Below are 72,089 nucleotides of genomic sequence, written 5' to 3' on the forward strand. Positions count from 1 at the left end.
CGAGCCGCTGGTCGGAGTCACCTTCCTGTGGATGGCCTATCGATTCAGCACTCTGCCAGAGAGGCTGTCCGTCTACTCCTTCATGAGCACGGTGGGGTGCACACTGCTGGTGGGACCGCTGCTAGGCAAGGCCTTCGGTCACATACTGGCCATGGCGACAATCGCCCTCTCTCAAGACATGCCCGTCTCCTTCATCGTGAGCGTGACCAGTGTGGTGGCCACTTGGGCCTTCGCCGAAGCGTACCTCTACGGTGCCGGCATCACCACAGTCGTCTCGATGGCGCTCACAGCCAGCGCCCACTCGGGAGCAACCGTGCACAACCCTATCGCGCTCAAGAAGTTCTGGATGCTTGTGAGGTACAGTTACAGCGTCGTCATCGTGTTCCTGTCAGCGTACCGCATTGGCCGCGATACGCGCGAATATCTCGGCTGGCACGAGGTTATGAGCCCCATAAACGCGTACGTAGCGAAGATTGGCGTCAGGTTCGTGGCGACCATCGTGCTGTACCCTCTGCTGGCGTCGGCGGGATATGATCTGAGCTGGCAGCAGTGCCTGATAGTAGCCTGGGCGAACTTCAAGGGCGCCGTTATGATCGCCCTCGACCTCACAAGGGCTTTCCCCACGGTGAACCTGGAATTTGCCCTCAAAGAGCAGTTCGTCCGCATGGGCACTCTGTTCCTTGTCCAAGTCCTCAACACCACCACTTTGCCCAAGCTGATGTCTATGCTTGGGCTGCTGACGCTGTCGGATGTAGAGAGAGCGAATATGAACATGGTTATAATGGCGCTACGTAACACGGCGCGTTCGTCGACCAGCTACCAGCGTAGAGACAAGAAGTTCTCGGGAGCTGACTGGAAGTGGGTGCAGATGCACACGTACATCGACAACCCGTACGCCGGTGCCGAAGACGACGAACATGCCGAACAGACGGACACGTACATTCCTGCCCGCGTCTACCGAAACGCCGCCGCAAAGAAGGCCAGTTGTTCCATCCTAAGACTGCAGAATGTGTGCTACAACAAGCAATACGAAGATGGCATGATTCACAACAAGACGAAGACCACTATATTAGCCGCCCTGCAGTACCCCATGGAGAAGGAGTGCTACCTTGACTACTCCATGATGAAGCCCTACATAACCGTTTCTGATTGGATTTACCGCTTGAAAGACCTGGTGCTGCGATTCGCGGGCAGTGAAGCCATTGAGAAGCGCCAGACGCGTTCCACCCGTTCGCGCACTGAAGACGATGAGGAGGAGGAACATGTGGGCGTGCTCTCGAGCATGCTGAAGGAGGGCTGGTACCACGTTCTCGTCGGCTTCGTGGCGCTGGGTTTCGTTTTGCTACTCAGCGGACTAGCTGTGCTCCTGATTAAAAAGACCCCCGAGCCAGAGCAGTACGAGGTACTGTTATCTGTCATCACATCCGTGCAGGGCGTGTACGTGCTGTTGTACTCGCTCGAGATGGTCCTGCTGGTTTACAACGTCGGTATGCTGCACGTCAGACGAGACATCTGGAAGCAGATGGACGTCATCATGTACTTCCTGGTGGTCACCGAGTTTGTGTTGATCAGTATGGCATCCGTGCAGACCGGCAAGCAGGTCATTAACAGCAGGCAGGTCGTCACGTTCCTCCAGATCAGCTTCATAACGCTCATCTCGTGCCGAATCTTCAAGACGCTGCAGAGGCGCGTCGTGCTCTTTGTGTGGATATGGGACCTCCTCGACGGGATACTGAACCGAAAGCTCTTCTACGCATACGACCTCAGCTGGGCGTACATCACCGCCGAGGACGAAGCCATGGCCAAGGTCTTCCGCTTCGTCACGACGCCACACCTGGCCGTCGCCATACGCGAGAACAGCGGCTACAATAAGCTGCAAACGCTCAAGAACGTGGTCGACATACAGCAGCGCTACCCCAACATCGAAGTCGCCACCAAGACTCGGCAAGCAGCGCGCAGAATCCTTAACAAGGCACTCGACGGCCTCAATGAGCTCCACGAGGGCGGCCTTCTCGACGAAAAGCAGTTCAGCCTGCTCTACGAAAACCTATCTTGGATGATCCAGCGAGCTGACGGCATGCCAACCAACGTCGCCGTGGGGAACGCAGCTTTCAACACCATGCTCAGCGTTCCCTGGTTATCGCATGACGTGGTTCCACGGCTGCTCAAGTCCTTCTACCAATACCTGAGGGAGGGTGAGCTGCTCGTGGAGAAAAACAACCTGCACGAGTGCGTCTTCATCATCTGCTCGGGGATCGTCCGGGTGAGCGGCTGCAACGAGGAGCCTTGGGCAAACCCGGTGCATCTGGCAAACTCGGACTCGACCCACTTTTACTTCTGCGAAGGCGCCTTCCAGGACTACCTGGTAGCGCCCGACACGCTTGGTCTGCTGGGCTTCCTCACGGCTAAGCCCTCGGTGTGCCGCTGCGTCTGCGAGACAGACGTCGAGATGTGCTGCATACCTATGGAGGAGATGACGCTGCTCGTCGAACAGAATCCCGAGCCGCCAAACCTGGTGTACCGCATGTGGTTAAGCGTCGCCATCCGAGTAGGCCTCGCCGTACTCGTTAACCAGCGCCGTTACCAGGTAAGCACTATGCAATGGTATGACAGCGGAGTTTAGATTTTTAGTTAGTCGTGGTACCTGATGCAGACAAGAGTCCGAACCAGAACTGCAGGTCTTCCATGCGTTGCAGGAGAGTCCTGCAATTTATCCACCTTTCGTGTTACAACATCTCCGCAGGAGGCCTATGTTACCTGGTTTCAAATTATCAATAAATTCATGGAGCTCCTCGATAAACCGTAATAGCCCCTCAAAAAGTGCAGCTGGCACAGCACAGGGCTAGATCTAGATGAGTAGGAGAGGCCTTCACCATGCAGTGGGCTTACAAGGGCTGATGATGATAGTGGTGGTGGCTCTGATTTGAGGAAATTGGCACTGCACTAACCGTCTTTTCATATTTCTGATATTTTGCGCAGGAATGGACGCATGACAAGTTAAAACGGTTCCTAGAGAACGGGATCATGCCAAACCTGTACTACGCCATCGATTTCACGCTGGACGAGGCAGTGCTGGACGTGATCTTGATCCAGGGCGTCGTCCAGTGCTCGAAGTCGCAGGAGCTCTTCACCGGCCCCGCGTACATTCCGAGCAACGTGCGAGAGATGTTCCTGCCGGGTAAACCCACGGAACGGGCGCGACCGGTCATGCTCATCACCACGGTGATGCGCTACCACCTGCCCAGCGATCTGGACTGGTTCCACCAGCCGCTCACCCACTACGACTACAAAAGGCAACGGGCACACACCAAGGCCCTGGTTGCGCCCAAATCTGAGTAATGCGCCGCCCCAGAAACTCTCCAGTCGCCAATCAGCCAATCATCACATCACCGCCGCACACAATGCATCACAGAGCCATAGCACAGACACGGCGAACCTGGAGAAGTCGCTAATCACGTCATCTGTAACTCACCTTGTGCTGTCCTACCGGAACCCATCTTTCGTTACTGGAACCAAAGCATCCATCTGTCATTTTCCCATATATTCGCCGCCGTACCACTGCTAAGCTGTTACTGGATATTTAAAGCAATTGCCAGTGACAGCCACTCCGTTTGGGGAAATCTCGAGCGCATCATTGCTGTGCTGAACAACTTCAGCAGCCATTCATCATTCCCCGGCTCGAACCATAGCCATACTATTTTAATTATCCATTTCATTTCTATTGGCCTTTCTTTGTGAATACTGTGCACCTGCTGTGGCAACTGCACGCAAAATCTAATTTGCAGATCACGACCATACGTCTCAGGCTTGTATCCACCCACGAACAAATATTCTGGAGCAGCAAAGCAAACTATCGCAGTCGGCTTGCGTAAATATGCGTGAACAGATACATGACCGGTCACATGACGCTCGCGAACATTTAGCAAAGCGTTGCCTGTAGCGCAATTATGCCCTTCTGGACAAAGTTCTAAATATACTCCGCAGAAACTGACTAGCAGCAAAGTCTCAGTCCCGCCAGCGCACTGTCCTCAAGACGTTATTCGACAAGATTTGCACACGTTGCCAAACGGTATTTTGTTATTTGCCTGTGAACGACGACATCGACTCATCGAGTTTGCCGATGCACTCCATGTGGTTCTCGAGACTATGCTGCCCGCAAGATGGGCGTTCAAGTCAACAAGACGGAACCAGCGGCGAAAACCTGCTATAGATCGAGTTTTATATCTGCAGTGGCGTCGTGACACAGCCTAGAAAGAACAAAGTATTTTGGGCGTCGTATTGCTTGGTTGGTTCGCTTCTACACACCCAGCGCCACCAGGACGGCGAACATCGAGCGTTTGACTACCGCGGTGCCCGAATGAAACAGATCTACATACGCTCGCTGAACTTTGGCACCGATGGGAGGGCTGCTCGAAAGAAAAACGTAAAGCCACCCTGAAAGCGCGCCAAAAACTCAACACAAATGACCGGTCAAACATAACGCGCAGCCTAGTGTGACGAAAGATAGCGATGGATGCCAAACCACAAACTATTGTCAGTGGTCAGAAGGACAATTGACTATACTGGTTTGGCTGTCCGAAGCAGTGCATCTAAAGTGACTGTCAAGTCTGCCGCAGAGAGAACAAGGTCAGCACGCTGCCATAAGATACGAAGCAGGGTGGTTTAAACCACGACAACTGGCAGGGACTGTGCGCATACAACAGTTATCAGGCTGCGTCCTTGGACTATTTGAGGATATGTAGCGTTCGTGTATGAAACATTCTTCGGCTTCCGGTTCCGTGCTGCTTGACTGAGAGCTACCAGCGCATTAATCCGGGTCGCCGATATGCTCTAGCATCGATGGCAACTCTTACCGCCGAGTGAAACTACGCCGTGCGAACAAAGACATTTTTATTGGTTGGCAATAAACGGCGTTTAGGCTATTCCATCGAAGAGTCTGCAGTGTTCGCAGGTCACAACCCCTTGCTCAGATGGCCCCTGGCGTCCCGTAGAAGCATTTCGCCTTGTCGCTGCTGCCTCCTATCCACCTTTAGGGAACCGTTGCCTTAGAGGCCAGCCTTCGCTTCTAAGTCAACAGCTTGTCAGCCACGGCTAAGGAAGCTAGGAATGGCCGGGAGGTGCCACAGATTTATTAGCGGGTGGAAGCTATGCAGCGTGTTGTATACTGCACGCAACCACTTGCGAAGCCATTGGCACCCTGTACTTGCAAGTGTAATAACACATCTTTTTGCAACCGTTTACTCTGACACCTCTTAATCTGTGCTGAGGTACCCTGTGGCAGCATACGAGGGCTTGGCATGATACCTTGTGCCTGCCATGCCGTCCCTCGCCGTGACAAACGTCGGCGGGAAAGAGCAAATACTTGTGGCTCGACCCTTTTGACGTGAACAAATACTCGTGCTCCAAGGACGTGTAACCGCCTCCCCAGAGTAGCCGAATTGCTTCGCATATTGCTGGAATCTTGTTTCATGCCCTACCAAGGCGCTGTGAAGGGGATTGGTTACAATCGCTAAAACAAATTTAATGAGCAGAACCGCCTATTCCTGAACCCCAGGTGGTCGAAATTTCCGGAGCCCTCCACTACGGCGTCCCGCATAGCCTCAGTCGCTTTGGGACGTTAAACCACCACAAACTATAAACATATTCCTAATTGGTAATAAGTAAAAAAAAGTGAATGCTGACACGTAATTTTATTTCTAAATCAACCAAACACCAACACGATGGGTTTCCTATGTTAGATGTGACGATACGGTTGCGCCGAGATATCGGTACGATGATCTATTTAAAAGTTGTGACCCCACTACTTCTGCACTCGCACTGCAGCTGCGTTTGATGCCATTCAGTTGTAACCATTTCTTGCACCACGGAATATTAATGTCCAAATCCGCCCGCAAGATGCGTTTAACGCACACATTAAACAGAAATGAGTGAGAAGAAAGTAACCTGTCCCAGGAGTGCAGTAGAGGACTCGCATATAGGTGTATTCGTTTTTAGAGTGCATGTGTCCGATGTGTTGAGCTGTCATGTGACCATCTTAAAACTCAACCATAAAAAAATAAATGTGAAGTCAACCTGCGACCATAAAACGTACGAACACGTCACGTACAACACCACGCAAAGGAACAATTTAGGGGCCATCAAATGTTGTTTTTGTTGTTAGCCTTTGAAAAGATGGCACATACCCACACTGGGGGATCGGCCAAGAATCGGGAGGCAAAGGTTGCTATTCACCTGCACATACTAAAGGCAAAAGAAAAGCACACCTCAGATCAACACCAGGGGAGTCAACTACAAGGAGGGCAGGGAGTGAAAAAAGGTATGAGTTTGGTTTGGAGAGAGAGAGAGAGAGAGAGTAAAAGAGAGAGCGAGGAAAAAGAAGTGATTGATTCAAAATGTATCGGTGCGAAGTAAATACGATAGAATTTTTCTTCCTTTCGCCAATCTATTCTCATTATTCTATTCTCATTATTTACCATTTCCAATTTTCTTATCATTCTGATTCTAATCTGACTATGATCGCTTTTTTTATTGAATTTTGCTGCGTCAGCTTTAGTTATTTTTATAAGAGCTGAGTCATTCTTCTTCCGGCGTCTGTTTCCTCTCCAGTAAAAGTGAAGTAGAGGGTGGAATGCGAGGGAAGAGAAACGGGGGGGGGGGGGGGGGGGGGGAGTACAATTGGCAGGCGGTAGGTGTCGCCACCTGCCAGGCGTGACGGCGGTAGTCGCCGGGTTTTCGCTCCAACGAGGCTTCTATGCTATCGTATAATAATGCTCGTCTGGGTGAGGCACTGTCGTGAACATATATGGAGAGATTAAGGTATTGCTGTATTGCTGCGACTTCGGCCTACCGGCAACGCAAGGCGAACGGAGAGCCAGAGAGAGCAAACAGAAGCTGTCTTGCGAGGAAGAAACGAGTGAGGTGAAGCTCCCACCTCTCTTCGCAGAGTGTACACTCGTAAGGCGGCACTTATAACGTCAGACTTAATAGCCTCGATAGAATGGAGTCAAGGCTATTAAGGCGAGCCAACAAAAGAAGGAAGAAGCAGATGAAGGAATTAGATTTACAGAATACATTCGCTGTTTAACGAGTCAGTCTAGCGTTTTCATTTACATTACTGCAAGATATTTTTCAGCAGTAGGACGCCGCCGCCTAAGTCTAGGTCAACAATCCCGCATTGCGGATCTGTGCCGTTTTCCATTCGAGAACTACCACAACAACATCGGCTTCTATGGGAGCTGCTCTTCTGATACATATATCCTTGTAGATGCTTGGAATACTTTCGTTTTACATGCTCTCCGTCATGGTTCAGTTTTCCTTATCGGTGCGTTTCGAACGTCTTTGCGACATGCCAAAGAAAAAACAAACTAGTGTTTGCTTTTCGTCCTTCGGAGTTTACCCCACACGTATGAGCTTTCTTTAAAAAGAAAAAGAAGCATATCACTCACCCATGAGCGATATGTTGCTCAATACTCTACCTACAACACACACACACAAAAAAAAAAATTGACCATACTGCTCGCTGTTCAAGGTAATGACCAAAGGTGGGCCTCTTCACCTGATCCTCAATTCAACTCCCAATGAAGGATGCCATGCGGTAGTGATGACGCGCAGAGTAACGAGGCTTGAACATATCATAGGGCGAATTCTTAAACCCATGACAGGAAGGAGGAAATTCGAAGGCAGCAGCTGTGACAACAACGGGCAGTCGAGCAAATGAACAAAACCGATGACCTTTGCACAGTTGTGCATACACCATACATTCGAGTCTGCTCGACATTCACTTCGGCATACAGGGCGTTATACTACATCGCGGAGACATTAAGCGTGCCCTGGAACTGCCCGAGATAGGCTCACACTATTGCAAATAAAGAAACATGAGTACATCACATGGCCCCAGGAACATAAAATAAAGAATAAGAAGCTGGCGTTTTCTACTGTAAGCGCCAGCAAGAACCGCATGTTTGTGCGTGTTTTATTTGCAATGCAGAACTTTAGCTGAGGAAACTACGCCTAAAAAAGCCGCAAACTGAAACCGGTTAGTTGCAGGAATGGCGAGGACTTTACGTGACCGTTTTTACAAGACCAAGAAGTTGAGCCTAGTTTTAGCAGTAAAACGAAAAAAGAGATCCATTTGTTAGATGGGAGACGCATATACGCAGTCGGCCTGCTCGAAGGTGCACGAGATTTCATACTAGCTTTGACAAGCTCCCTTTAAAATATTTGACAAACTCTACATATGAAAGGAAAAGTGAGAAGTTGCTTTTGTTTTATTACGGTGAATGGCGCGTATTATTAAAAACTTAATTACGCAACTGACCAGTGACTACAAGGCGTTAACCAGTAATTGTGCGCAGTAGTACACCGCCAGCCCCAACTTATGCCAAATGGCATATGTTCGAAATTAAAAAAAATCTTCGTGCGCGGATTTAGTTATCAGCTTTTTGAAAATGAGTTAACTAGTTTTCAACATCACTACAACACTAACAGTTAGCAGAAAAATTGAAAATGAGTTGATTAGTTTTCCACATCACCGCAGCACTAACAGTCAGCAGAAAAATATAATTTAATAGACACATCTGGTCTGGTTTGGTTTGGTTTGGTTTTAGGATTTATAACGAGCCAAAACCAACTCAGGCTATGCAGGACGCCACAGTGGGGCTCCACATAATTTCGATTATGTGGAGTCTTTTCCCGTGAGCTAGATATCGCACTGCACATGGGCCCTCAGCACTTCGCCTCTATCGTAATGCGACCACCCAGGCCGGGATCGAAACCGCGCCTTCCGGGACAGCAGTCGAGTGCCATAACCACTGAGCACCCGTGGCAAATCGGCCAAGAACATTACTTCATTGGAAGGACAAAGGAGGGAAGCATATGGCCGTAATATGTGGATAACAACTAACTGAAACGCTCTACACAACAGCGTCAAGCTGTGAACTTGACTGTTTTTCTGGACAACGGTCTCCCAAATAAACTTCAAGAACTTGGATACAGTTCCCTGAAGCACGACAATTCATAGACAACCGCTTTTAATTTCACTTTGCTTTTAATTTCCTGCCCTTCCTCCACGCATTCGTCCTGCCTCTCTGAAAACCCCATCCGCTGCGCAGAACAGTCGGTGCTTTTTATGCAGCGGAAATCCCCGCTCTTTCCCTCTGCCTGTTTCAATAAAGGCAGCGACCTGAAGCCAGTGGCACTATTATCGCGGTGTGCATATACCTACTTGGAATAAGCCATATTTCGAGGCCGTAAACTTCGTTTCGAAAGAGCCGCCGCTCCTAATCAGCACGTCCCGAGTAAAACGAGCGAAGCCAAATACGCGACAGTACCCTAACGACAGCGCGATTTTGATGAGACCGACTCTTGTTTCCTGGCCTGCCCGCCTCTCACCTGCTGCGCTTTGCACTTGACCTTCAAACGCATAACCTGGGAGGAAAAAAAGTATATTTTTTCCTTCCCTGTGGGCGAAACAGCCCAGCTGCCGTTTCTGTCGTCGCGGTAGCTGGCCACTGCATCGCTGTCGCCTGCAGCGCCTCTGGCGGCGAACAACAGTAGCGCATACCAGGAAAAGATCGCGTGTCGCTCACTGGAGTCGGGTGTCGTGCCTTTGGCATCCAATCAAGGCTGCTGCAGGTACGGGAGTGACCGGCTTTGTGCAAGCAGCAAGGAGTTAATGGGATCAGCTGACGAGGCTTGAGGCGCCGGGTGCTTGTTCAACGAGATCTGTCGAACCTCCGGCCCCATCATGTCGAAGCACATCCAATGGGACAATTTGTTCACCTACGACACCCTAGTGCACGCCGTCGGCGGGGCGGCTGGTAGTGCAGTGGCCATGAGCGTGTTCTTTCCTCTCGACACGGTCCGTTCCCGACTGCAAGTCGAGCAGCACCGGGAATCGAAAAGCACCCTCGCCCTCCTACGCGAGCTTGTGCGTGAGGAAGGCCCCGGCAGTGTGTACAGGGGCCTCGGGCCCGTGCTGACTTCGCTGTGGTGCTCCAACTTCGTCTACTTCTACTCCTTCCACGGCCTCCGAGCTGTCATCGCCGCGGGCGACGCGAGCCGTCACGGAGCCCTGTCCGATCTGCTGCTCGCCTCCGTCGCGGGAGTCATCAACGTGCTCACGACCACGCCATTATGGGTTGTCAACACGCGCATAAAGATGCAGGGGGTCAAGCTCGCGGCCGCCGACCGAGAAGCGCTCCGCAAGCACCCTCGCTACGAGGGCCTCTGGCACGGTCTGTACCACATCGCCCGCACGGAGGGCCTGTCTGCTCTCTGGGCCAGCACCCTGCCCTCGCTCGTGCTCGTCTCGAGTCCCGCCGTGCAGTTCATGGTGTACGAGGCGCTCAAGCGGCGCGCCAACGCAGCTGGCGTTCCCCTCAACGGCGCCGTCGTGTTCCTCATCGGAGCAGTTTCCAAGGTTATCTCCACCGTGGCCACTTACCCGCTGCAGCTTGTGCAAGCCAAGCTGCGTTACGGCTGCCCGCCGGAGCTGGCCAACAAGAGCCTGCTGGGCATTTTGCTCCACATCGCCCGCACGCAAGGTTTTCCGGGTCTCTACCGGGGACTCGAGGCCAAGCTGTGGCAAACTGTGCTCACTGCGGCGCTCATGTTTGTCGCCTACGAGAAGATCGTGCGCTTCGTCATGCAAATTCTAAGGCCGACCGCGGTCCGCCGAGCTGCCCAGTGAAAAAATGAGCACGTACTCCAGAAGAGGTTTGAGAACAACTTTGCTTTTTTTCTTCCTTTCTTTTTTATACACCGAAGCAGCGCAGCACGTACACAGGCAGGTCATCTTCGCCCAAGCGACAAGCGACGGGACTGCCAGCTGCTAAATTTGGTGTAGGCTGCTTGCAGGAGGTCGTCCAAGTGGCCCGCCAACTGCAAAGACAACGAAACGTGAAGTACAATAACTAAAATTAGCCGGTCACTAACGCATGTACGGGTATAATATCTGAAAAAATAAAGACACTGCAGTGCATTGCACTGTTTCAATGCACCCCAGAAGTTTCCCTCATTAATCCTTTACCAAGTTTATTGTGTATAGAAAAAAAATTGGTTGGTTGGTTTACGGGGTTTAACGTCCCAAAGCGACTAAGGCTATGAGAGACGCCGTAGTGAAGGGCTCCGGATATTTCGTCCACATGGGGTTCTTTAACGTGCACTGACAAAAAAAAAACAAAAATTTACTTTCCTGCTTTCAAATCTTCAATCCCTGTAAATCCATTACCAACCAGGCTGTGTATAGACAGCTTCAAACCTGCTGTCTGATGAGTCTATGCTATGCTGCACTGTTTTTAAGGCACTGTTTAATAAGAGGCTAAAAAAGAAAACGCCACCTCTTGTGTTGGCATGCAATTAAGAACCTACTGACAGACATTCACGCCCACCCTTCATGTTGGATACCACAGATTCAGGTTTTCTGAATGTCATACATTTGTTTCAGTAAAAGGTACTCGTGTCCAAGTCTGACATGTTTGTGATGTGGCTTTTGGGAGTACTTTTCTTCACGTCCTCAAAAACCTTGAGCTACAAAAGCCATGTATAACTTGATGAGGTCATAGTCGACTTTCCAGACCGTTGAAACAAGATGATGAGATAAAACTGAAGACCGACCAGCTTGGCTGGCTTCATGCCAGGTGCACTCGATGCAAATGGAAATTGCCTGCAGCAGCAAGTCTGCCGTCGGACGTAAGTGCAAATTGTGCGATCCTTGCCTCTGCAAAACTGGTCGTGGAAAAACTTTTAATCACTGATGATAACTGCATACTGCTTCCTCGTGAAGGTTAAACTGCTCACTAGAGGAGACAGCTAGCAAGTGCTTTAGCTTTTCCCTGCTCTGTTACCATGAAAAAGCACAACTACACAGCTGCCATTTACCAAGGTCCAACATCTGGACCTAGGTGGGCGATATGCTCAATCCAAATCAATTACATTAAAGCTTATTAACACTCGGACCCCCCCAACTCCTCTCCCCTTTTAATTCCTTTTGCCATTTTTCCATTTTTATTTTGGACATTGTTGGCAGACTGTTTCTTTAGCTACCTTCATGGTGTTTGCAGATTCCTACGGCAGCACTCAACCTCCAAAAAATAAAGCAGAGGCCAATGGCATCTTGAACATTACTTGCATAATGCATTCATTTGGCTCCAGGGCTGCTTTTAAGTTCGTTCACAGTACACGGAACAAAGCCACAGAACTCAAAGGCATTGTTTTACAGATTCATTCACAGAGTACAAATGGTGAAATTCAAGCTAGGCAGTGGACACTGTTCACAGCCAAAAATCACTGCTACAAGCACAAAAGGATTTCTAGGGCAGATTAAGATACTGAATATTATGATTTCAGTGCTCCCAGGCGGCACTGAGGCATTTACTTTTCCCAGGCGGCACTGAGTCAATTACTTTTGTCCCCAATAGTGCATGTACAGTCGGTAGTTCAGGTTTAGGAAATGCACAGTGTGAGGAAGACAGTCACGAGTGGTCATGCATGCTCTATCTACTTGTGTCCACACCAAGCAACTGGGTATCAAAGGGGTACTACAATAAATTTGTTCCCAAGTATACATGCATCCTGCAACATTTTCCTAGCAACTTCATGCCATTCGTGTCCTGTCTGCACCAGATGCAAATGTCCAAGAATGAACCACCTACCCAAGACCAAAACATCATTTGCGCACATCACCTTCTTTGAATGTGTGTCTTAAGTAAAAAAATTACTAGCTAAATTAGGCCATGGCTTAGTTAAACCGTTCGGTGATACCCGTCATGTCCATTTCTTTCTTCATGGTGGCGACCCTCAATTTTTTCCCTCTTCTTTTCTTTCTCTCTTCTTTTGTTTTCTTCTCTCTCTCTCTGGGTTTGGCTTACCTTGGCTTGGCGTCGATCCGGTTGTGCATCAAGGCAAGCCTAGCCTACAACTACTACAAGCTTCAGCTGCACGACGACTCAGGGTCATATCCCGTTAATGACTCTCGCCATAAAAGTTAGCAGTACCTTATGGTAGCAGGGTGTTTTTTAAGCTACACAGGAGTGGGCCTACCTCTATACTCGACTCACAAGAAACTCTGAGGTATGCACCAAAACAAAGTTTTAGCATTGTAGGCAAGGCCAGTCCAGTCACTCTTTCAGAGACACCAGGTTTACTAAAAAGTCAAAGCATCACTTATCGGACTATTAATAAAGTAGACAGAGTAAGCACAGTACTTAAATATAATATAAGAATGCTATCAACAATGAATTCAAAGTTTAACGTTACTACTTTCTACAGAAGTCTTCAGATGCTTAGAGGACACGAAAAATATCATATCAGGAAGGTGCACAAAATGTTCACTGGAAGTCCGGCGACTGACTGGGAAATGCATGTTCTGAGAAATGGAAGAAGTACTGATTTTGTATTGTCATTGCTGTAGCTGATTTGTTGTTTTTCAGTGTAATTGTATAAGATGGGCCACCAACAAAAGTTATATGCCAGTTCAGTCACACCAAACAACTTAAGGTCTCAAATAAATACCTGAATGTTCTACGGTTGACTAAAGCAAGCTTAAAGTACCAAATGTTCTTTGTATTGTGAACAAACAAGCTCACGGTTTCCAAAAATCTGCAGCTTACAAAGCAAAGCAATTTCTTTTCAGCATGGCAAACATTTCTAATGAACCGATACTGTTCAGCTCTCTTTCCAAGCACTGTTTTCGTTAATTTTCCTGACAATAAAATTTGGTCACATTAAAAGCTATGTCTGCCAAATATTTCTGCTGATAAGAAGTTTCATGACAACTTCACAGAGGGAAAGAACATCATCATCATCATCAGCCTGACTATGCTCACTGCAGGGCAGAGGCCTCTCCCATGTCTCTCCAATTAACCTTGTCCTTTGCCAGTTGCGGCCACCGTACCCCCGCAAACTTCTTAATCTCATCCGCCCACCTAACTTTCTGCCACCCCCTGCCACGCATGCCTTCGCTTGGAATACACTCCGTTACCCTTAAGGACCAGTGGTTATCTTGCCTTCGCATTACATGCCCTGCCCAAGCCCATTTCTTCCTTTTGATTTCGACCAGGATGTCATAACCGTGTTTGTTCCTTCACCCACTCTGCCAGTTTCCAATCTCTTAACATTACACCTATCATTTTTCTTTGCATAGCTTCCTACGTTGTCCTTAACTTAAGCTGAACCCTCTTTGTTAGCCTCCACGTTTCTGCCCCGTAGGTGAGTACAGGTAGGACGCAGCTGTTGTATATGTTTCTCAGTCTGTCAGAGAACAGGTTGTCGCAACACTATATCCAGAAATGCTACTATACATGCTAGAACCACTCCAGGAAGTGCAGGAACCTGCTTAGTGTAGAGATAGGAAATGTGGAGAAGCTTAGTGCACAAGTTGTTATCAAGTAAAGCAGTCACAAAAAAAGGCAAAGTTCAGATCCCATGCCCATGGCAGTGTTAAAGATGCTATCCAGACTGTAAGATGCAATTGCTGCACTAGTGGGTCGATGATTTATTCTACCACCAACCAACTTCTTGGTACAGTACATACACACAGTCCCACTACAGAAAGCTCTGCAAGAAACCTGTTCATTTTTCTTAACTTTTCTTGGCATTCGTCTCGTAGACATATGCGTTACCATTTATTGTGCCACTGCTAGAAGATTGTCATTAATGTTTCACTAGTGCACTAGCTCGAAGTAATGTATTTTACGTGCAGTCACCTGCAGAAGTTTACCAGGTACATTGTTAAAAAATCCAGGCACACATTAATCACAGCCAGCGAATTCCACGACTTAACCACGCAGCAGAAGAAAAAAAATGGTATGATATGATATGTACCTCTAACAACCCGAACCTGTACACAGGCTGTAAGAGATGCTGTAGTGGTGGGTTGCGGATCAAGTTGTGACCAATTAGGGGATCTTTAACATGTTCACTACTTCGTGGGTCACCGATGGGTCATGTCATTTATTCATGCTGTGCGGCCACAAATAGTGTGTCACATGACGAAGTCATCAGAGAATTGACACTGCTCATAAGGCACACATGACGGTCGCTATTACCACTTGTATGGGATTCAAAGACGCTGACATCACTGGTCAGTCACACCACACACAAAAAAATTTAAGTGTGGCCCACTGGTGGACCTTGACACACAGGGATAGGACTCCAAAAATCGCTGCTGCAGTGAAAGCGTCAATGTGCACTGACATCGCATAGCACACTGGAGTTTTTGATTTCACCTCCATCGAAATTTGCCGGTTGCAGCCGGGATTTGATGCCATGTTTTCGGGCTCAGTAGCTGAATGCCATAAACACTTTAAGCCACTGCATTGGGTTAAGCAAAAAAGTTACTGTTGTTGGCTGCTTAAAAAGACACCTAGAAGTAACACAACTGCTGGCAGTTGGCAAAGTGAAATGGCCCTCCAATTATAAAAAAGGCACGTACACATCCAAACAGCAGGTCTCGACATCAAGCACTACACACACAGGTGGAGTGAATAGGCATTTCAACGAGTGTTCGCACGGCCAATAAATTTTTGTGGGCACCAGTGCACCAATTGAAAAAGAATGCTCATGGGTCATGGATGATTCAAAAGGAGTACACTGACAGGCTGCTAAAGAATACTCACATCGGGAGCGTGGTGCTCACGAAGCAGCTTGTCTCGGAAGGGCTGGAGTTGGGCGAATTGAAAACGTTCCAGTGTAGCCCTCATGTTGATTGCCTGTGAATCAGCGAATAAAACAGCATATTATCTCTAAAATTTTTCAGCTCCAGTAATAGCCGACAGCAGCACTCTTACAGTATCCACGTAACCTTTGCATCCAACAATGCCATAGTCTTCAAAGATGCATTAGCAAAATAGAATACTCATGTACCCACACCATATAAGTAGAGCAGAACCCCGCTACGGTAAACTTTGATACAGTAAAGTGAAGCTGCAGTCCCATTTTGCCTTCCATGAACCGCTGTACATTCTTTTTTTCATTTATGGTATGAATGTGCGAATATTCGAAATTTCGAATATTCGCCAGCGATTGTACACCACAGCGACTTAAGTCGACCGACAATTGAGTTCCGATGACCGAATTATCCAACAATCAAGTTTAGCCAGGAAAGCAATACAAATGTGTCCTCTTTGCTTTCTTCTCCGGCGTGGACTGACCGCACTAGGACGCTGCTCAGCTTGACGTTGTGCCAAATCCCGTAAGTTGGCTCTCCCACATGACCCCCGATGTGAACAAGATGGCTGACAACCAGCTTCAAACAATCACAAGAAAGCGCGCTTCTTTTTATCCTTTCATAATGTGTTACAAACTTAGCGCCCATGTGCATCGCATTTGTCTTGTTGCCTCCACAGCTCTCCAAGCGTGAGCTCTGCCATCTCGTTTTGGCCGCCTGCGATATGCAGGGGTCCATTTGCGGAACTTTGCATAAAGGCTCCCAAAGGAGCTAGTCGAGGTGCCACAGCAGGGCAAGTGGTCGTGTAAAAATGCCGAACATTGCAAGGTGCATTGCAACCCGCGCATTTCTTAAATGCCCACAGGGGCAGGCATTATAATGACAGGAGGGACCCTGTCGCCAAGCCCAAAAATAGCCTGGCCATGTAGTTTCGGTTTTGAGCTTGCCGACAGTCCACAGTGACTGTAGCTGTCGGCCCGTGCAGTTGCCTCACTGCAGAAAATCAATGGGATGACAGAACTACAGCACACTCTCAATGATACAAATCTCACGTGGTCACAAAAAACATGGCCACCGCACAATCCATGCAGAGGCACAGTTAGCATGGGAAAATCGGTCTACTGGGGGCTCATTCAATCTGGAGCTCACCTTTTCTTCGAGCTGCGCACTGGTGGTGGGGAAGCAGCTCCAGAAATGCCGCAGAAGCTCAAACTGTGCCTGGTAGGTGCTGCGAAGATCACGCTGCACGTCCAAGCTCACCGTGTCTGCAGAAAACAGCGAGAATCGGGCAGCGCAAGACAATTCAGGATTACTACAGCCATCTTTCCAGCTATAGTTCCAACAAATATGGACACTTTGGTGAGCCCACTTTACGTTTGCAATGGCTTCCAAAAAATACTTATTTTAAAGGGATACGCTGCGAACAACTCCAATCAATTTTTTGTTTTTTGTAAAAATCAATTGTTTGGCCCTTGGCGGCTATGTTGGTGCTTTTCCAGCAGCAAAAGATGCATTTATTGCTGAGAAAATTGGAACTAAAAGTGGAACATTTTTTTTTCCCTGTCATTCAATTCAAACTTGTAAAATGCTTGCTGTGAAATTAGAGCAGCCAACTCGTTATGTGTGTCTGAACTGCTTTAAACTTGAATGTCAGGCACTGAGGTATTGTGATTGAAGGGCGAGAAGGGGAAGGCACACAAAGACGAGTGGACTAACAACTGTGCTTTATTGATGACAGCACCTTCCCGACATGGCATGTGCAGTACAACCAGCATCAAACACCAGACAATGGCAAAAGGAAAGATAGATATCAAATCTAGCACCAGCGATCTAGAAAAGCAAATTATTTTTTGAGAAGGCGCACTGAAACTGTGCTGATGCAGCCACCAGCATGCATACTGATGAAGTAGGCTTCAAGAATCTCGCACTCTTCTTTGCCCCTGCCTCTACCGAGACTGGTAATACTGCTGAACAATGAGCTTTCCTTCTGCCATTGTCTGGTGTGCTGCGCATGCCCTGTTAGCTTTGCTGGGAAGGTGCTCTACTCAATAAAGCACAGTTGTTAGCCCAGTCATCGTTGTGCGCTGTGGCAGTGCGCTGCGCGTCTCCGGAGGGCCGCTACCCCTGGCGACATCTTCCCTTTGTGGGACCCCCGGAGGTGCTCAGCTAGAGACTGTATGTCGCTAGGAACCGTTGGGTGTCGAGGGGGCCAAGGCTCATTATGGGTCGGAAAGGTGACAGCCCTGCCGTCATCTTTATTCCCACACCAACGAGTTTTCAACCGGTCAAGCACATCCCCGCAAAAGTGACAGTGGCACTGGCCAGAGGAGAAAAGGCTCATGCCAGTGGGAAAATGTGGAGGGAGACGATTAATGTCGCACACACTGGCGCTGAGAGGAGGGCAAGGAAGACACTCCAGCGTGGAAAGAAGGATTGCCCGAATGGACGAAAAACGAATGAAAAAAAAAAAAACAGAAAAGATGGTCAGTGGGGTGACGAGCAAGGCCCAAGACGACGCAGCTGGCGAGCCAGTCCTCCGGCACCCAAAGGGTCCAGCGAGCCATCAGATAGAAGACAAGCATGAGTGAACGAACAAGGTCCACTCCACAGTCCCTCCGCTCCTTCTAACAAAGACTACGGCGCAAACACAGCAGCATGTAAACTTGAGCACCCAAGCCTCTGTATCATGTGCTAGAAAATATCCAATTCTTGAATATATCTGTTTTATCCCAACTGAGTCAAACGATGTCTCTATGCCTCTCCGTCCCGTGTCGACCCGTACAATGCATGGGGTCATCCCAGTGCCTTCCTCTTCACGTCCTTTGTCTTTCTGACTGGTTTCCCTCAAAAATATGCACCAACCAGCCCACATTTCGACTCTCCTGGAAGTAAATGGCTGTGCACACTAGGCTCAGAGATCCACATAGAGAACACTGTCATGACGTCATTGCAGTTTTCTTGTGAAAAACGGCTGGCGGCAATACCCGAATGTGATTTTTGGTCTTTCCTGGATTATAAAAGCTCGGTTTTTTTTGTCCTCAGAGTGCCTTTAAAAATTAACGGAAATATTTTCATCGCTTAGTTCACATCAGTGTCTACAGAACGAGTTTTCCACAGCAAGAAGCCCCAGAGGCAAGAGAATCATGCAGTACAAGGCAATCGCAATTCAAGTTTAAAGCAGCTCAGACAGGTGACAAAGTGGCTATTCTAATTTCACAGCGAGATATTAACAAATATTCTCTGGCAACATCTCAACCCATAGCCACAGCACAATAAAATCCAATCTCATCTTTTACAACCTGCAATGGCTTCTGACAACATGTCTTGTAAGCAACATACAAGGTGAAAAATGCCTGCCACCGCAGACAAAACCAAACCGGTTTAATTGTGACCAAAGCAGCTCCTATATTATTTAATTATGGCAAATTGAAATGAAAGCTCGCAGTCTCCTATGTATTTGAACTTATGTGACCAAGCTGTAGACTAAGCACTAGACACCAAGAAAAAGAAATTCTGTCTTATGCCTTCTAAAATGTGTCATACCCTTCCGAGACCTAGAGTGTAAATTGTGCCACAGGTTTTATTCTTTCTTTAACATTTATGAAATCATAATATAGGTCTTAAAATATGACTGAAATATCTTTGCTACATTTTGAACTTTTGGTGCTACAATAAGAAATATCAAATATAAAAGAAATTTAGAAGTTTCTGAAGCACAGAAGAAACCCACGAGCTTTTGTCACTCAAACTTATATGCTCAAGTGTGTCGGTTGCACAGTTACAAGTGCTAATCAGTATTTAAAAGTGCTTTATGGTGCAAGGTTTGATCCCGAGTGCCGCCGGGTGCCCACCGGTGATACAATGGGGACAAGCTTTCCCCTGCCTGATGCTTGGCTTCTTAAGGGCGAAATGCTCGGGAATTGGGTCGTGGAACCTTGAGTAAAAAAAAAAAAATCTAGAACCGTGGCGCACTTTGGCCACAGATGCCCTTGTGCCATAAAAATTCATCACCATTCATAAAAAGTACTTTATTTCCTGTTAAAATGCATGTGAATCTGCTTTTTCCTTTTTTTTAACACCACTGTCAAATGTGCTCACACTGACTCCCACCTTTTTGGGAGCTCCTGAAGAGAACAGAAACGATATGACTTTCATCATGTTCACTTGACAGCAGCACAGACTGCAAAAGTAGCTGAGAAAGAGCCCTTCACAGCACTAAACCTCCTTGAATAGCTATCATGCTTGCCATTCCATTGTCCAATATACTGGACAAATATTCTAAATGCCAGGTCTCGGCAGGATGCAGACAGCAAAAAAGTACCAATACTAAGCTGGGTCAATACGAAGGATGCGATGAAAGGAAAGCTTCACCTTTCAAAGGTACTTGCTGCGCATTCTTCATCAAGGCACCGCCTGGAGACAGTTCACCCAGGACGGACAGAGCGGCCGACGAGGGCAGTATCTGTGCAGGGCGAGAAGATGGGGTGTCCCCCTCTCACATGCACACTCGCAACATGATTCTCGCAGCATTCCAGAAAAGCTCACATGATTGAGAGCCCGCAGTCTTCTAGCGTGGATGTCTAATTTGACACGCGTCATCGCTGAACTCCTCTAGCACAGCAGTCACTGATCAGTGCCATGTTAGCGATAAACAGAGCTTCCGAAAAGAAGCAAACATCCAACACAGGCTCTCCAGGATGCTGCATGACTACTCCACTATTATCATGACGCTATGTCATACTGGCCTTCAACTTATAAATTCAATCACAAGACAAATAGTCTTAGGGTCTTGCAAAAAAGGGCAATTCGATTCATTTCACATTCAGGGTACAACGCCCACACTGCTCCTCTCTTTAAACAGATGGATATACTGCCACTACAATCATTACTTGAATACAGGACTGTCTTGACAATACACACATGCCTTAAAGACAATTACCCGTTACACTCATCACTATTCTGTATCCCACCACTATGCACTCGCAACGCCACTCATAGAAATTTTCTTCTTCCGAAAACAAAAAATGTCTATGGAGAAAGAGGGATGGCCCATGTTGGTATTAAGCTGTGGAACAAGCTTCCAAGTGAACTCAAACATTGTAAAACTTTTCCTGAGTCATTGAAAAAATATTATAAACAATGAGTGAAGCCAGCGTTTTTTCTTTTCATGTATTTTTGTGTGTTTGTATGTATTTGTAAAAGAGGCTTGGTGTTCTGAATATTGTTGCTCTATGTACCCATTCATGTATTTCTAATTTCATGAGCTTTTATAAGTATGTAATTAATTTTTGTTATGCCTGCAATTTTCTTTGAAACTGAATTGCATGGATCCCAACTAGCTTTTAGCTATGGATCCAGATGTTTTCACAAGCATGCCTTGTATGAATGTTGACAAATAAAATGGAATCAATCAATCAGTGTGAGAAATAAAACACATAGAAGGATGAGCGCTTGCCATCCGGCTCCCTAAGCAAAGAGGTGACAGTGTCAGCTATACCACAGTCACCACGCATACGGCTTTGTGTGGTGTGAGAACAAAATGTGACAGCAGACCAAATGCTGACTGATTGGAGAAAAGCCTGCTGGCATTGGCCAAAACCTGGCCACAAATTTTATAGCACCCCAGACAAATTTGCTTGGCTGGAGGGAAATAGAAAGGCACACGGCAGAAGGCAATTAATCATGTGATGTTGTGATATCTCATAGTTTTCAGTGACTGATACCAACAGCACACCACGAAGCACTGAGTAAATGAACATACGAAGACAGGTCATAGCTCAGTCACCACATTTACTTCAGCTTTCGTCTATACACGCACACGCAGTAGTGTGCATGAAATTGTAAACCAGCTAGCATGCAAGAAAGTGTTTGTGCAAAAAAGCAAAACAAAAGAACCGGGACTAGTGCTGGAGGCTGTTTCACATATAAGCCTACAAGACAAGCGAAATAGCCCCTTGCACATTTCTCAGTTCACTTTGCTACTTGTCTGCTCAGGTAGTTATCGACATCAGTCACAAACCAACAAGTCCCTGCAAGAAAGCCTATTCCTCCAGCAAGAAAAAATAAAGAGAGGCGCCCATGCATTCTGCTGAGACTGTCTTTTGTTCATTTACTATAGTTGGATCCAACTCAAGAACAAAGAGAAGCAGCTTTTCCTTGTCAAAGGACGCCCTTCCAACCAAAGGTGTCGGCTGACTTTCATGATCCTGCTAGCATGGCAATGCAGGGAGCGGCAAGACAATGGAGGGAGGGGTTTGTCCTCTTTCACCCGCTACTCCCTGCACAGTCATGCTAGCAGGGGGTCCTTTGACGGGGAGAAAAGCTGCTTCGTCCTTGATAAGTATCCGACTACACCTCTTCATAATCATGCATGGGCTCCCATAGAAGCACATATATTCTGTCAAGACTATCTTCTTCTTTCTCTACTAATACTTTGTCTTCTCCATCCAAGCCCACTGATATAACACCAGGACATTCTCACCCCTTGTCCCGAAGGGTTCCACTGGGACAGCTCTCGTCGCAGCACGCTGGGTGCAACATGAGCCTCGGGCGTCGCCGAAGAGTCGCCCTGAGTGGGTCCACGCTGGTGTCGCTCGCCCTGGCCCAGCCGCACGGGGAATCCGCCACCAGCTCCGTTGTTGCCCACCAAGTCATCCAGCTGCGTCTTCTCCCACACCATGGCCTGATCCAGAGGAGAGAGAGAGAGAGAGAGAAAGGCCCCCACTGCCGCATCACAAACGCCTCTTCCCAAAAAACTCCCTGAATGCCTTTCACTGCCGCTAACACTTGTGTTGGGCTGTCCCTCTTCTCTCAGCTCTGAAAGCATGGTGCCAGGAGGTGTTGCAGGGGGACAGGCTCAAGAAAAAATTGACAGACGATTACGATAGTCGGCAACGCAAAATTTGAGCAAAACCTCTTCATGTGTTTTAGTTTTGCGATATGCGGTGGACAGGTGGCGCGCGCGATGTTCCCATGGCAGTCACCTTTTGTTGTCTATTCCTCCGTTCTCGTCGTGGCAGGTGGTGTTTTGCTCTGCTACTACCTGCCACGGCTGGCAGGTGGCATGTTACACCGACTACACCAACAGTGCTGACAACTACGACGCACAAGCCAGGAACGGGCGCCAGGAGCTGTGCCCTAAAACTGCGCAACTTTTCTAACAAACTAAAGATACCACTGCCCCTTTATTTTAACTACATGAAATATTTACTGAGACACAGACACAGCATGTCCTCCCACCTTACCATGCTTACTCAAATGTATTGCTAGCTTTTTCACTGAAAACAGAAGCATAATGTAACCTCTAATGCTATATACAATATTGTGCATCTTTATCGTGAAGACTTGCAAGAATTTTCCTGCTTCATGCACTGGCTTGTTTGCAACGAAACTGCGCACAGAGGTTGCGTGTTGAGGTAACTTTTGTCTCGTGGTAAGTTTGGCAATGGTACTTACGTAGTTCAGTCGCACAAGATGCAAACCCGTAATCATCTGCGCCAAGAACAAAGAACCGAAAGCCGCCAACACCGGGTTTTCCGCGGAGGGTGGTGGCGGCGCCATTAAAGGACCCGCGCATCTAGCAACGCTCGTGTTGGCACCTTTTTGCGCTGTGGCGCTTTCCTCTGCAGACAAGAGATTGCGTCAGCGCTGCCCCTCGACAGCAACCCGGTGCTGGCGGCTTTTGGTTCCTCGTTCTCGGCGCAGATGATTACGGGTTTGCATCTTGCACGGCTGAACCACGTAAGTACCGTTGTTAAACTTGCTACGAGACAAAAGTTACCAGAACCTGCAACCTCTGTGTGCAGTTTCATCGCAAACGGGCCAGCGGTTCAGGCGAGAACATTTCGAAAAGTCTTCCACGATAAAGATACACAATACTGCATAACTGAATCCCGTGCAGAGGCAGTTGTGAATATCACATAAAACAGCTTAGAAAAACAGTAAAAGCTTCATTATTAAGATGACCTAATGTAACAAGATACTGCCGGATTTCAAAAATTCTTGAATGAAGTTTCAGATATGAAGTCCTTCTAAAGACATCCTGCAAGAGAGGCTTGCCCCATTGGCACACGTGGGTTGGTACAAGGTCACAAAGAATGAAAAGCTGAACAGTGGCGGCATCTGGGAATCGTAGATGTACTTAGTTTCCAGCTCGTAAGGAAGGTGATTGTCTAAAAAAAAACTGGTGCATTTTACCACCACTGAACCAATCCCACGATCCAAATGGCAGGAGCTCCTGGCAGCTCCCAAATTTCCCTACCTGGCCTAACAGTGATGGCAGTGGCACTGTGCCACTAAATATCTCTTTTGTGCTAGATTCTCACTCCATGGTTTCATTAAGAGGCCTACCGCATGCTCTCATGCCCGTCACATCCCTGTTTTCAAAAAGAGAGCAAGTCTATTGGCCAATAAAATCAGCGACTCTGCTGCAGAAAGACAACTGGACTTAGCAAATCGACATAATAGGGTAGACAGAAGCGATGTAAGCCATTGATCAATTGCGACAAACTGAGGAACTGCTTTCGAGGGTCCAAAAAACATTGTTTCCCACAGTCGGAGCATAATGTATTGCAAATTCACCCCAGCTTGCAAAGCACTTCGACCTGCTAGAGACATGGATCTATTCTAGCAGAAAGTCAATTCAAGGCATCATGCAGTGGGGTGAAAAAATTAATGCAAGACCGGTTTTTCCTTTCGGTGTTATAGTAAATGAATTTATCAAAAGCTACCCATGGGTTCAGGGGTGGAGCGGAGGGGGCCCAAACGAGAAACTTTACTAGGAAAATCATGCTAAACCCCATTCCCTCAGGTTACTTTTATGCACTTCTTATTTTCCTGCTCAGCGTGGGCAAATACTCCTCGCATCAAAGTAGAGGTCGCATAACGCTTGGCCAAACACAAACATGCATATGTCTGTACAACTGCTCATTACTGCAGAAAAGAGATGACAATGTGCATTCACTTACGTGCTTGGCAGCAATGGGGTTCACTTCCTGTGCAGATGGTGAGGGAGAATCCTTATCCTCCCCACATGCCCTGAGGACCATCATGGAGTGATGGTTGAATCTACGAATCATGGAGTGATTGGCCACACTCCCCGCAGACGCCACTGATCCGGGCAGGTCTCGTTCCTGGCACACAGAAGGAGAACAGAAGCTCAACAGTGTACATGCCCCGCTATACCAGCAACTAATCACTGCCACAACAACTTAGCTGCAAGTTTCCATGGTTTTGCACATGCCTCCATAAAGTACAGAAAAGACGACAAACACACAAACTTACATTGAATGTGTCGATGTCCTGGAAAGATGAGATGTCAACAAAGGGATCCCGGAACCCTCTTGCAATAGCTTCTTGTATGTCTAGAGTTTCAACGTATGAAAAAAAAAAAAAATGAGAAGAAGACTATCACCAATGCAGCCATAGTAACATGTCCACTACGCAAACTGGACATGCTACAATATTATATGAAACGCCAATTTCTTCATGAATATCATTAGGCTGTAATTCTGATATCCAGGCTGACTGTTCATGGAGTTGTTGGCACCTTCGACATAGTGATGATCGCTTTTAAAAGCACAAATGTTGGTGAGACAAGCAACTGGATTAACACTCCTGCCTTTTTATTTTCGAAATTCTCACCTAGTAAGCCACACATGATAAGAAATAAAAACAAAAAAGACGACAATGAGGCTTATTTCACCATTCACCCAGGCCACATTTCAAAAACAGTATTCAGTGCATTCTAGGTGAAAGTGGCAACTTCAAAATCACAGAAATTTCACGAGAAAACCTATTTCCTTCAATTAAAAAAACGAGCAAAGTAAATAATCAATTATCCTCCGCATTTATTTAACTCTTTCGTTACCACGCCACTGTGCTTCGATCACCGGTGATCGAAAAATTCGAAGCGCTACGGCAGCGCGACCGCGGCCGCTACGGTCTTGCTGAGTCATTCGGTTTGTTGTTCACACATTAAACTTCAACTTCCTGTTTAGTTTATATTTTTGCCAAGAAGCGGCAATTTTTGAGACGCGCTTGAAGTTGGGTGTGCGGCGTCGGGCGCTCCGAACATGCCGTCATCATCGGGAATGGCGCTCGCTCGAAAAAACCCCGTTCCACTCAATTCCGCTGCGTTTGCACCACATATTTTTGATGTATCGATTAGCACGGACCCTGACGACGATGCTGTATCGTCAGGTATTGTTTCGAAGCCCAAACTGGGCAACGAGAGCCCAGAACGCTCGCCTGTGCGTTCAGATTCCTCGTTCCGGTCTGTTTGTGCGAACCGAAGCTCCTCATTGTAGCCGTTATGGTGATGTGGCGCCATCTAAGTTGTTCTTCAGAGACTACAGTTTCGGTTTCTGCGTGGAGAGCAATTTTCCGACGCGCAAATTTTTGAAACGCCCTTGAAGCGGAGGGTACAGCGCGGACGCTCCGTGCATGGCGTCGGGCACGCAGACGGCGCGCGCTCGGAAAAACCTTGCTGCGCGCAATTCTACTGCATTGACTGCAATTATTATCTATGCTACGAGTAGTAGAGCCTCTGGTGACGATGTTGCATTGTCGGATTTTGGTTCAGACGCTGTAACTGCGCAAACCGATCCCGGAACGTTGGCCTGATAGTTTCGCTTTCTTTTCCCTGTCCGCTTGTGCGGGTGCATCTGGTTTGTTGTTCAGGCGGTTAGTTCCATTTTCGGCCTAGTTCGTAATTTCCCCGCCAGTTGTGCATTTTTGAAGTGCCCTTGGAGCATAGGCTTATTGCGACATAATACGCGGTGAGGATGGCGTCGTGTCGAGGTCGGGCGCTTCGCGCGCTCGGAAGAGTCCCGCTGCACGTGATTCTCCAGCCTCTGCAGCTGATTTTCAAGATCCTCCGAGCAGCAGTGACTCGGACGAAGATGTTGTAACGTCGGATTTCGATTCTGCAGCTACATCGCAGCTATACTTATCGCATACTATATATCGCAATATCACACCTATACTTGTTGTGTTTTATATTTTTTTTAAATTTTTGACGTAAATTAAATAAGTTTTGATTTGTATTTTTTAAACCACGCTTACCAAGCTTTCGTTTGGCGCATAACATTACACTTCCAATTTTTTTTTCTTGGACTGTAAAAATCATATAAAGGGCACTCTCAAACGAGCCTTTTCAAGAGGCATGAAGAAAAAAATTTTAGCTCGAAAACTATTCAAGTTATAATTTTCAAACTTTAATGCCATGTTTTAGAAAGAATTTGAATTGTTTTGTATATTCTAGAATTTTTTTAGTACAAGTGTTTGGAAAGTTATTGTCATATAAACACAAAACTTTTCTTCTTTTTTACTTTTTGTTGTGTTTACTGATTTTTTTTTCACAGCATTTCAAGCAGAATATGTGTTCAAATAAATTTCATTATAAAGCGCATTCTATCTGAATTATTGTTATGCATTTTATATAATTTTATCTATCACACTTTTTCTAAAAAAAAATGTTGTCTGAGACATATGAAAAATGGTCGTTTTTCCCGTGGTAAGGAAAGAGTTAACACCGACCCAACTACGGGGCCCTTGAATCACCTCCGCAAGAGCTTGATTTGTTTAAACCCTCACCATTTTTTTCATGTCATTAATACTGACATGTAGGCCTGTTGTATAACAGGCATCACAGAAATAATATGCTATAAGCGTATTGAGCAATATGACTGTCCAATCAGGAAAGGAAATATGTTTATGAGTGCACCCAAACACATTCTGATAAAGATTCAGAGAGAGAAACGACACTCTGTGTGCAATCAGCCCGAAGTCAAAGCCATGTGCCATTCATATGGCCATGCCCTGGAAACTTCTAACACGGCAACAAGTTTCAGATGGCACAGAAAACCTCAAAATTACGAAAGACTGCAGAGTGGGTTATGAGCCTTTTAAAAGGACCATAAACTGAAGTTCTGAACATTTAATTTCTCTCTAGTTTGCCCATTCAAAGTCATCTACCTGCTCGTTCAGCATGAAAACCACTTTAGCCGAGAAAGTCTCAACAGAATCAATGCATTCCTATTTCACAACATAGCGATTCAACATCAAAGCAGAAATCCATGTGGCGTGATTGTGCTGGTCCCTTTGGCAATACCACCTGGAGCTCGTTTTCAGTTGTCTTCACATTTTTAGTTTCCTACTCTATCAATCACGCATTACTATAAAAACCCAGTCTGAACAATAAACATCTCGCTTGTGTGCTTCGAGCATATCTCCTAACAAAATATTCAGAAAGCCCAACTTTGCAAAATCAGCATCGCTCATTGTCCAGAAACGTGCAGAAACGTGTGTGGTCAGTTGCCACAGATACTTGACATTTACGTTCCTTTCTTCTTTTATGAAGCTCTCTTGTTGGCGAAATCTGTGCATATGATACCATTGCAATGTAATCAGTGAACGCACGGTCACTTCACATTAAAAGCTTGCAATCCGTTTCATTATGATGCAACAAACCCAACCAACCTTTATCGTCACTACGGGCGCAGTCCGAAAACAGGTCCCGTGTGCCTGTGTGAAGCCGGTCGCGGTGGAAATAGTGAGACTGGAAGAACCGTGTCCAGAATTCAGACTCAGTCATGCGCTCTGGCACATTTTCCAGGTGCTTCCGCTTGACTGAAAAGCAAAACAAGGGCCAATAAAACAATCACCCACCTAACAACACCAATCCTAGTGAAACAAATGTTCATTGATCACGCATGCACAGATGGTGAATGCCCTTACTTTACAATAACTTTAGATGCTGATTCATGTACTGTGAATACTTTCGAAAGTAATTAGCATGAAAACATTTAAAAGCAGAAGCTACATGCTAAGAGGCTTTTTTTCTAATTCAGTGTATACACATGCAATTTTAAAGTGAAATTTTCAAATCAAAGCAAAGCTCAAAATCCCCAACGCCAACTAAAAGCAACGGCACGCGCGGACTGCGATGCGTCGAATTTAAAGGTCGTCCCCGAAACATCATGACACCCTCGCCAATCAATGCATAATATTTTGCTAACGCCGGCTCCCACATGAAGTACCTGCACGTATCCGGAAGGGGTCGCAACAGGCAGTAGCTGACCATCTGGCGCACGAGCCAGATGCAAACTGCGCATACTGTTGCAGCTCACGTTAACGCCATTATACCGGAACCAACGTAAAGCACTCTTAAACCAGCGCACGCAAGCGCGCCGTCGCTTGGAAGCTCCCCTTGCCTTCTTGCAGCGTGCGTGCGTGCGTGCGTGCGGGAGCTCTCCTCCTCTCCCACCGAGACATCCTCCTCCTCTCCACTCCGAGAAAGCAACCTTCACGTGACCAGACACACGCAAGGTCCCTCCGCCCCCAAGGACGCCGTTTGATTCCAGCCTCCGCGCACCAACACCGGTAGCGGAAGCGCAGACGGAGCTCGCCAGGAGAAGCGGGGATCGCAGGGGGTCACGGCGCGCCGTTCGATACCTGTCGAACGTTTCTACACACCGGCGACCGGGAATAAGCGAAATCGATACCGGCGTTGGAAGCTCATACGCCTTTTTCACACGGAAATTTTTCCCGCGCAAAATTATGCTCGCGCACGCTTGGAAAGGCCTCACATGCGACATCGACCGAGCAGTTCTGTGAAAGCCAGATCACCCCAGGTTGCGACAGGCGGCAGAAACAGCCTGACACGGATCCCTCACCGTCTGCGACGCGAGGCACCGAGGGGTCGGGGGCGCGCGCCTTGAAATAACACCGTGTTTGTCAACGGAGATAACGGCGGCGACGACGCATGCGGGAGCTCCGAGGCGCCCCTCCACTCCACCGCGCTTTATAACGACCGCCCGTGTCTAAGCGAGCGTGCTCCTCTGAGTAGAGTCGCGCTACGATGAACGCGCAACCGGTTCCGTACTTCCGAGGATCGCCGAGCGGAGTCCTTGGAGAAAATTGACGTACGGTGCGCAAGAAGAGCTGGGGCCAGCCCTGTGTTATCACCGCGGTGGAGACGATCACGTCTCCTGCCGCCGGTGCGTCCATTAAAGCGAGACCGCCCAGACTACTGGATTTCCGCGCCGGCGTTAGGCAAACAAGCACTTGGCACGAGAGACGAATGCAAATAGGGATGCAGGAAAAAGAAACAGACACCGACCGACCTAACGATAACCCTGAATTACTCTTGGAAAAAAGCCACAGAACGTGTGCCTTCCTAAAAGCCAACAACATGAGGGTTACATCGCTGGTGTAAGCTAATACTCAAAGTGCAATCACGAGTGCATCTGCGCCATGCACCGACACGTCTGTTAACCACAGAGAAGATAGCTTCGTGGTTATCGAAAGCAACTCGCAGCTGACAGGCAACATCAAGGGAGAAGACGTAGTAGGCTTCAATAATTTCACATTTTGGCCTTCCAGGTGTCTAGAACACCTGGATCAGAAAAGTCAAGGACGGATACACACAATCTTTGCAGTGTGCCACAATGCAGGGGTATACAAACTTTGTACAGTTCTATTAAAGTCTTGTACTCACAAAGTAGCTATACTAGACAATGCAAAATACCCCTACAATAGACACTAGGCAGTCATTTTTTATCCGGCTTTTCTCATGCTCCATAATATTAATAAAGAAAATATTACTTTGACTGAAAGTACACTGTACTACCGCATACTCTCTTGCTCTGTACCAACCACTCCTGCCTAACGCCTTACATCTGCTGGCAGTATGAAATAAACAAATAAAGCATTCAATACTGCCCATCATGGCAACAGGTGTCTCAGTGAAGTATCACACTAAACAGCACCTTTCGAATTTACTTAGCAACCTAAAATCAGCTACTTTCTGCAGATAAACCGCTGGGTAAGATTAACTGCATATCTAGATCTTTCTGATTAAGCATTTAGCCCTAGCCTGCATGTTGGCACCGCTGGTTTGTATAACATCACAATGTAAACTGCTCCAGCTAGCCCTGTCTTGAAGGCACTAGTCAGTCACTAAGTTGCTCTTCAGCTGTTCTTGTCAGGTTTTTAAAAAAGTGGATGCACACTTTCAATGCACACATACCGGGTTTGTCATGCAATTAGAAGGAAACTTCGAAAGAACAATGAGAGTCGCACACGGACAAAACAAACTGCATACTGTTGGCAGCCACATTGTGCAAGTCAGAATATTTTATCATGCACTAATAATTAAGGGGGGACACTGGTCTTGAAAAAAAAATTTTATTAATGACTTCAGTTACGAAATCTTCAGGGAATATGTATTTTTGTGTGCTGATTCTAAATATGTCATTTAATTTCATGTAAAACAATTACTTGAGCACTTATGCACTTTTTATGCTAGTATTTTGCGGAGAGTTTTGAAGAAAATTTGTGGCAGGAAACTCGCTGAAATGTATGCCATTGGGTTCTCTTGACACTAAGGAATAGAATACAATAAGGGTGAAATTGTCTTCCTGCCTATCATAGAACTCATGTTATAGAGTTTTGAAGTTGTCACTTCAGAAATGAGAAGGAAAGTGTGTATTCCTGTTTCTGAAGTGGCAGCTTCAGTACCCTATTACTCAAGTTCTATGAGAGCCAGGATGATAATTTTACCCTTCTTGTATTCCTTGGTGTCAAGAGAACCCAATGGCATACATTTCAGCGAGTTTCCAGCAGCAAATTTTCTTCAAAACTCTCCGCAAAATACTTACATAAAAAGTGCATAAGTGCTCAAGTAATTGTTTTACATGAAATGAAATGACATATCTAGAATCAGCGCACAAAAATACATGTGCCCTGAAAATTTCATAGCTATGACTTAATTAATAAAATTTTCTTTTCAAGACCAGTGTCCCCTTAAATTAAGGTAATTTGTGCACTTTATTAAGTACTCATTTGGTACTATAGTGTGTTTAAAAACACCAAATCCAACCGTTTACAGCAACTTGTCTCTTACATGGTTCTTTAGCTGGGCTTCAAGAAAAGCCTCCACCTTTTCAAAGCAGTAACAGCACTGGAAACAAACACTGATGGATAACTGTGGTCAGCGCACGATAGCTAAGCCATCACACACATGCAATGTGCATGAAATGGAAATACGACTAGCAAAAGAGGCCGGCATCATGACACCACTCCTGGTAGACCGGAAGTGTGCTCCCAATTAAGAGTGAGAGTGCCTCAAAGTGCTCCAAGTAACCGCCTGATATATGGAAACGACTAGCTGAGCACAGTGAGCACACCCTACATCGATCAACCAAATGTGTGGCAGGAAGTACCTTAGAGCAGGAATCCTCAAACTAGGTTCCATAGAACCTCTCTGTTTTGGGGTACCCCAAGGCACCCTAAGGATAGAGTGCCTGTCAGAATACCTTGAGCACCTAAATCTATGCATGCCTCAACCCCCCCCCCCCCCCCCTTTTCTTTACCCAATTTATTTTGGAACTAATTCAATGCAATTGTTCATTGTAGACTTCATTGTTACCTTTAATAATGTTCATTTATTGTTTTGTTTTACTTTGATGTTAACTTCGCTTAATGTTCTTGTTGCTTTTTGTGTGAAAATGAATACGTTGTTTTGAAACTGTCTCCCCTGCGATAATGGCTTTGAGGCGACGCAGGTATTCTGTAAATAAATAAATGAATAAATAAATAAATATCACTGTAGATCCAGTCATTATCAGGCGGGCAAGTTGGTCTTTAAAAACTTTTTTTTTATTAATGCTGTCACAATTCTGAAATCTTCAGGAGACATGTACTTTTCCATGCTGAATCCAAATATGTCCTTTAATTTCATGTAAAGCAAGTCTCAGATGTATGTAATATGTTAAGCAAGGTTTTTTATTTTTAAGAGCTTTCAAGAAATTTTACAGCAGGGAAGTTGCTAAAAAATGCATTCCATAGCGTTTTTTCATAATGTCAAGGAATGTAACAAGGGCAAACTTACCATTCTGCCTATCATAGAAGTTGAGTAACGGGCCTTTGAATTTGTTACTTCAGAAATGGGAAGAAAAGATTGTATTCCTGTTTCTGGAGCGGCAATTTCAAAACCCTATAACTAGTTCCATAATAAGCAGGCTGATAATTTTATGCTTATTGCATCCTTATGCCAAGACCCCCATTTTCAGCAAGTTCCCCACAGCGAAAATTCTTAGCAGCTCTCGGCAAAAAGTCATATTATTACAAAAATGCACAAGCACTAGTTTTACATGAAATATAAATGGCATAGTTGGAATCAGAATGCAAAAGCACATGTTCCCTGAAGGCTTTGGAATGGTGACTATGATATTAAAATTTTTTTTTAAGACCAGCTTTCACCCTTCATTGAATTTGGACAAACTAAAGCTGTCATGCACAACGGGCTGAAAGAGGTGGATACCAGGGCACTAGGGGCTCTGCAGCACCTTTTGAAAAGCAATTCAGGTTTCCTGAGGATAAAATGTTTGAAAGCTCTTGCCCTAAAGCAACCATTTGAAGTTGCCATAAAGGTATCATATCGTTCTGTATTTCTGAGAACACTTAATCACTGCCATTACCAGCAATGTCTTAATTCCCAATTTCCATTACGCAATACATAACCAGGGTCATGAGGTCACAGTTTGTTTCATTTACTCCTGTCCGCATCTGTACATGTTCTGTCATCTCATCACAGCCACAGCTGCCACAGGCCGGGCTGCCGCCCATAACGATGCGAAATGAGCAGCCAACGACACAGCAAAGTAGCTTCGTGTTGTGGCAGAAAAGGTGGAAGATGGATCCGTAGTCCGACGTTCAGAGTATGGAGCCGTAAGTTGAAAAACCGGGCCGACATCCGTGACATAAGTACAAGTTCCCACTCAAAAAGATATGTATGCCAGGCATCCACCTTACCACACAATCATCCCTCATGATGGTAATGGCCAACATGACAACGGCCTTATGCTGCCTCCACAAGGGGTAGAGACAATTCAAACGCAAAGAAGAAAATGCAGAATTATAACACAATCCAGCCTTCTAGCAATAAATGGTCATAACCAGTCATCTTTCAACTACAGCATTCTATGCCCCTAAAAACCTGCAAACTACAGATAATCTACTAACTGCCACAAAGTGATGGTTCACTCAAGAGAAAGCTCAGGCAAAGCATATTTTATGCATATGGCTGAGCAGCGCATTTCGCAGAATAAAGTATGAGGAATGCCCAGAGAGTTAGAATACACCATGCACCAGCTGCTTGTCACAGAACATGAATATATGCTTCCCTCTTCCCTTCAGTTTGCAGTGCTCCGTCAGCGCCTGGCTGAGTAGCGTCTTCTAGAAATGCCTGTGCTGGTCCAGACAATCAAGGCGGACAGCTGGGCTAGTTGGTGAGTCATCATTAATTAAAAGACTAGCGCATAAGACTAGCGCTAGCACAGGTTAGCGCTTGTCCTGTCTCTTTCTATGTCTGTGTCCTAGTTTTATGCGTTAGTCTTTTAATTATTGACTGGTCCAGGTTTCAGCCAAATGTGAGGTGTGATCCACAGTAAGCTGTCTGCATGCAAGAGGCAATCCACCAGCAGGCTTTTGCAGAGAGGAATGTGCTGCTTACGACGACGTTATGAATCGACAGACAGTGGAGAAGTGGTGCCATGAATTCTAGGAATGCAGGATGAATGTTCACCACGAAAAAAGGAGCTGGAGGCTGTCTGTGATCACTGACGATCTCCTTCACAAAATCAGACATGAAGTTCAATAAAATAGGTGCCTATGATAAAAAAATTGCATAAACTTGCTTCCGAAGAGTCAAAGACAATACTAATTCATGGAGCCGCAACTGCAGAATAAGGGTACAAAATGTTGTGCGCAAGGTGAGTGCCCAAGATGCTGACCCAAGAAAGAGCACAACACGAAAAGGATGGGTTATGTGCCGAACTTTCTCGCATACTACGCACTGGAAGGAGACCAATTCCATGACCCAATAGTGACCAGGGACGAACCATGAGTTCTCCAGCATATGCCTGAATCCAAACAACAATCACTGCAATGGAGCCATACGTGTGCCTGTGAGACAACACAAATCCAAGACTTCTATTTCAAGCAGCAAACAGATGGTCACAGTTTAGACAGATGTGGCGTTCTGTGTATTAAAGGGGCCCAGAAACACAATCTTAGTTGACTGTTTTGCCTGTTGATTGCATACAGTGAGTTACAATGGTGCTATTAGCGTCGGTAATACCGCTTATATTCCGTTTTTTAATATTTTAATGTCCTTCCAAAAACAAATTCATGGCTCTGGTGGTGTCCCCACTCAGTGGCGGGTTTTAGCAGCGGATATGACATCACCTGGCGCAAGCTTGATGATTGAACAAACAGTAAATATACTGCAAATTGTGTGAATAAATAGAGACACATTTTGTCACCTGTTGGTGTTTTATATTAAATCAACAAAAACAACTTGTTTGTCTTAGATAAAAGCCCTGCAAAGCAAGCAAAATAAAAATACACCACCAGGGGCTCTGGCATGGAAACGACGCTGCCAGTCTCAGCAAGAACGAGCTACAGAGAGCAGGCAACCATGTAGTGAAAACTTCCGCAACGTGCTCTGGCAGGCTGTTTTGATTGGTTGCGCCAGGTGCCGTCATTGGGAGAGCGAAATAGGAGTGGGAAGCCCCACCAAAATCGAGTTGAGGGCAGCGTTTTCTTTGCTTGTATTTTGAAATTTCTTCATTGAAAAACTCCCGTTCCTGTGCATCGATTCCTGTAACTCTTTTTAAGTCAGCATCTGTGTGACATAAAGAATCCACCTGAAGCATAGCCGGTATCCCCCAAAGCAGTGTTTCGCAGCCCCTTTAACTTCATGCCTCCAAGCACAAGTAATGCTGCTGCAAACTATAAAACTTTGGGATGGCTACGGGTCCCTTCAAAATGAGCGGAGGGGACTGCTGACAAGCAGCATTCACCTGCTTCACGACAACACATGGGTCTACACTGTGCACGACACTATACCTGACTTCAGGCAAAATTCAAGTGGGAGGTTTAGCACCCCCCATATAGCCTGGGCCTGGCGCAAAGTGATTTTTTTCATTTGTTTCTTCACCTGGAAAAAACCTCTCCTTCATCTGAAGAAGCATCTTGCTAGGAAATGGTTAGCAGATAACAAATTCGACACAAAAAGTCATGATGTGGTTTACACTGCAAGCGGAGACGTCTACGACCACGGCATCGAAAAGTTGGCTCCCAGGCTATACAAGCTTTTCGTTAAAGGTGGAATATATGCCAAAAAATGAAGAAATTCAATGTGATTATTTGTGAGCCACAGTTTTGTAATACTAGTAGTGCACCACTAGTGCACCACTGTTCCAAAGCTAAAGGGGAGAAAGGAGGTAGTCAAGGCCTCGTCCAAGTCTGTCACACTCTTGGCCTCTGCCGAGAATACAGTAAAACCCCTAACTGCAAGTCGCAAAACAAAGAAAAATTTCAAAGCAAACGACAGTGGTCCACACTAAAAAGCACTCAACCACGAAGCCATGCCAGTCATTACTGGCCTACCCCGAGCAACTCCTATTTGTCTGCTGCAGGAGTATGCGCAGCTCAACACACTGCAAGATTTAATTACCCAGAGACAAACCAATAGAGCACGGAAAGTTTCTCTTCGTCCGATGTTCGCGCCTCAACCCCCTCCATGGGACTACTGTCACATTACATCAAACAAGCCTGCTCGTCATAAGAAGTCGGAGTTCCTCTCACCGCCGTTACCACAAACTTTTTCTACGCAACATGACAGCTGCACTCTTTACACAGAGGTCGCCATAACCCCAACAGGAGGATCAACTGCTTTTATAAGCCCGACACACCCTCAACTCTACGGCTGACAAGCCCACTCTACTGACACCTCATCATCTCTTTCTTTGGAGCTGCAAGCGATATTAAATGCCATAGCAGCCTTACCTGATGACCCTCCTTATAACCAGGTGCACCTATGCACCCATTCACAAGAAGCCGTGAAGCATCTAAAGAAAGTCCGCGGTACCCTTCGGGTTTCCCAGGCCATACATGCTGCTTGTAAATCTTACCCGGTGCCTATACTCATTCAGTGGGTTCAAGCTCGCACAGATGTCCACAGCATTGCACCTGACATGATATCGCGTGTGACTGACATTCCACAAACTCCACCTGCCTCTTTGCCACCAGATCCAATTCTGACACATCTAACATCTTCAGCCTCCCTCAGGCAGCGTACACGTGCTCTTATTCCCCCGTGTACCTACCCCATTCCCCCCAACCTATCATGGGTGGAGGAGGTCTCTCTGAGGCGGCTGCGTGTCGGAGTGGCCCTTACGCCTGCTGTTCGCAACCAGTGGCAAAGTGCCAAGATTCCTGCGCCGCAAAAATGCCTTCACTGTGAAGCACCCGCTTCCAACACCAATGTCCACCACCTTCTGTGGACATGTCCCGGAACTTCACTGGTGCGCGCTCGAGTTCTTCAAGAGGCAGGCCTGTCTGCCAACAATGACTCTACTTTGCACGTGTGGATAACGAAAAACATTTACGCCCGAAGCTTATGTGACTTTTTACACGCAACCGGGCTTCATGCATTTTTGTAACATATTTTACCGTTAGTCACTAACATCACGTTTTATGCCGTGCGGCACACTCAGCGTCACAAATAATTCAGTTACGAGACAAGTACTCAGATTCCCACAATACTAGTCTCGTGCTGCAAAAAAATTAGAGCTGTACAGACACAACACAAACATTTTGTGCATCTCGCGGTTTTCCTTTAAAGATATCCATAACCGCAGTAAACACACATATAAACCCAGAAAGCTGAAGTGCAACTTGACTAATAGTTTGCACAAGTAATTTTTTACCATCACTTCTGGATTTGATGGGTGCCAGTGTGAAGCTTCTGTGTGGCATCCCATTCAATCCACTGCAGCGCCGGTAATAATGTGCGTTTCGATATCCCCGACACATAAAGAAGTTAATTTGCTGGTGTATGTAGCTTGAGCCTCCATCACATGCCACTGAGCAGCCTGTCAGGTATGCATCAGTGTTCCCCATCAGATAAGGTGACGTCACAATTTTTGTTCTGCTCGAATTAAATGTAGCATTTCATGTCAATTTCCTTGCACCTGGAAATCTAGAAGCTCTTCTCCAGCCAATATTAAAGGTCTCATTAAATGAAATGTCAACCGCTGCCTGTAATTGAAATATGTTCAGTGACAATCCAACACAAGCAGAAAGCAAACAGTATACTTCGCTGGTCTTTAAAATTTCACACCTGTAACCCCTTAATTAAGCTTTCTACCCTTACTTGTTCTGAATACAAAACTCCCTTACACAAACCAAGCATATAATCACAATAAAAGTACAATATAGCGGCACAGCAGTGCAGGAAACAGCTGACAAGGAAGAACACATGAATGTTGATTATGCAGTCACTTTAATAATGCAACATGGCTAGAATAAAGCTGCTACCCGTGAGAAGGGGGGGGGGGCGTCAGACACGCCTCTTTCATATGTCCCTTTTCTTAGCCTGCCTCGCCATTGATTCCCTTAAAGGAGTATAGACACCTAATTTTTGGTTGCGTGTTTTCTTCTTTGTAATGATACTTAAGACGTTGCTATATACATATGTCGCAACATAACATTCACCTACAACCGCTACATAATTCCTAATCGAATTCTTCTCCCACTCGTCTTAGTTTCAGTTTGAACAGCCAAGCGAAGGCTGTGACATAAAAGGTCAGCATAGGTCTCATGGCATGAAAAATATTGCCATGTAGTCACTGCTTCGTCGTTTTACTTCACTACAACGTTGAAGCCAGGCTGCCTCATGAGCTGGAATCACAATGAGTGAGGAAGCGGCGAATATATCACGATTTTTTTCATGGCTCACATCACCTATACTGACCTTTGACATCATAGCCATCACTTGGCTGTTGAAACCAAAACAGGTGAGAGAAGAAAGTCGATTATACATTATTTGACGGCCATAGGTGATTACCAGGCAGTGATACATGCACACTAATGTCTGACGCATCATTATTACAAAGAAAGCATGCAACCGAAATTTTATGATGGTGTGGACCTCAAAGCCACTGATGGCTCAGCACACAAGGCTGTGTGACATGCATGCATCCCTTCCTTTTTCTGAGTACAAGCAAATGCACTCAGGTGCGACTGACAGCGCACCTTCGGCTGGTTCATCGCCAGGTGATATCACATTCACCGTGGCAGTGATGCCTGATAAGCACGCCTAAGCCACCAACAAGCAAGCGAAAGTTGTGCTCGAGCACTGTGATGACAGGGTTGCACTGCCCGTGGGCATCACAGTTGCGCCGGTTCATTGCAGCCACCAAGACGCTCCCGGACTATGCCTAGGGAAACGCTGCCCTTCTTGGCCTTGCAGCGAAGGTCCATCAGCAACGAGCATCGCAACGGAGCCTGATGAAGCACCTGACGTCAGTGGCTGTGTCTATCACAACACCGTCACCGTACTGCACTGACCTTCGGTTAGTGAAAAGTTGCTCTCTGGAACCACTGCAATTTTACCCGCATTGCAGGGCGGATTCGCATGCATTGTTTTTCTAGTTTCTTGGCCACAATGGCTGTGTCACACGTTCGAGAATTTTTGTGAGCTTGGAATAAACCGGTATTTTGTCCCTTGCTTGCGGCATTTCACTCGACAGGTGGTACCACGACTCACGAACCTCACTAAATAGGGGGCGTGGCCTTTAAGAGGAAAGAGAGGCTTAGAAAAAAGAATTGCTATCAATGATGTCACAATTATGAAATCTTAAGAGAACAAATACTTTTGTGCACTCATAATAAACACCATATTTACTCATGTAATGAACCCACCCACATACTGAACTCCCCCAACACTCCTCCCCCATTTTGACATTGAGAATTTACTTCTTTTTTTTTAACCTCGTGTATAAAACACGCACCCGAACTTCAGGGCTGCTGTTCAGCATGTTTGCTTTGTCTCGCCATGATTGGTTGGCACTGACGACTATCATAAAATTGTCGGATTGCACCGTGGTACAGCAAACAGCTTTTCAAGCAAACGATACTAAACACTAACATGGGTGATGCAGGGACATAACTTGCCTACCGCACTTTTGATGATGATGGACGGATGGACAGTTGGACATATGATATGAAATTTCAACTCTTAGAAAAAAAACCTCCTGAAACACTTTTTGCCTGCACAATGAACCCTTCCACCAAACCTGGAAAAAAAGTGGCTTCATTATGATAGTAAATATGGTATGCAATTTAATCTCATGTAAAACAAGTCCTTGTGCACTTACATAATATGTTATGCAAGTTTTGTGTCGAGAGCTTTTAAGAAATTGTGCTGCAGGGAACTTGCTAAATTGCATGTCGTTGGTTTCGAATTTACATCAAGGAATGCACTGACAATAATATTATCCAATCTTTTAAGGGACACACAAGACAAACTGAAATTGGCTAAATGAATTGATTACCACATTCCAATGCCAAAAAGGCTATGTTCACAGAGTACCTGGCTTTCATAAGCTAGAAAAGGCACGAAGGCAAAAACATGTATAACTGCCAGTCTCACTGTGCTTTGGCGTTGTCGGCTTCATCAACTTTTATCCATGTGCACTGCCCTCTTTCACTGAACCTCGAACCAAAACCGAAGTGAAAACCGAAGTGCGAGCACACCTCATTCACATTTGGCCTAACCATGGTAAATCAACCATCACTTAATTATGCGACCTCTGAGGCTGAACACCACCACCATACACCTCCAGTGATCATGATAGTTTTGATGTCATCATCAGTGTCATGAGTTTGAATCTAATGGTGGAAAAAAAGCATTCAATTTGCAACTCTTTGGGTTCTGCTCAACAACTGTCAACAAAGCCACGAAAAGCCAAACAATCAAATTTCATTAAGAACAAAAATTAGATGGCATTGTCCTCAGTATCCCTTCAAGAACAGACCGCGTCCTTCACTTGTGCAAAGTCCGTGGATTCTCCAAGTTTTTAAGTAAGAGTAGACGTGCCTGTCTCAGCTGCAGGCACAGGAATCGCGCATAGCACAGAGCAACGGGCAGAAGTGCCCACGCAGACTTGCTCATTGGTGCTCAATATTTGGTGGGCTGAATCCAATCCTTCGCGGAAAGCAGTGGCACGAAATGCGCGGTGGAAAAAATTGAGTTCACCACTATACACAAGAGGCGATACAGGACCGTGGAGATTAAGTTATGACTGAACGGGCAGGCTGTGAAGGAATTTAATACACTAAGGATCTTGGAAATGTGGCTCTAGAAATATGGCAAATGACACCACACGATTCAGAAACTAACCCAATGCACAGACCAAATCTGCAGTATGCTTAGGAGAAGAGAGAGACTCTTTAATGAAATACAGAGAATTTAGCCGGCGTTTAAAAATCGCTGGCATGCTGCTCTGCGTAGGGAGGGGAATTTGGGAGATAAAGACAGAAGGAGAGCAGTGTTGAAGGGGTAAAAAAAAAAACAAAGATAAAATTCGGCCATGAAATGGGTACTAAGGATGCAATGGCGAGTATTGATGTAACCTATGGAATGATGGAGTGCATAGTCCGACAAATGGGCTGACGAAGTTCACTGCATGAAGAATGCATGAAGGTAACGTGCAAGTGAATTTAAAGTTTATCGAGATGTCCAATGTCTTTTAAATATGTGAATAGAAAGTTCATTGCAAGTCTCTGTTGCCTAAGACAGGCTAAGGGACCTAAAACTTTGTCCATTGTTAGGGGCACTGGGCAGAGCTTCTGCATGCAATGTTCATAGTGCGCAAACTCAGCATACGCAGGGCACTCAAGCAGGATATGTTCCACAGTTTCTATCGAGGCACAGTTGTCACAATGCGGACTGTTCATTTGTCCAAAACGGTATCGCAAGCCGTTTGTATATGCAGCATTCAGACGAAGTCGGTGATAAAGTGTTTCCAGTTGTCGAGGAATTCTGGGCGAGAGTCTTGATCTAAGATGTGGGTCGATTGAGTGAAGAAATTGGTACTGATGTGTCGGCAAACTCCAAAGCCGATACGTTTCTTCGGAAGCTAACAAACAGAAGTGGGGGCGTAAAAGAAGGGGATACACTCCAGGTGGTCCCAGCCTTGATCATTCTGAGATAGACATACAGCCTCCCTTTCCACAATGAAAACGATGCAAGACAAAATAAACACACACATAAGGAAAGCGTACAAGATCGCCCTGGGATCTTGTACACTGGGATCTTGCGTTGGATCCACATCCAACACAGCGGTCCTAGCCATGGGCACATACGCCACCTACAAGGAACACAAAGCATCCAGAGTTGGACAAGAAAACAGACTGGCCCTCAGCCCGACAGGATCCAGTCCTAGAAAACCTGAGGCAGCTCCCGCCAGAGGAACCTGACTGAGACCCCAAAATGAAACTCGACCTAGAAAAAAAAAAAAACAAGAATACAGAGTCCTGCCAATACCCAAGAACACGGACCAGCTTCATCACGAAGCACGGAGAAAAGTCAGAGCAAGGAACATCCAAAACATGATAATTTGTGAATGCACGAATCTCCTCTTCACTGACGTGAGCAAGCGAAGAGGAAGGGGGGTAGCCATCGCAGCGGTCACGAACAAACCTTGCAACAAGCTAAGCAGTGCAACCATAACGACCAATATCCAGGAAGCAGAAGAAACCGCTCTTGCCTTTGCGATCAAACACGCAAACTCATCAGGGGCTTCAGCCATAATACTATGCAACTCCCGGCAAGCATACCGAGCCTTCCTAGATGGCAAAGTGTGCAGGTAGGCAGGTCATATCATGAACATGAACCGGCCAGAAAACAGCCAAAAGCACAGCACAATCCGGATCCCAGCCAATGAGGTGGTACTGGGAACAAGATGGTGGACAGGCTAACCCGAGGGCACTTCCACTCGGCTCCTGACACGCTGCCATCTGAACCAGTAACACCGGGCTTAGACGGAGAACTAATAGACTACTATAAACTAAGCAGACACCGGTGTGCACAGCCACACAGACCTAAGCAGGCAGGAGGCCATGATGTGGAGGAACATCCAGGCTGGCACCCACCAAAACCCAGAAAGACATAATAAAATTTGGCTAGGGCAATATAAATCCGACAAGTTCACAGTGTGTGGAGAGGTCTCCGACCTGTTATACACGATCTGGAACTGCCCCGATCAACTCGGAATGATATTCAAATATAGAAATCAGCCATGCACAATGGGAGGAGAATTTGGGCCACACAGGCCTTCCCTATCAGCGTCAGCTGATAGGCCAAGCCTGGAGAGCTGCCTTCGATGGTGGTTTCCCGGACTTGGGCGAACCGCCCGACTAAATTTTTAAGGACTAAATAAAGTTTACTCTCTCTGCACAAATGGCTCACAACTCTTTTTACAGGCCAGATTTTGAGACATTTCAATTCTGTCAACTTTAAAATCTGCAGTGACAAACAAAGTACCTATTAAGAGGATATTGGGCAAGATGAAGCACTTTAAATTTAATCAGTATTTCAAATACACTAACTCAAATTAATGAGGGTTTCCTGTGGTTCTGAATTTAGCGGACGATCTCCTGTCTTGCCATTTGCTATGTCACTATCATCAGCCCAACTGTGCCCAATGCAGGACAGACAGGCCTTTCCAACTGACCTCTTATTAGCCCTGTTCTGCACCAGTAGTAGCCGCCTAATCCTAGCTCATTTTGTAACCTCAACCGCTTTAGCTTCTTTCATATTAATTTTCAGACCCACCATTCTACATTGCCTGTCTAGGCCCCTTATAACACACTGCAATTTATCCCCTGGGTTACTTAGCAGGGTAACATCTATGCACCCACCGCTTAGGTCATGAAAAATCCGTGTCTTCACTGGTCAGCGCATATATCCACCCATATATCCATGCAGGACAGTTAACCTCTGGAGATACCTTGAGGGAAACCCAGCTTCTTGAGCCAACCGGTGTTACCCGAAGTTCGACTGAACCTGTGAGTAAGCTAACCTCTGGAGATGTTTTAAGGGAAAACCGGATTCTCGAGTCGACCGGTGTTTTCTGAAGTATGATCTATCTTCTGTGAAGGCTAACATTTGTACGATGCAGCAGTACCTCTTCCTATACATTCATGCTACAGCTTTAAAGTGCTCAGAAATTGTTCCATATGAAGGTTTATGGTTTGTGATGGTTTAAAGTCCCAAAGCGACTCAGGCTATGAGGGACGCCGTAGTGGAGGGCTCTGAATATTTCGACCACGTGGGGTTCTTTAACATGCACTGACATCGCACAGTACACGGGCCTCTAGAATTTCGCTTCCATCAAAATTCGACCACCGTGGCCGAGATCGAACCCGCGTCTTTCGGGTCAGCAGCCGAGCGCCGTAACCACTGAGCCACAGCGGCAGCCATTTAATTCCATTACGTGTGTCAATGTGATAGCAACCAAATATGTGGAGCTGTCTTCATATATCCACTCATACCCAAGCACAGCTGCCGAACGCCGCCGCGTGCCTGCAAAAGGCCACAAGATGCATGATATCACAATCCGGGAAGATCAATCAGTGACACCCAGGCACAACTGCCAGCCACCCCAGCGCTTGTTTCCGCACCAACATGCAGTGCGGCCTCATGACATCGCCACCCATGCTGGCCAATTAGCGACGCAGTGGACACTGGCTTTGCTCCAACGAGGCTTCTATGCTATCGCATAAAGTAGTTTATCAGTCCAGTTAGCAGCACCGAAGAAGTTGAATCAAGCAACATTAGAAAAGCCATGGCGGATAAGGCCTACAACCATAAAACAAGCTGTATTTTCTTGTTTCCCTTATACTACCATTACTTCATAAAAAAATTTCAAAAGAACATCTAAGCCACCAACAAATGTCCCCACAGGTATCATGGACCACTTCTCATCAAACAATCAATGACAAGTGAGTAACGGCATCTGCTGCTTCAGCCAGTTCTTGCGTTATGACAACCAACAAGGGTGCTAACAGCACCAATGTGGTGTGGGACTGTGATGTGCACACTGGACTGTCAAGGGGTTTTTTGGAACGCGGCGTGTGGGCAGTGGTGCGTAGGACAGCGGAGCGTCGTACGTGCCAGCCCCGCGTTGCGCGTGTGCGCGTGCGAGTGGTGTGCGCGAGGCAGGCACGAGGAGCGTAGAGCTACGTGTCAGCAAACCGAGGTGTTGAGGAAGGCACCGCAGCACAAGTCTGGTGGTTCAAGCGTGGAAGTGGCAGCGGTCGGACGTTGGGTTCGAGCTGCCAGTGGCTTCCCTTGGATCACCGACGCAAGACCATTAAGCCTCATTCAAGCGTGGAGGTCGCAGCCGTCAGACTTCGGGTCTGTGCTGCCGTGGACCTCCCCGAATCATCGACGCAGGCCTACTGCATCCATTTCGAGGTCAGAAGAGGCAGAAGCCAAGGCTTCCTGGGATAGGCTGCACAAGCGTACGGTGTTTGCGGAACACCGTCAACAGAACCTGGCTACAGTTTTCCTGCTGCAGCTGCTCAGTTCTTGGGGGAGGCTGACACGAGTTCGTCAGCATCTCCCGTATGCATCTCCGTTCCTCATCTCCTGGCTCTCTACCATCGCCTTCCTGAACGCAACGCCAGCGACGCATCGCAACTCGCCAGCCCGCATCTGTGCTACCTGCAAGGCATTCCCGCACCACCTGGGACACTTTGTAGCAGGTGAACTCTCTCCTTTTTATCTGTTGTGTTTTACGCGTGCCTAGTGTATGTTTCCTTTGGTGTTTTCGCTTCTTTTATTGGCTCCTGTCCTTTAAAATATAAACACGGCTTCGTTTTGTTTTGTTTGATTTCTTTGTTCCTTTCTTCGAACCTGCACGCAAAAGCGTTCCCCTTCACCATTCGGGGACACGTCCACCGATTCGCGACAGGGACCACGTGCCAACCTTACACCTAGAACATGTTCGCCAATGCAACCAGAACACACTAGCAATTCTGCAAAATAAAGCAGTTGCTAGAATCCACAGCTACAAGGCATAGGCACACAGCTAATGCAGAACTGCAATGCGCTGCCAGAGTCAAAAAACCCTTTTAAAGGCTCTTGCACTGGAAGTCAGTGTTAGCTACCGTTACGTACCAGCAGGGTAGGTCCTGAATATTGAGTCAATGATGTCAGCCGTCAGGTTGTACTTGAGACCCTCCGTGCCATCCGTCTGCGGCTGGACATCGACTAGAAATGCTGCCGACACCCCGACGGGCTGAGATGAAGGAGACACCTGAGAGTTCCCCGACTTCTTCTGGAAAAAGAATAATAAGAACAAAATAAAAAACAAAGCATAAGCCACATTGGTTGCTCCAAGTTAAAAAAGTTACGAAGCTAAGAAAGTAAGCTGTTGCTCCTTAAGAAAGTGGCAGTTCTCCCGTACCTTCGCGGGATTTCGTACAATCTTAAGAAGTTCGGTGCCAGGGCTGGCATCAAAGTGGTTTTCTCCGCACCAGAAAAACTCTCCAGGATATGCAGGAGAGTGAATGCAAATGACGCGACCATCGTTTGTTCAAAGCGTTACCAACAGCACTTCATGAGATGTTCAAAGAGCATCGTAGATTCCATACTGCTGGCCAGTGGTAAGCGGTATAATGGCCAGACTTGGAGGTGTCTCAAAGAGAGGCTAAGGGAGCACGCAAAGGCGCTGAAAAGAAATCAGCCAGTAGAATGATTGAGCACATTCTCAACTGCCGTAGCTGCACTCCCGCTTGGAAACACTGCAGTGTGTTGCACAGCTGCAAGACACAACTATACTCCATTTCATACATTAGGTACGACACTGGGAAAGGCACAGAAGTACATGGTCCACATGAAAAAATAAAGGGAAGAGTGTTACTCCACGCTTCTTTTCTGGCTAAGCGGTCTAAGGCACAAGAAAGCGGCAGCGTGTTTTCAGCAGTAACTGTGCATTTAATCAAGCTCATGACAAATGTATCATGTAGTAAGCCTGTGTGCAAAGTATTTGTTATTTTTCATTAACCACAGGAATGCACTACTTTTTTGTTGTGGATGTAGGCAGCGTAAACAAGAGCACTAGCTTTGACAGCATTGCACCTGATGTTTGACACAAAGTATAGGAAGAGAAATAATTGAAGCTGATTAGATTGAAAAACCTGGTAGTACATATGTCAGCAATCCCACAGTTCTGCTCTAAGAAAGAGAATTCAAATATCTTGTTCAGCAACAGAACTGGAATTATGCAGTTCACCTCGTGGGATAATAGGAGATCAGTTGATCTGATATTTCCATGTGTGATTTCCTTTCTTTCATTTTGTTGATAAGAGCACCTGCTGTATATAAGCAATTGGTCTCCCAATAAAAACCCAAGTTGTTAGTTAGCGCTCTGTCCAGTCAACTTTGTTCTTTCCTGTGCTATCCTTCTACGCTTAAAACCGATTCCAGTAATGCACCAAAAACGTTCTCGCAGGCGAATCATATCTGTTCCGCTGAGATGAATCCAACGCTTCTCCCAACTATTTTCTCAAAGTGAGGTCACTTTGGCTAGTACAGAGTGGCACATACTAGTGATTTTATTCAACAGCTAGCATAGAAATTAACAGCAAGAACACTTTCTGCATGCCAGCGAACCACATACATAATACACAGTGCCCAAGTATTTTCCAAAATACGCCGCATATGGTCACAGCGAGCCCCATGTAATTCGAGCAAAACTACAAAGCTTAACGGGCACGCAGCTTTCAAATCGCGAAAAATGGCAAAAATAAAATTGCTCGTTTTAATCACTGTATTTGTTCATATGCTTTGCTTTTCTATACTGTCCAGAAGTTTTATTGTTGAAATTCAATGAGCAGTACCCTAATAAATCGTTTAGTGAACCGCAATGTCACTGTATATCGAGGAAAAGGTCGAAAAATCGGCGTCTGTCTCCATTCCGGTTTTCCGACTAGGTGCTCACCTTGTGGAGCAGATTTGTTCATGACTGCTTTATCTATTTTGATTCCGTTTGTTTTGTTGCATTCATAGAACTCAGCTACATGCAATGAGAATCTTGATTTTTTATTTTGATGGATTGCAGATTTTCGGTTAGACATCAGACATCGTGTTTACAGTTCAGGCATGTCTATGCCAACTGCTTTGTAAAAAATGAAAACAATTAAATTTGTGTTGTGGAAAATTGTCATCACACATAGCATGCTTTCAGAGATGCAGTGAATGTCGAACTCGTCTTCTACCACCATATTGTCACGTAGTGGTGACTGCAGTAAGGCAAACAGGAAAACAGCGAGAATGTCTCAGAAACGAAACTCTTTATTTGGGCTGACTTGCGCCCGCAAAGAACTGAATCACTCGGTGGCGGTGTAGCAACGAGTGTGCTCGGCGGATGTCGAACAGAATGCCCGCTGCTCACGGCATCGTTCAATTTAAAGCCGGCAAGGTAACTTCGAGATAACAGGTCGAGATCATCTAGAGTAATCTGGAAACACGTAGATGCAGCTCGGCATGGCTGTGATCAATCGAGATTAATCCGGTCGTTTCTCGCGTCACAAACACAAATGATAACACCCCTTTCCCGCGGCCTTGCGCGAACGAACGGACACTACAATGATACGTGGCAATATGTCGAGTCTGCAGACTTTGTGCAAGGCATACAAGAGAAAACATTTGTAGAAAAAAAATGTTCTTCTTATATAAAGCTGAAATTTGGTCTTAAGATTAACTGCATTACTAACATGCAAAAAAATTCGTATCAAAATTCATCAGAAAGTTGGTGTTGAAAGCTCAATCCCTCCTTGAAGCACTGACCACTCGAGAAACTAAAAATGCGCCTGCAAGCCTCCACGGCCAATGTTCCAAGGCCTCCACACCTTCCCACTGTGCCACTCCCTGGTCTTTTGCCTACCACAAGCCTGCTAGTGACTGCAGTGCCACCTCGACTGTTTGCAAACAAGCAGGAAGTCTATGCACAGACAGCCTCTTGTACATGGACCATTTCTTTTAGAGTGGAAAAGGTACTGCGGCTATCTTGCATTGCACTGACTCACATCATAAGAAGGGCACTCACCGTGTGCCTCATACGGTACTTTTGTTTATTTTGGAAGATTACCTTAGGTTTGTGGGCTGCACAGCTAGATCCTGGCCCGGCAGTGATGAATTCGGTTCCTGTCTGAAAGGCCTTTATTTTTCTTTTCTCTCGAGCCTACCCAGATCTACCTTCGACCAACAACTAACAATGCCACCAACCCTTCAAAGTGTGCCTGACACAGCTAAAAAAGGAAGAAGCAAGCAGCTTACCGGAGCATGATTGGCCCAAAATTCCTCTGGAGTGATCACACGGCTCACAACCAAGTTCCTGTAGAGCTCGAAAAGTCGTGGGTCTTCCTGGAGAATCCTGTAAAAAAGGATATCTTAAGGTGCGAGCAAATTATTGCACCAATCCCGTTACAATACTGTTCCAATCCAAATCCTTTCATCCAACCTGTACAAATCCACATTACTGCAACCACCTGCAAAAGTCTGTTGGTGTGGCAATTACTGATCTAAATCTGTACGGGATGAACGAAAACCAAAAGAGAGGAATTGGTATGCTGTGCCAAGGTAAGGTAACCAAAATTTCTAAGCATACAGAGGAGCACTATATCAAAGTGAGGCACTGGGATGAGGCAGCCACAGCTGTTGAAGGATCGGGTTGATTGATAGGAGAAGCCTTTGTTCTGCAGTGGATGCATTCCAGCTGATGACGATGACGTCAGCCGCAGCAACAATCGTTCATATGAACACCACATCTTCCTAGCCATGCACTAGATGGCCTGAACAATGCCGTCCAATTTCTTCTTAAGTATCGAAATAAGCTTTACCCATCAAAACAATGGTTGGCGGTGACATCTAGGAACACAAGCGATATGATGAAGTGGACAGACTCTTTCTTAATAATATTAGCACACTAGGGGTGTTATCTACGACACCATTATATTACCATGACAAGTAAGTTGCAGTCTTGGCTTATTGGTCCACCTCGGATTAGCTGACAGCATGGGCAACATAGTTGCTCCATCCTCATCAAATGAACATCCCAAAATGCAAGGAATTATCACACCCACAAACAAATCATGTGAGCGACATGATGCTGCCAGAAAAGTTTTTTCTATTTCTCGATATCCTGCGACACTCCCATGAATGCCAATTATTGTGATCCACAGAGCTCCTCACGTGTTGCCAAGACCACAGCAGAGAGAACCGGAGATATTAGCACATGCAAAAAACGATACATTGGCCACCAAAGTATGTACAGATGAAAAGAAAAGATCCCGTTTGACCTGCCCTTCCGCAGGTTAATAATGTAACTGCCTACAGAAAATCCTAACATGACCCAAAACACAAAACAGAAGCCTGCATATCATGTATGCACTGCCACAGTAGCCCACTGTGCACGCCATAAGCATGCATTCTGAAGGCACCACCGTTCCAACACTCAGGAGTGCAGGCGCCGTATGCATGGCATGTGAGTAAATGTCAATCTTTCTGATCCCTGCTTATAATCCTTCGAGTGCAAGTATGGATGTGAAAAACATTTATCCACTGGCAAAAAGGCTGAGATTAGTGGGTAGTCAGTAGTGCCAGATGGCCATCAGTTGATGGCTGGTGACGACCTTTTCGGCTCGCTCAGTAGCCTTCACTTGCGTGGTCAGGTCCAAGCTGAGCAGCACATCTCCCCATGCTTCAAGTGAGGCAGAAGCCACGAAATTTGAAGAAGGAGGATCCTCCGGACAGTCCCATAATATGTGATCTAGGGTAGCTAGGTATCCACCGAGTTTACAGTGCAGAGTGGTTTAATATGTGCGCATATACCTGTGGGCAGGAATGCGAGTAGGCCTAGAGTCTGCGCCAGATTATTTCTTGATTTTTGGTGAAGGATATGTACAGTGGCAACATGCTTAGCCTCACATGGTGGTGGTACTGGGCAATGTCATGAAAAGAGGTCAGATTCTCGTTCGCTACATCAGAGTCTGAGATACCCATTGTTTGGTCAAAGAAATCTCAAGTGTGATTGTGAGCAGCTTCATTCCCGGGATTGTCCGAATGGGCCGGGACACAGATTAGGTCTATCTCCCTAGTATGGGTGTCTGGCTGAAATACTACTAGAATTCTGAGAGCAGAGGAAGAAACTCAGCCCCTCGAAAAGTTCCATATGGCCAATTTGGAGTCGCTGATAATTACGTCAGCACCTGTGTTGGCAATAGCCATGGCTATGGCTGCTTCCTCTGCAGTTCCGGAGTTTTTGGTGAGCATTGTGGCCACTGCGAACGTTTTAGAAGGTGCGTCCAAACATGGCTCAGCCACCGCGTGAATCGCAAATGTGCAATCTTTCATTCTATAGTGTGCGGCGTCTACATACAGCACTCCTCGTTGGCCTCCGATTTTTGACATGTGGTGCTTTCGCCCTTGCCTTTCTTCTGCCTTCGTGTTGTTCAGGTTGCATGTTTTTAGGCAGGGGTTTGACCGTAACCAATTTTCATATGTGTAGGGGTATCAATATGGGGTCATCCGTCATTGATACCGCTGTAAAGCTTTCTCGTCCCACCACCCCTGTATGTTCCATAACAATGCCATTCTATAGGCCGCTGCCTCCTACAGTGACACTGATATGGCTCGCGTTACTTGCCTTTGTTTGAAGAGCCACAGCTGCAGCAGACTTCCCCCTATATGCCTATTTTTTATGTGCCTCAAAAACACAACCAACTCTTACGTACTACACCCATCTTCAATAACTTCAATCCCAGTTTGTGTACCCTCTCACACTCAACAAAGTTTCACCCGAGATTACTTTTTAAGCACACATGAACCGTTATATGGTTTAAAGCTTTTAAATTTCCACGTTTCTGTGTCACTAGATTTTTAAGCAAAGATTTGAAAACAATTACACATTACAAAAATATGCGTGGATGAAACTTCCAAAGTATGAAACGACCTTCAGCAAATACTTTGGTCAAATGCCAGACGCAATAAAAAGGAAAACAGATGCTGGCTTTTTCGTGTTTGAGCAGCATGCATAAAGCATGCATTCTCTTACTGTCATCTTTCTTCTATTCTCACTTCCAGGAAATTTCAATTAACAAAGGGTATCAAGCAAAAGCAAGACTGCTGACACAGCATACCTGTTCTTTTCTTCAAGGTCCGAATTCAAAGTTCGCTTGAACTTCGGCAGCAGCTGCTGTAGTAACTCCTTGACGCTATTTCTGTCTTCCAGCTGAGCCTGGGTGCCCGCCGGATTAACGAAATGAAAGGTGGTGGCAGAACCTTCAGCTCCATGAAGTACAACTTGGAGCTGGACCTTGGCCTTGCCCTCGGGTGAAATCTTTTGCACTGTACAAAAAAAGAACCAATGACATCAAAGTTCCCTCAAAAAAGCTGCCAGTAAGTACAGCGATGCTTAAACGGTGTCCTGAGTATAAACTGTATGCACCTAATCTACCACATTGTGCATCCGGACCTCGATCATTCATAATCTCGGTAAAATCAAGCTTCAACTATTTGCTTGGTATCACCAAGCTAGTGGCATATCTTGATTCGCAGCAACTCAACAACGCTGCCAAATTACGTGGGCGAGGAATAAAGACAGAGGTTAAACTTTTGCCTCGCTCGCGGAGTCGACATCGTGGTTCGATTGCTGTTACATTCCCTTGAAATATAGGAGCATATATACAATGGTCATTGACAAGACTTTGAAACAAGACAAGCATACATGATCGTTTCAGACAAAAAGGTGCTCTTGTTACATCTTTCATAGCGCGTCACGTGTAAAGAGCCCAGGTGCACTCACTTTTGATGTCTGCATACTTGTGACTCACGGAAAAGGAGTCCTTTCCCTCCAACATCCAGGCAATGCGCTCTGCCATCAGATAAAGCGTTCCGTTGTTTTTCTTGTAGCGCACATTGCCGACCATCAGAAGGACGTCCTCCGACGACGTGCCCATGGCTGTGAACTGGTGTGATGAGCTCTTCTTCAACGAAGGCACCAGTTGATTCTAGAATTCAGATCCAGTGCTGATACTGAGGAGTATTTCAGAGAGTAAACCAACGTTAAAAGTCACGCCGGTGATGGCACAGTCACAGACACCGGTGGTGGAGCAGTCACAGACGCCGGCGCGCATGCGAGACAAGCGGCGATTCATAGAGGATTTCTTCATACAGTTGTTCAAACGACACAGAACTCATTAACTTAGCCATGATTTTGCGTATCCGGTACAGCTATCATTAACAAATCAGCGCAAGGGTGGCAACAAAGAATTCATTTGCATTATACCACATCACACAACTCTCGCAAAACCGCCTAAACCTCCATTCAACCATTCAACATGTTTCGCCCTGTCGACCACCTAGCGGTGTGCATCGTCAGCAATCTATTTTTTGGGACAGAACTTCGGTAAACCGCCCATGGATGGCGACACCAGCCCTGGCGCGCCGAGATAAACCCATAGAGTTTCTTACTACTACCTAGAGGGAAAGCTGGCGACGCTGCACTTCAGCCGCCATGGACGCTCAAAGCATCATGGGGCGGTGAGCTACTTGTTGCGGCACAGTCGTAGTTTTTCGGGAACACAGAGTGGCAGTACTAAGGCGTTTCATTCCGAAAACGTAGTTCGTGTGTGCGCAGACGACTTTCGCGCTAACGCAGTGTGCAAAAGCCATAGTAGTGAAAACGCAACGACACACGACGCCAATAAAAGGTTTTACTCTTCCGAAATGCCATTAAAAAACCTCTTAAAGTATCTAAACAACAACATTTTTTTAAAACATATTTACTTTTAAAAGTGCGCCTGTTAATTACGAAATATTAGTTTTTTTAGTGTTCATCACTTGGCCAATAGGAAAGCTAGTCATCTCTTGTTTTAGGCAAACTTTGCACTTAAATGCTTTTCTGCTCGGTTGTTGCAATCATTAGACAAGATGTTGAATGTTAGGACGTTTGTAGTTATCAAACAGCTTAATTTTTCTATTATTTTTTGGCCAAAAGTTGCAGTTCCGCAACAAGTAGCTCACCGCCCCATGATGCTTTGAGCGCCCATGTTGGCTGAAGTGGTCTCGAGGGGTCGCCATGCAAACTCCCATAGACGGGCTACCAGCTTTCCCTCTAGGTAATAGTAAGAAACTCTATGAGATAAACCTATTGTACCGCATTTCTTCGAGTTTTACTGGTGGCGAACTCAGCAGTATGATTTTAACCAAGTTAACGTTGGTTTGAACACCGAGGGACAACCTCCGCTCAAAATGCTGCCGATATTTCATGTGTTCGTGACGTTTCTTATTTTCTTTTCGCCCTTTTAAATGCATATGAAGAAGGACTAAATAAGACGAGTAATTACCAAAAACATATTGAGTCTAAATAATTTCGCCGAAATTCGAAGTGCATGCCCCTGTATAAAACGATAATAGGGGAAACAAAATATTATTAGTTACATATGCAGCCCAGCCCACTTATAACGATCGCAGGCATAACGATCGATCTCCTATTACGGACGAAGCTGTGTTCCCGTCAAAACATATGTATTATGACTATGGCACTGCGTCTGAGATAAGTCATGGCTGCACCTATCGGTTATAACAAACGAAGAGGCGCCGTAAACTCGTCCCGAAGTCGCAAGAATTCGGCAGAGACAATGCTGCTTAGGTGCGGGGATACGAAAGCATAAGACGTAGACGTTTAACTGGTTGCCGTTTGCGAATTGAGTTTATTTCAGACGATCAGTCCTTTTTTTCTCCGAAGTATAACACCACCCGCGCACGCGCGTGTATGAGCGCGTGTGCTTGCATTCTACTTTAACTAGACCATCACGCGCTTCCGATCTGCATATATATGTTAATGTGTAAATTTCTTGTACAGTGTACAGTCAAGGACAATTGTCTCTGGACCACGGGTTCTTCAAATGAAGACGATATCTCTGCTATTAGCCGGCGGCTAGAGGCGACAATTGTGGAAGTGAAAGTCAAAATTTTGTTCTTTCATCTCCGCAAGAGTGGCCTCCAGCCGCCGGCTAATAGCAGAGCTGTCGGCTTCGTTTTAGGAACACGTGGTCCACAAACTTTTGACCCCGACTATACCTTTGTCCCCTCACCTCTTTCATTTCATTTCTTCAGCCTGCCTGCTATCCTTTATTTCCGCTGCCCCAGCTCAGGTGATTCCCGTAGCGATGGCAGATGCCGGGGCCGGCAACAATATTTTCCTTCCTTTTATTGTCATGTTAAATATTAAAACCACCACTACTACTACCCGGAACGCTGTACAGCGAATGGTTGCATCACAGTTTTGACACAAAAGTCTGGGACGGTACACAGCGCAAGGTACATAAGTCGTTGGTTCGAATCCCTGTCGCAAGCTAGCCTCGAACTTGACTAGCGCATATTTAAGCTATATACATGGGCGTCCGGAAGGGGGGGCAAGGGGGGGCGGTTGCCCCCCCTTGGAATTACGGATATTATTTATGCACTAGTAGAAAACAACTACATAGCTGCCGCCTCCCCCATAACCGGCCATCGGGTGCACCCCCCTGGAAAAAGTTCTGCGGACGCCCTTGGCTATATATGCGACGAGAAATGTTATGACACCATCCGGAACGATGAGCGACAAACGGTTGCGTCGCAGTTTTGGTACGAATGTCGCCAACACATATGGAGGTCGGCCAGTGGTGAATATACACAGACAAACGACATGTGTACGATTTTCTAAAGTTGCGGCTCTCGGCTTGATGTGTGCATCATACGGCTGCTTGACGTCACGCTTTTTGCTTGCATTCGCTGGGATTTCCTGTACCTCTGCGAGTACACATACGCGCACGCGCACACACGCCGCCTGCTTCTCTCGTAAAATTAAAAAAAAAAAAAACAGCAGTTGTTAACACCAACGTTTTGTTAACACTGGGCCGCGGTGCGCGGCGTCCTGTATTACTCCGCTGGCCAATCGCAACAAACGATGTCACCTTTTTAATGTTTGACTATAACAAACAAACAACGCATCAAAATTCTAGAGCTGATATTTTTTTTTTATTGCGATAAGCTCTTTTGTTTAGGTAACAAAGAAACGTTTAAGCAGCGGACTACTTTTTCATCGTGAAGGAATTCTGTGCGTGGAGGCTGAATGTGGGCGGGGCCTCACTTCTCATTGAAATGCGCTTCCCTGCCAACGCGCAGACCAAAGAGATCCCAGATCCCGTGATGTCTCAAAGAACATTTCCTTCCTACATGCTACTGCGTGCAGGCAGTGTGCAGACGGCAGCCTGTCTGCGTCACCTATTGCTATAATAATTAAAGCGAAAAACAATGAAAACTGAAATCGGACAGCACCCGATGGTTTTCGGGTAAAGCACCACCTGGTTTCTAGGTTTATGCGGCTCTACTTCCGCGCAAAGGTTGCTTCAAGAACCCAGTAACTTTGGCGAGGTGTCGCTTTAACGCGTTAGCACTGTACGGTTTCTAGATAATCGCGGTCCTGTAACGGGGGAGCTATTATAGTTGGTAAATATGAAAAAGAATGGTATCGTGGGATAGAGCATTAATTAGAGCCAAAATGTCCAAAAATGGGCGCTGCCGGAGCAAAAGTAGCGCCAAATTTGAAAACGTCGGAAGTATGGCACCGCGTGACCAGAAGTGTGGGCGGAGCAACGCGTGGCGCCAAATTTGAAAACGAAGCGTGGCGCGAAGTGTGAAAACTCATATGGGCAGTGTTGGTTGATTGGTTTATGGGATTTAACGTCCCAAAGCGACTAAGGCTATGAGAAACGCCGTAGTGGAGGACTCCGGAAATTTCGACCACCTGGGGTTCTTTAACGTGCACTGACATCGCACAGTACACGGGCTTCTAGAATTTCCCCTCCCAAAGAAATTCAACCGCCGCGGCCGGGATCGAACCCACGTCTTTCGGGTCAGCAGCCGAGCACCATAACCACTGAGCTACCGCGGCGGCATATGGGCAATGTATGGAACTTGATTAAGTAAGACAATTAATGGTGGCATAGATAAGGTATTGACAGGTGATCGATAAGTAATCGACTTCCGATCTGAGGGTCTGGACTTCCGGTCACGAGTCTCAGTTGACGTGAAAAGAGTGGAAGTGTTACTCGACGTCTTGATGTGACTTCATAAGGTGTGACGTCATGCTTAGGCATTTCTCCAATGCAGGTGCCGCAGTGATTACTAACGTTTTTTGGAGTCCAATGGGCTGCTCGAGCGCTTTACGCAAGGGTGGCACATACTGCGCATTCTGTGCGCACGTGATCTACGGTCACTGCGTCGCTGCATCCTTACAACTTTTACAATAATTGAAGACAAGGAGGACGACCTACCACCAGTTTCAGTGAACGCGTGAAGCGGCCTGTCTACAGCAACGGTCTCGGCCAGGAGCACATGACCGCGCTGGAGAGCTTAGAAAGCGTCTTGATAGGGCCTGCTTTGCAGAAACAGACGTGCACAACGGAATTTTTAAAGAAATAAATGCGACTCTTGTCTGACTACTTGTTTTGGCTGTTACAGGGTCAGTCCATTTACTATGAACTTCGGACACAACGAACGCAATCCACGTGACCGTCATGTTCGTTATAAGTGGGCTCGACTGTATTTCATTTTGCTATTGATTCCAAACTAGAGTTGTCACAATTTTCACGAAAAAATACGGTTCGATTTTATCATATAGTGAGCATTGAAAATAAAGTTCCACCGCCTATCCAGCAGATTACTGCAGATATCAACATACGTCCTTCAGTAGCGTTTGGTCAAATAAACAAAGAAAAAGTGTGACTATCGAGAATGCGGAACGTCAGCGAAGCTAGTATGAACAGCTACACAGCATTCAAGAAATTTTCTGGGAACTTTCGGGGAACTTAAGGAGTAAAATTTGTCAAAAAGGTTCTTTTCTTTATTCCTGGGAAATTGTAGAAACTAAACTGTTTTCCTTTTTCCAAATTGTCAGAGTTTTCAAGGTACGGCAGGGAAAAAGGGGCCTAAAATAGCTATTATTTTTGGCTTCGAATGTGGGAACTTTTTCTTATTGCATGAAACATCAAAGCTCGGGAGAAGGGTTTGAAAATCACTGTTTGATAGTCGTGCCTCGAAAATGCGGCGGTATGGTTATTGTCCCCAGTCTAGATTAAAGTTTATGCATTCATTCGGATAATTGACTCATTATATGAGGCCGAAGTGACTAGTGTTTGCTGGGATCTACCGCCAACAATATAGCCTCAGTTTCTTTCCTGCAACGTGCACCGGTTTCATATATTAGATACAGCTAAGTGGGACACACAAACCTTGCTGTTTGGAACAGCACATTCGCTGTGATATCGCGTATTGTAACTCAACAGACTGCACCTCAATGCGAGGCCTCTTCTAGAGGCGTTTTTCCAGCGAATCTCACTAAACAATGAGCATAGCGCCCTGCTTCCTGGAGGTGGCCGACTTTTTGAAACGTCAAAGAGATGAAAGCGACAGTCCGGATAAAATTACTGATTCAAGAGTACACGTTTATTACACATGGTCTGTTCTGAAAGTAGTAGGACTCAATTTTTTAAACAAAATTTATTCAAGAGAATAGTACAAACGATTACAGTTTTTCAAGGTAGCACCCTTCCGCACCTACACGCTGCTGCCAATGAGTTTTACAGTTTTCGTACGCCTCTAGGAACGCCTGGAGCGGAATGGTGTTTAGCTCCCTCGTCACGGCCTGTTGAACCACCTCTACCGGTCCGTGGTGTTTCCCCTCGAGCGTCGATTTTATTCTCGGGAATAGAAAAAAGTCTGGCGGGGCCAAGTCGAGGTTGTAGGGGTGCTGAGGCAGCGTTGCCGCCTTGTGCTGGGCAAAAAATCGGGGTCCTCATTCACACGATGAAGAAGATCCTACCGGTTGGCCTTTTCCTCCTCTGACAACACTCCTGGCACCAACTTCGCGCACGCTTTCCTCATGGAAAAGTTTTCTGTCACGATCTGAAAAACTTGGGTTTGAGGAATGCTCAAGTCATCAGCAATCATTCTGATACTCATTCTACGATCACTGTTAAGTAAATGTTTCACTCGCGACACATTTTCGTTGGTCTTGCTGGTCGAAGGGCGTCTGGAGCGGTCGTCTTCCTCCACTCTTTCCTTACCTTATCCGAAAAGCTTGTGCCACTCAAAAAACACCTGATCTACCCATGGAAGCGTCACCGTAGGCCTCCTTAATCATGTTGTGAGTCTCTTTGCCCGTTTTACCAAGATTTACTCAAAATTTGATCCCGTATCGCTGATGCAGTAAACGCTCGACGATTCTGCGTGACGAGACGTTTCGACAGGGGTTCACAGTACAAGCGACCTCCTCTCTTCAACGGCCGAGAGCCTACTGCCAATTTTCCCCAGCATTCCCAATATCCCCCTTCAACGATCCTGCACGTGCAGACAGCCTCTCGTCCGCCCCGTCGCCCAGGAAAAAACCAGTCCTACTAATTTCAGAACAGACCCTGTATGTCCATAAATGTGAGTCCATATCGTTGTTTACAGTGTTTTCATGTCTTTTAATATCTATTGCTCCTATCTACGTAATGTCAGTTGCTGCCTGTATCTTTATCGAAATTAGAGGTCAGCGTAAAATACCGCAAATATTTATAGCTTTAAAAGTTGTTTAGCAGTGCGCCCTTTGCTGAGCGATGGATTGTTGTATTTGTTGGTGTTTTCACAGCCTCATTAAGAGTTTATTTTGAAGACTCCCGCCGCGGCGATTTTAGGCTTGAGCACATGTGCAGTCGCGGAGAGAATAATGTGGACCATGCTTTGGCGTTCCAACTGCTCCCTCGTCAATTGCCTCGAGAATAGAAAACGTTTCCTGCATTTATGAGCAAGCGCATACGACCACTTACTTGCATAATGTAACGAGCAACCATTATTGCCGCTAGGTAACGCTTCAGAAGAGTTCTGGCGCCGAAGCGTGGTCTGTTTTATTTTGTTTGTGTCTTTACCTTCTTTCAGCGCACGAAAGTGCATACAGTCACATCACTTGCCCAAATAATTATTGTGCCTTGCAGTCAAATATCAGTGAAAGTGTTGCCGCTCTATGACCGAAGGCAACCTGACAGACAGACGGACGGACGGACGGACGGACGGGCAGGCGGGCAGGCGGGCAGGCGGGCAGGCGGGCAGGCGGGCAGGCGGGCAGGCGGGCAGGCGGGCAGGCGGGCAGGCGGACGGACGGACAGACAGACGGTCCCGGTACAATTCGGGTCGCTTATCTTTAACAAAGGGTTGATTGTTTTTAATTTATAGTTGCTTACTTTTTAATTCAAAGTTGCTTGCTTTTAACAAATACTCTATACGCCTTTTTGCCACGACAGTTCAGTGGGATTAAACATTGTTTTCCAAAGAATGTTGCCACACCAGAAGCAGTACTCAGACGCTTGAGCGTAAGTATCGCATTGAGGTTGTATAGGTTTTAGTTGCTCTGGAACAAATAAAGGCTGTTAATCCGCCTCCTTCCTGTACGGAAAACGTCTTCTAATCCTTTCACGGTGCTTTGACTGCAGTTACTACCAAGCCGCCACTGACGAACTTCTGCTCTTCATCTACTCTACGACTCATTCTCTTCGCCCACAGATTCTGTAAAGTTCCAGCTATGCTTGTTCCTTGCTAATCCTGCGTCCCACCCTACCCCGCTGTTCTTTTCCTTTCGTTTATTTTGTAAAGCGTGCTTCACCTTGCAAATTTGTGTACTGTGGCAAAGCCAATTATTTTGCGAAGGGCAGAAGGAAAGAATTTTGGAGCTGTACAGGGACCTTGTGCCAGCAGTTCAACTCAAGCTGAAAAGTTAAAGCTCAACGGAAACAAATATAAGAAATAAGACTAATCTGGAGCATAATCCTATCAAACTTTTTGAAGAATGAAATATTACTTTGTGATCTACCGCTTAACGACTTCGACAACCTTGATTACCCAGTTTAAGGTGCCTCTAACTACCCCCTAAACGAGCGCCAACATCCTAAGCTGCCTTTTCATCCATTCTTTTGGTTTGTTGAACGTTAACTCTCGAAGGCACAGCTATAAATGGGGGAAGGGGAAGGGTTTTGCTTGTATCAAGACTGCAGTAAAGTACAATGCTTATGGCTTCATGCGTACTTCATAAGCAGCTCTTAGTTCCACTTAACATTGGCCGGAAATTCACAGCAGCTTTTGTGACATTTTAGCAGACAGTTAACGTATGAGGTCGTACCGTATATGGTCACCGTTTCTGTCTACCGCTAGGTGCGCACGTATCCTTAAACGTGGTACCGGTATCGTAGTGACGTTCTTCCGTTAAAACTCCACACTGCGCTTTTGCAGACGAGCTTGCAGAGTATGCGGTCAATAGCGCTTGTTCTTCAACAATCTCGAGCTCAAAACGAAACTGCCGCATGAGTGTAATTTAACTGACGATAGCGGCAGATTGGGTATCGGACATTAGGTGTGGCCTAATGCCCGATACACCTAATGCACGATACCCAATGTGCCGCTACAACTAGAAGACGCTTTGCACTTGTAATTCAGCAGGGGCTATTGGGCTGTCTATTTCTGTAGCCGAGCCATTAGGAACTCGTGTACCAAACCACTTTCAGCTTCACCATGGTACGCGTAGGAAGGCAAGAAAGCAAAAAAGCAGAGCATATTTTTAATTCGGGTATCCACATGTACGAACAGCAATGTGCGGAGGCATAAGAGGTTTTCGCCTATACACCTTTGCTCGCTACTTGAAACCTTCACCAGCTTTCGCAACTGTATGCGGCGTGATGTGGATTATACATCATGCCTCCGCAGGTATGATGTAGATGATACTCGATGTCATGTTTACAATATATCTAGAGCCTAATCTACACCTATAGGGGGCAGTGGCGCAAAAATTGATACAAATGTGCAAATAGTAGGCATAATTTTTCATTTACATATGCCAAAAAATAAATGCTGGTAAATTATTCCCGACCGTCGTGGCGTCACATTCGCCAAATATTAAAAGGCCAGCTGAAGAGGAACGCAGCAAATGTTAATGAAATCTGAAAGTTAAAAATGTCACATTTTGTCCCAGCACATTTTGCCCCAAGGCGCGGGGCAAAATGAGACACCTTTCGAAAATCAACATACTCTTCAGTGCTATGAATACACACGAATTCGGCTTCTTTGACACGTATACACAGCCTTTGCGAGCGGATTCGAATGTCGCGCATTGTGCTCAGACGGAACCCGGCACTGTTTTGTTCTATGGCCCCCCTCAGTTCACGCAGTTTTACCGGTTTGGTTTGGTTGGTTTGGTTTTATTTGGTTTAACGTCCCAAAGCGACTCAGGCTATGAGAGACGTCGTAGTGAAGGGCTCCGGAAATTTCGACCACCTGGGATTCTGACACTGACGTCGCACAGACATCGTGCACTGACATCGCACAGTACACGGGCCTCTAGAATTTCGCCTCCATCGAAATTCGACCGCCGCGGCCGGGATCGAACCCGCGTCTTTCGGGTCAGTAGCCGAGCACCACAACCACTGAGCCACCGCGGCGGACTTCAATTTTACCGCCGCGGGCTACGTATAGCTTGGTTACACGAGGTTTTAGAATTTCCTGCCTTCATTGAAAATTTTTGTTTTCTGTTTTAATAGATATATTTAGCGTAGCGGAGATGTACTAGCGTAGACGTGTACCAGTTTACCGGGCGCCTCCCGCGCATGCGCAGTAGGTGCCCGGCGTTCGGCAATCCGGTGTGCGGAAGGGTGGAGGGGGTAAAATCTGGGGTTGCGACCCATAGAAATATATGCAAAAAAAATATTTCAAAGCAATTTTCTGATTACCAAATGCAGATATGATGTCGCCCTTTAGTTAAGCCGAGTACACATCTTTGAAGAGATTAGAACAGGGGGGTAGATGTTGGGTGGTTCTTCAGGAGGGTGGATGTAGAAGCTCCACACTTGAAAGCTTCACTTCAACAGACAGATACTACAGCGGTGAAGGTGATGGAAGGCGGTGGAGACAGCAGTAGCACTGGTTTGGCAGTAAAACTAAAAGGAACTGCTCGCATACGTCATTTCCGTTGTCGATGAAAACGAACACAAGAACAAGGCACCCCCCCCCCCCCCTCCCTCCCCGCCTGCAAGAAAAAAGGAGTGATAGATCAGCTGCACATTAATAAAAGAAAAGCGCCGTAAAAAAAAGGGCTAGCACAGGAATGCGTGCACAGAAGCGCAGGCCGAATAACCACCCGCGGCAAAGTACACGCGCGTTCGTTATCCCAAAACCCGCCGGAAGCGGCTTAAGGTCGTTAGCTGCGCTTTAGAAGTATATGCAGGGATTGCGTACCCATGGAACCAGAAGAATATGAGCAATAGTCTTCGAAGAGACCTCACCCTTTTTGCATGCGCTTGTTGCCGCCGAAGCGGTCGTTTTAAAGGATCAGTCTTATATACAGGCTCGTGGCAGCTTAGTAAAGCGACTGATAGTTCAAGCAGAGTAAACCATATTTTCTTTGCATGGATAATAGAAATTAAAGCTGTTCGCGAACAGCTTTGTACGATAGGAATTTCGCATAATACGCATAAATGATATAAGATTTTATTTTCCTTCAATGAGCTTAAACCTGTTGTGCAAATAAGACAAATCTCTTATTTTGTACATGACAACGCACGCTCCTCGAAATTATTTGAAAAACAAAACAAAAAAAAGCAATTGTCCTTGCACCGTAACAACAACAATCTGACAATTATTTATTTTCAGACCGAGATTATTGTATGCGTCAACGGGTGGAATAAACCTTATACTTGGACGACGACTTCGCCTTAATTAAGCGCTAAAATTATGTATTATGTGTCCCATATCAGTATATGTACACACATAGCGTCATTCACTCCCAAATTGCCTCCCGTGTGCCATCGTTGCTTTTTTTTTTTTTGCGCACCGTAATGTCTCAGTGGCTTTGTTCTTCGACTGCTGATCCAAAGGTCACGGGTTCGATCCCGGCAGCGGTGGCCGTATTTCGATGTAGGCGAAACACAAAAACACCCGTGTGCAGTACGATGACAGCGTACGTTATAAAGAAGCCGAGTTAGTCTAACTTAATCTGGAGTTGAGCGTCCATTTCAATTTCATTCACATGGTTCACGTGTCGCTTCGCAATGCTAATACCCATGATTTAGAAGTTTACCATCCTAGTTTTTCTCGTTGCTGATGAACCTGGTACTTCACACTCTAAAACAAATTTCACTGTCAAATATGTTTCACACCCTTACACCCAAACAAAAGAGATCAGTTTGTTCCCTGAAACATACGGTCAGTTTTCGGTAGTAAAGTTTGCATTAATTCTCTACAAAGCTACTTTAACAGACTAGCAACCTTCATGAAGAATGTGAAAAGCACTGACAGATTCGGAAGGTCCCGGTTATTTGTGTTTAACGCACTCTATAGCAAGAACTGAACTGTGGCAGCCACTAGAAAACCCTCGCTTCCTTCAAAATGTTTTCTTCAGTTTCTAGCTAGCGTTCGTAACACTCAACCAAAATATGTGCAAGTGGTCGCTGAAACACCTATACTATCGGTTTTCTGATTAAATTTAAACCATTTTCTTCTTTCTTTACAAAATGTCTTAGAAGATTGGCAGCCTTCATGAAGGGTCACGAAAGTACTGACGATGATGAAAGATTGCGGTGTTTTTGCGGTTTATAGGCACTAGAATTAATGGTGGTAGTTACTAGAAGCACATAAAGCAAAGGCCTGCCTATACATAGTGCAATGGTACACACTTTTAAACACCTGCAGCATTTGTATTGTTAGAGCCTCCGCCTTGCATGAGCGAGGGTCAGGGTTCGATCCCCAGTGCCGCCGATTACCCATCGGTGATAAAATGGGTACTAGTTTCCCCCGGCCTGGCACTCGGCTTCTCTGGGGTGAAATGCTTGGAAAATGGGTCTTTGAACCCACCTTGTGCGAAGAAAACACCTTTTGCCTTGGTGCTCTATGGCGAATGATGCCCTTGCGCCTTTAAAGTTCAGCAACATAATCATGACCATCATCATTATATGGCCAAACATCACCTTTTTATGACGTCATGTGCAACAGGGATACTTTACAATGGTATCCAGGTTGGTCTAGGAAAAAAAACGGAGAATGAGCAGTAAGAATTAGTATAGTATAAGGAAAGGACAGCCTACTACTCCCTTTCACCTCTTACTCCTGAAAAATTAAGTCATGCTGATTAGCTAGTCTTGAGCCACCTGATCGATGATCGAACCCCCCAGTGTGGTCACGTGATACTGTATGCCAGTACAAAGCTTCGATAGAACGCATGGGATAGATCAAGCGTCTCGAAAGTGGTTAACAGCGCAACGCTAAGCATCAGCTCCTCTGTCCCTATATAAATTGCTTTTATTCGAACTAAGCAAAATTGAAATTTTGTCCCCTATTCGAGTTGGAATTATCCACATTCAACGGCGTTCACCGTTGCTACACAGTCAACGCTATGTATGTTTAGTAACAGTGGCTGAAATGCACAGAATAAGTTAAAAGTGAAACCAAGAATAAATTAGTGAAGCTGTAAACAGCTTCCTCCGCCAAAGATGCATTTTTTTCTTGTCTTGGTGCATTTTCTTCTTCTTTCTTTTTGGGTTTGGTCCATGCCCTCCATGTTGGGGAGGGGTAGCTTCCCGCCTCTAGTCTTCTTAGTATCTTTCACTCTCTGTGCTTAGCTTAGCTTAAGTAGCTTAGCTCTTTCCTGTCTGAAAGGGGCAGCCTTCTTCTGTCCTGCATTTGATTGGCCGTCTTCTCCATTGGAGGAGAGTATTACTCTTTCACCATCTTGCTTGCTACACCACAGTAGAGCGCTCGTCTTGGTAATACTAGACGAGCAGTTCTGTCTGCGGTTTCATTGCCTGGATCCCCAGTATGTGCTGGGGTCCATGTTATTCTAACATATCTGTCTATAATGGCACCTTCTATTACTTCGGCCGCTTTCTTGCCGATTTTTCCTCTTGAGTAGTTCGTCACCGCGTTTCTGCTGTTGCTAATGATGACTTTGGCTCTGGTAGCGGTGAGGGCTAGCGCGATCGCAAGCTCCTCTGCTTCTGTGATTGTCAGGCCCTCGGCTATCATGCCTTTTTTGCATTTCCCAGCCGCATCTGGCCACCGACGCTGTGCAGGGGTAGATTCTTCTTCTTCTTCTTCACCTCTTTATAATGGCACATACCCACGTGGGGGGATTGGCCAAGGTGTAGATTCCAACCATGGCATGGACTGAACTTCTTTTTCTATGGCTCTTACTCTAAGTTTTCTTCCTTCAACGTCCCTCTCAGGGTACATGTTTCTCGGAATGTTGGACACGGTGATTTTGTCCATTATCTTCATAGGGATTGGAGCCATTTTTTCAACGGCTCGTCCCCCATCTTCTATTCTTGACATTTTTAGTATAGCTCTGACTGCTGCAGTCTTGGTGAGTCTTGTCTTCTGCGCTTGCTGCTTCTATGTATCCTTCCGGCTTGTTTAGCATACTCATTTCTTCCAACTTTGTGTCCGGTGTTCTAACCGGTAGCCCCATCACTGTTTTGGCACGCCTTTTTATGATGATTTCTACAGCAGTTTTGTCTCCTTTTGTTATCCAAAAAATAACAGCTCGAAAAACGGGGATGAAGCTATCGTGTTGAATTCCTTTTGATAGTTTCACATACGGGAGTGCGTAGCACACTCTGCTGATGATGAATGAATGATTGATTGATTCATATAGCATTTTCTTCCCCTGATGCTCTTGTCTCTGTTGGTGATTCTTCTGATCATCCCACAGACTTTCACCGCCTGGTCCTTGATTTCTTTTTTTTTTTATCGTAGTGACGTTCTTTCCAGCCTTGTTGAAGATTAGACCCAGTATCCTCATTTCTTATACTTTTCGGATGTCTTTCTCGTCCAGCTCTATTTTTATATCTCAGTGTTCTGCTCTTCTGCCCATATTCAGACGTGATTTGATATTCTATAGAAAGGCTGCAGCCAGTTGAATGAAGTGCTAAAATATTTTTGCGAGAGGGTTTTAAAGATGTAAGCTAAACAGTGTTGCCATTGCACGTCGTGACCGAAAATTTCCACTTTGGCCGATGATAATTCTGGCTGTATACCAAGGTAAGCCGGAAGTCGACGTACTTGAAAGTGTTGCCCTGTGCCAGGTGGCGCTCGCCAATGTCACGGTTCAAAGGGGACGCTCTTTCCATCTATCCAGGAGTGTCTAGTCACTGCTATACGATGGTCTTGGAGCATGGAGGAAGGTGATGGGCGTGCAGAACGTGTCATGTGTAGTGGATCACTCGATACCTGTTTACCCACTCCATTGTCACGTTCGTCGGAGATTGGGCTACCAGGAGCGGCCATGGGACAGAGAGTTTTCGTATTGGAGAACATATGTGGTCTAGACGGGCCTTGCAGAAAACACTCTTGTCTTGTGGAGGAGCGGTATGCAGCAAAGTTATCTTTGTAATTTTTTTTCGTCGCAGGGGGGCGGAAACATTTTTATTTTTTAGGAAAAGCGACAGCAGAAAGGATCGAGGAGTAAAGTTTTGTTGAACCGATGCCAGCCAGCAGTGTTGGGGACCTCTGTAGCAACCACGTTAAAAGAACAGCACCCTCTGAAAAAAAAAAAAACGATTTCAAAGAAAGCAGACAATGTACAAAAACAAAGGAAATAACGCAAGGGAGAGAACCATCAAAGGCGCCAGAAACAAGACGAAAGGCTTTTTAGTCCTTCCCTCCGAAAAGAATTGTCTAAGCGTGACTCACCGCTTTCACAAAGCCCCGGAGAGCCACACGCGCGCGCACACACGGCGCGGCGGCTGCTGCCAAGTCAAGCCAAGTCAAAAGCCATACCAAGAACGCGGGGGAGAGAAATTCGCGACAGCCGACGGGCCGCGAGGGCTGTGTATTCCGCGCGCAGGCCAAATGTCGAGACTGCGTGGCCTATTCGTCTTTCCGTCTCGCATTTGGCGCTCGTGTTTCTCTTTTCTTGCTTTTCACCTTTTTTCTCTTCTTTTCTTCTTCTCGTTTCGGTTTTTCCTTCAGTCATTCCCTTGTCTCTCAACATTCTCTACTCTTTCCATTCTGCCGCCCTTCGCATGCGAAAGCGCGTCGGCGAATGAACGAAGAAAAAAAAACCTTTTCGTTTTTTTCTTTTCTTTTTGCCTTATACGCTCCGCTGGTTACTGTCCCTTTTTCGAGCAGAAGTTTTCTCTTTCTCTTCTCTTGTTTCCACCTTCTGTTTTCGTTCTTCAGCACCCTGTTAGAGCTTCCAGTTGGCGGACCTCGGAGCTAGTGGCGAGTGGAAATGGGCAAATGTCCAAGTATAAAAAGAGAAAGAAAAACTGAATCAAGTTATTAAAAGAAAAGAGAGTCGGCGGTGTGCGCAGGGGGTGGGAAGGAGAGGGGGGGGGGGGGGATGGACGAGATCGCGAAGCGAATTTCGGGCCTTTTCGCTAAGTTTTCGCTTTCTGCGGCACCATCCCTCCCTCCCTCTTCCCTTTTTATTCTCCTTCCTCCTCTTTTGTTTCGTCCCTACTGCGCTGCGCCGTATATGCGGGCAGTCGCGGAGGAGTGAAGACAATAACCGGGAAAAACGTGACAGTATAAGAGGAGAGGGCGACAAGAAAGGGAAGCATAAAACGTGATCGAAAGGAACGCGAGTAATGAGACAAGCGACTGCTGTAAAAAAAAAAAAGAAAAGAAAGCGAAAAGGATATATATATATATATATATATGTATATATGTGACAAGATATACACGTATGTACGCACGTAAAACCGAAAACAAAAGAATGCATGCGCAAAGAGCAGCGGAGAGACCGCGTGCCGCCGTCGTATAGGAGAGCGCGCGCTGCGGGTTGAGCTGGCGTTGAGCCGAGGACCAGGGAACGGGGATGTCGAGCTGGCCCGCTTTATGCCTTCCTTCTCGGTCTCCCCCGGTCGTCGTCGTCATCGGGCGGCCGATTTTTCCGGCCTGTTGACCGCGCACGCGGCGTCGGTGGCGGCGGGATCGAGCCGAGTGTGCCGTGGGCACGTGCCGTCGGTCCCCGAGTCGCCCAGACGCGATCGTGCCCTGAGCGGTCGTTTTCTCTGCGTGGCTGTTAGGAGGAGCGGCCTCGTGCCTATAGAAGCATGCCTGGCATGACAGTGCAGAATAAGAAAAGAAAGATCAACGTAACGAGTGAAAGAGATGAAATAAAAAAGAGAGAGAGAGTGGAGAGTATCCGCTGCGAAACGCGTTCTTTTTCCTCTCTATACCCGCTACGGCATTCCGAAGGGTTCTCTCCTTCGGTCGGACGCGCGATCAGCGACCCGTGCATGTTTCCGAGAGCGCCGATGGCGCCTAGACCGCGAGCTTCCCCGCACGCCACGTGCTCTGCGTGTGTACGGAGTGTGGCACGAGTTCTGTGACAGTTTCAAACTTTTTTTTTTCTTTTCTTGTTCGCAGCCGGATCAGTCAGCGCCCAAAAGTCGACAGCTCGAATGATGTGGTTGGCTGCAGCCGCGTTTACATGACATCGACATCGACACCATTGCGGTTGTGCTCGTGTCATGCGTGTTCATCGAGGCGACGGCGATGGTGGCGCCTCACGGTGCCGATCGCAGCTAAAAGTGCAGGGAGGCCGGAGCTCCCCGACGTTGCTTCCTAGTACATATCGCTGACTTCCGAGCCATCCAGCGTCTCGCCTGTGACCAGTGACGCGAAAGGTTCGCAAGTGCCAAGGGTTTTCGCGCAAACCGGATATAAATCTCTTGATATACGATGCGGAGTGTGAGAGCAAAATGGAGCAGCGATTCCTTGATCCATAACAGGGCGCTCAATGTAAAAAGAAGTCATGCGATTCTCTCGCAATCATGTAAGCACAGCCACTGGAATATTGTGTGGTTGCAGCGGTATATCTGTTCCTGGGAAAAGGCGCGAGAAACAGAGAACCTTGTCCATATGTATGAAAGCTGGAACAGCCCCCGTTAATTATATTATAAATGTTGCCCAATCCGAAGCCCAAAGTGACTTTCACTGCCTCAGCCAATAAGCTGCGTGAGACAGTTATTTTCCTTTAAATCAGCATTTCACGCTTTGCGAATGCATGCACACGTAAACCCTGCACAAGAGGAAGTATGAAATTTGTTGCTGTGCAAAAATTAGAGTGATTAAACCGGTCGCTCAGGCGGAATAAAATCTCAAAAGTGTAAAAGTTATCCAGCGAAGTATCTATAATTTCTTCAATCTTCTCACTACCATCTTAAACCTGGCCTACGTTCATGTTCCCTTGAATCCCTTCTTCGTTATAACGAAAGGGACCTCGACCTTCGACATTTTCTTGCAATATATCTCCTTCAGACACGCGTTCCTATCGAGAAAAATTTGAAAATTTGCGTGTGTGTACATTGAACCCTATATTTTATAAATATAGCCTGAATGGCTCAGCGAATGTCACGTACCCCGCAAACTTCTACGCTCACAGAATTGCAGCATTAGTAAAAAAAGAAACAGTTTATGCCCATTTAGTTATTTTCTTTTCATCCGAAGATGCGTCCTCAACGAAGTCCTTGAGTAAAACATTCCACCTCTTGTGAGAACAAAGAAATGACAACACCAGGCAGCCCTTCCTAGGCACGCCGTCCTCTAGCTGTGTATGCATGGATAGATATATAAACAACTCACTTCGCTAGACAGTCGAAGTGAGTCGCAGCGAACTATTTACTGCGTTCAGCGGGAACTGCGCCAGCTTCTCCGATACGATTCTGTCTTATTTCTCGATTTCGAAAAGTGATTCTAATTCTAAACATGAAATGACCCTGCCATTCTGTCCAGCAGGGACTTCAAATGTAGCCGGCAGCACTGACTTCTTGAAAACAGCGCTGTAGACGCTTCGACAAGCATTTTTTTTTTAATGTGCACGGCAAACGTGAACGCCGTGCCGCAAGGAGATATAAAAAGAAAATTCGTATTTTTTTTACACAAAGGTAAAAGCGGAGCTGAGCAATAATCGAAATTGAAATGCTGCGAACTATAGGGCAGGTCGATGCATGACAACGAGTAAACAACAAATAGCGCATTAACGAGACGAAGAGGTAAGAGACGCAAACGAGGTGCTATTTGTGTCTCCTGTTTCTTGGTCTTGCCCGTGCACCGTTCGTTGTTTACTTGATTGAAATTGAAACTTCAAGACAACTGGGCTGTGCTTCATCGTGGTGGATCTATATAAGACTTCCCGCACTTATGAGAACCACTGAAAGCACCCTATATGTGTCGCCTGGTTCAGACCGGTACTACAGCGCTTGACCATACACACAGCGCAGCGACAAGGGACCAAGAAGTAAGGACAAGCGTGTGTGCTTTCTTCCTCGTCCCTTGTCGCGGCGCTGTGTCTGTCGTAAAAAAATGTACCAACTATAGCTCAACTATCCGTTTTACTGCGGTATCACACCGTGATAAAAGACGGATATGTATATAAATGAGTATGTATTAAACAAGGGACCACAGCGCAGCGACAAGGGACCAAGAAGTAAGGACAAGCGTGTGTCCTTTCTTCCTCGTCCCTTGTCGCGGCGCTGTGTCTGTCGTAAAAAAATGTACCAACTATAGCTCAACTATCCGTTTTACTGCGGTATCACACCGTGATAAAAGACGGATATGTATATAAATGAGTATGTATTAAACCGGCTCCCCATAGAGCTACGCAGAAGCTACCATTATACAGAGGCCCAAAATCACTCCACATCTCCAACCCGCAAGTTTAAAAGCGGAGTGGCAACATTGTTTGATGAAGTTCAATACGCAGAGTAATTAAGGTGTAAGGTGCACGAGCTGCATGGTCAATCTGAACATTTTTCTTTTTATCTGAGATTTAAGTTTTGGGGCTGAAGTACTTCCACGGATGTGCTAGGGCATTATATGTTTAAAGTAGATCATATACTTTTTATTTTTTATTTTTATTTTTTATTTCCGAATAAGAAAATAATTTGAGCTCAATTTTTGACTGCCCCTTGCAAGCAACCTTGAATATGTGGTGCTCGTTCCTTCGTCTGGTATCAGTGCGTATTGTTTAGCAGTCGCTGCTATTGTTCGCAGTTTTGCTTTTTTTACTTGTTTTTAAGGGTGTGCCAATGTTCAAATTTTTTAACAGCGAACCAGATATCCTCCTATTTGATTCGGTGAACGAATCAAATATATTGGATGTTCAAGTTATTCGAAAGAAATCGAATACGGTCTCACGGTAACCACCACGTTGCGGTTGGTTACCGGGGTACACCTTCCTACACTCTCGCCATACCCTCCTTCTCTCGCCGCACCCTCCTTCCACAGTAACCCTCCTTCTCCTTCTAGGGTAACTACTCTCCAGTTGGTTCTCACGACAACCATGTATCGGTTTCACACTCTCGCCATACCCTCCACCTTCCACGGTAATCATCCTCTGGTCGGGGATTTCTCCGCTTCCGCAACACCCTCCCCTTTCCAACCTTTGTAACCATCCTCATGCTAAGCCTCCCTACGCCTTCGCCATAAACC

General features: G+C 46.2%; 3 protein-coding genes across 4 annotated transcripts in view; 2 read left to right on the forward strand and 1 right to left on the reverse strand.

Moving 5' to 3' along the window:
* The window catches only part of LOC149371152 (sperm-specific sodium:proton exchanger-like), a 3,869-nt gene extending 530 nt beyond the window's left edge, over window positions 1-3,339 (forward strand). The window contains exons 1-2 of the mRNA XM_089584900.1: window positions 1-2,587; window positions 2,980-3,339. The exon at window positions 1-2,587 is cut by the window's left edge and continues 530 nt beyond it. Of these exons, the coding sequence (XP_089441026.1) occupies window positions 1-2,587; window positions 2,980-3,339 (2,947 nt within the window). The remainder of the gene's footprint in view (window positions 2,588-2,979) is intronic.
* Window positions 3,340-9,585: 6,246 nt separating this feature from the next.
* PMP34 (Peroxisomal Membrane Protein 34) lies at window positions 9,586-10,999 on the forward strand. Its single transcript, XM_089564670.1, has one exon. It carries the CDS (start codon window positions 9,746-9,748, stop codon window positions 10,688-10,690), a length of 945 nt encoding a protein of 314 aa, XP_089420796.1. The 5' UTR covers window positions 9,586-9,745; the 3' UTR covers window positions 10,691-10,999.
* Tfb1 (transcription factor B1) lies at window positions 10,714-52,944 on the reverse strand. 2 transcript variants are annotated; one of them, XM_089564664.1, is made up of 12 exons: window positions 52,396-52,944; window positions 51,731-51,938; window positions 48,870-48,966; window positions 45,708-45,864; window positions 28,148-28,297; window positions 24,950-25,029; window positions 24,634-24,798; window positions 22,149-22,349; window positions 20,039-20,129; window positions 16,817-16,932; window positions 15,618-15,710; window positions 10,714-10,881 (listed from the first exon to the last, which is right to left on the reverse strand). In XM_089564664.1, exons 1-12 carry the CDS (start codon window positions 52,547-52,549, stop codon window positions 10,792-10,794), a joined length of 1,602 nt encoding a protein of 533 aa, XP_089420790.1. In that variant the 5' UTR covers window positions 52,550-52,944; the 3' UTR covers window positions 10,714-10,791. The 2 variants fall into 2 exon arrangements, with proteins under 2 accessions (XP_089420790.1, XP_089420783.1); XM_089564657.1 differs by having other exon boundaries at window positions 45,708-45,867.
* Window positions 52,945-72,089: the final 19,145 nt, after the last annotated feature.

This window comes from Amblyomma mixtum, chromosome 1, assembly GCF_055824585.1.
Source record: "Amblyomma mixtum isolate Tamu chromosome 1, ASM5582458v1, whole genome shotgun sequence".
NCBI classification, from domain to species: Eukaryota; Metazoa; Arthropoda; class Arachnida; order Ixodida; family Ixodidae; genus Amblyomma; species Amblyomma mixtum.

Excerpts from the sequence above, each read along its gene's own strand:
- PMP34 (XM_089564670.1), top strand. The coding sequence starts at position 9,746 with ATGTCGAAGCACATCCAATGGGACAATTTGTTCACCTACGACACCCTA.
- Tfb1 (XM_089564657.1), bottom strand. The coding sequence starts at position 52,549 with ATGGGCACGTCGTCGGAGGACGTCCTTCTGATGGTCGGCAATGTGCGC. Across the intron at positions 45,868-48,869 it reads TTTGGGCCAATCATGCTCCG|AAGAAGTCGGGGAACTCTCA; the intron begins GTAAGCTGCTTG and ends TTCTTTTTCCAG. Across the intron at positions 20,130-22,148 it reads GGAACCCTTCGGGACAAGGG|ATACTGCCCTCGTCGGCCGC; the intron begins GTGAGAATGTCC and ends CGCCCTGCACAG.